The sequence below is a fragment of the Musa acuminata genome, chromosome BXJ2-8 (genome assembly GCF_036884655.1).
Source record: "Musa acuminata AAA Group cultivar baxijiao chromosome BXJ2-8, Cavendish_Baxijiao_AAA, whole genome shotgun sequence".
NCBI classification, from domain to species: Eukaryota; Viridiplantae; Streptophyta; class Magnoliopsida; order Zingiberales; family Musaceae; genus Musa; species Musa acuminata.
Window position 1 is genome coordinate 26620790 of NC_088345.1, and position 72089 is coordinate 26692878.

At 39.7% G+C, this 72089-nt stretch overlaps 1 protein-coding gene across 2 annotated transcripts; it reads right to left on the bottom strand.

The window, feature by feature from the left end:
- Nucleotides 1-25039: 25039 nt before the first annotated feature.
- On the bottom strand, nt 25040-53126 carry LOC135619338 (uncharacterized). 2 transcript variants are annotated; one of them, XM_065121256.1, is made up of 8 exons: nt 52898-53126; nt 52662-52747; nt 48646-48713; nt 47351-47491; nt 32325-32366; nt 31931-32067; nt 25556-25627; nt 25040-25482 (listed from the first exon to the last, which is right to left on the bottom strand). In XM_065121256.1, the coding sequence occupies exons 1-8, from the start codon at nt 52943-52945 to the stop codon at nt 25330-25332; spliced, it is 747 nt and encodes a 248-aa protein (XP_064977328.1). In that variant the 5' UTR covers nt 52946-53126; the 3' UTR covers nt 25040-25329. The 2 variants fall into 2 exon arrangements, with proteins under 2 accessions (XP_064977328.1, XP_064977329.1); XM_065121257.1 differs by lacking the exon at nt 32325-32366.
- Nucleotides 53127-72089: the final 18963 nt, after the last annotated feature.

Genomic DNA, 72089 nt, shown 5'->3' on the forward strand with positions numbered 1-72089 from the left:
GGATAGTCTCTAAGTCTCTTAGTTCATTTAGATCCACGTATTTTCCCTTATTGATACTTCTAAGTTCGAAAGAGGGAAATTTTTCAGCATGGTTTTTTGAATCGAAAAGGGTGAAGTCAAACTCTTCTACTAATCTCCTCTTTCCCTTGTCCCTTGAGGATCTTCTAGATCCCATAACTACTGCTGTTTAGAGGGATGATGATGAGCAAGAGTAAATGAAGAACAAAACAGAATTTAAGAGCTTCTTTAGAGAGTACCTTTGTGAAATCTTCAAGAGAAGGAAGGATTCTTGAAGTTTTTGTTGGGAAATCATAGGGGGGGCGACATCATATGCGCAGCGGAAGAACAAGAAAACAAAAATCCTCGATTCCCAAAAAGATGTTCATCGTCGTGCGAAGATTGGTGCGCAAAATCCGCAAAAACACAAAACTGCGTATAGAGATTGTGTTACCTAGGGAGATCGTATATCCCTGTTTCCTTGCAGATCCTTAGGAGAGGGTGAAGGAGGTCAAGCGTCCTCCTCTCTAGCGGTGATCCACACAGCAGGGTTGCGACGACGCTCCTCAAAACTCCAGGCCTACTCTGAGGGGGAGAGGGAGAGGAGAATAGGAAGGGCAAGCAAAGACTCTAGCCTATGAGGCTGTGAATCCCTCCTATTTATAGAGATCCCGTGTCAAAACCCTAATGGGTCCTTTCCCTAATGGGTATTGGATCTGCATCCAATAAGACAAGGGCTCCGTCGGATATCTCATATCCGAACCTCTACTCATCGCAATGCCTACCATATGTGTGTGACCCTCTAGGCCTAATATCGAGCTGGCCGTGAGTCATACCTGTCAGAACTCCTTCTAACTCAGTGAATTATTATCTCTGTAATAATTCACTCGACTCATCGACTACGGAAGTACTAGGCCACTACGCCGTAGTCCCCAGACGATACAGGGGAATCCAATCCATTGGACCTGTCTGTCCTCAGTTACCATGTACCTATAGTCCCTCATCCATCTAATATCCCAGAGACCGTATATCGAGCATGGTGTTGTCAGACCCATACGGTTTCTACTCGAGTCTCGCTCTAATCGGATTCTCCCGGAGAACTCTTTCTCTCTCAACCCGAATGACCCTAGCCAGGGATTTGTCTGAGCAAGAACACATGGGATATTCCTCTCATGATACCGAGAGTGGATGATCCTCTATCGACACTCAATAGCCCTCGTAAGGTCGACTACCACTCCCAATGACCAGCTGTACTAGATCTGGGAACAGCCAAACCTGTAAGTCTGGTATCAAAGAGTGGAGCACTCATACAGGACATCCTTGGTGTCTCAAGTTTAAGAACCAGATACACCACTAGGACTACGGAATCGTTGTCTGACAATAAGGCATCATCAACCATCCAGCATTCCGTAAGCGGATCAATCAGTGAACTCATTCTCCAATGAGCACCTGTACTGTATCCCTAGTGTCCCTACACGAGCAGCTATGAGACCAGCTGCATCCATCATATGGACGGGTATACAGCACACCAGTCTATCCAGTTATCACGATGTCCCTCTCGAGTAACATATGACCGGGATTATTTAGGATATGTGTTTAAAGGTGAATCGATCTCATTATCGTGATCTCATCACGATCCGATTCCCATTGCACAAATCCAAGGACATCACAATATATATGCATTTATGCAATAGTTATAAAGTGATATACGCCAAAATATAATAAGCAAAAAGATTCTGTATCAAGTCACACGTGCCATCACTCACGTGATTGGCTTGCTGGGCACTTATGACTAGCAGTTTTGCTCCGAAATGGGAGGTATTTGGAAAGCTTAGAGGAGTGAAATGAGAATGGAGGAGACTTGGAAGAGTAGAGGAGGAAATGGGAGTGAGTTGGGGTTGATTCCACCGCCGGCCCTAGCGTGGGTTTAAAAAGGCAGAGTTGCGGGCGGTTGCACCTTTGGCTGGAGCGATGCAACCGCTGGCAACCCGTGGTAGCTGGAGGTGCCACCGCCAGCTGGAGAGGTGCCACCGCCTGCAGCTAGTGAGCACCTAATGTGATTTGATCAGGGTGCCTTTGCCTTTAGGAGAGTTTTTCATTTTAGAGCAATTAACGTTTCTTACGTGATTTCGTATGAGTTTTTATTTAAGGAAGAAGCTCTTGTATGATCAAGATAGATCTTTTAACGTGCGTATGTCATACGTATGTTGATAGTTTGTTTGGTATCCCTTTTAAGATCATGACATATTTAGTTTCTTCATGATACAAGAATTAATTCGTAGATGATAGAGTTGAAGGGTTCGACGATCAAGGGGATATGTGAATTTGGGAATCATATGTTTCTAATAAGGTTGTATCCAAATCGCATTTGTGATTTCATAACTACCACTTGTTATTTAAGCGTTGCGAGTTCCTTTTTGACTCTTGGTTTATGACTATCGAGAATCAAGGAGCAGAATATTATTTCTTGCTCCAGCCTAAAAGTTTAATGTTTTTATAGGAAGGGATGATTTTTAGGTACCCATTTGCTTTTGGGTACCTCACAAATAGATCTACATTTCTTATCATATTGCATAGAATTTGTCATGGTTCCTTTAGGAACCCAAATCAATTTGTTTGGACATATTTTCTTGAATGGACAACAATGTATCTTGTGTCTAAACTTGCAACAAAAGTTGCATTTGCTTTGATGTCTAACATGTAAGATGGGGCCTTTTACGAAGGTAGTTGGATTTTGGTGAGGACTCCTCACAAATCCAATCCCACTTCTTTTGGGAACATGACCCTTGTTTGTAAGGATCATGTTTAATGACTTGCTACCAACCTCGAATTTCTTCAAGGTGTCCTTAAGTAGCAAGTTTTCTTTTTGAAAAGTTTCTAGATCATGGCATTTTATGCATGAGTTTAAACTATCACTATGTTCAGCATTTAACTTATCAAACTTGTAAATAAGACTATCATACTCCTTTTTTAGCAATTTGTATTTACCACTAATAGTCTTACACTCATCAAACAATTCATGGAAAGCATTTAATAATTCATCGAATGATAAATCTGCATCTAATGAATTTGTTACCTCGTCTTCGATGGCCATTAGGGCGTAATGAGCAACTTGCTCAGTGTTGGTCTCCTCTTCTTCGGACGCGCTCGAGTCGTCCCATGTTGCTTGAAGCGCCTTCTTCTTTGATGTTCTTCTTTTGACTTGGGGACAATCACTCTTGTAGTGTCCCGGCTTTTTGCATTCATAGCAGATCACTCGGTCCTTCTTGGGTTTAAGTTTATTTTTCGCATCATTCTTAAACTTGTTTCTTTTAAAGAACTTTTTAAACTTTCTTGTTAAAAGTGTCAAGTCATCATCACAGTCCTCATCACTTGAGTTTTCTCTCAAGTGGCATTCAGAAGTTTTGAGTGCCATATCCTTCCTGTTCTTTGGAAGGATGTCTTCTTGCTCTTCATGAGCTTTACAAGTTATTTCGTAGGTCATTAATAACCCGATTAGTTCTTCAAGAGGGAAGTTGCGCAGATCTTTTGCCTCTTGAATAGCAGTGACTTTAGGATCCCAACTCTTAGGAAGGGATCTTAGTATCTTATTTACGAGTTCAAAATCCGAAAAACTTTTTCCGAGTCCTTTTAGACCGTTGACGACATCCGTGAAACGGGTAAACATGTCGCCAATGGTTTCACTCGGTTTCATTCGGAAAAGTTCAAAAGAATGCAACAACAGATTGATTTTTGACTCTTTCACTCTACTTGTGCCCTCGTGGGTCACTTCGAGTGTGTGCCAAATATCAAATGTAGTTTCGCAAGTTAAAACACGATTAAACTCGTTTTTATCAAGTGCGCAAAATAAGACATTCATAGCCTTTGCATTAAGAGCGAAAGCCTTCTTTTCCAATTCATTCCAATCGATCATTAGAAGAGAAGACTTTGAAAATCTGTTTTCAACAAGGTTCCACAGTTCAAAATCCATAGAAATAAGAAAGATCCTCATTCGGGTCTTCCAGAAGGTGTAGTCCGTCCCACTGAACATGGGTGGACGTGTAATAGAATGCCCCTCTTGGTTTCCGGCGTATGTCATCTCTCTTGGGTTTTAATCCGTTAGAGAGTTAACCTCGCTCCGATACCAATTGTTAGGATCGAGAGCACTAAGAGGGGGGGGATGAATTAGTGCAGCGGAAATCTTTCAGCGATTTAAAAAAAAAATGAAAGCTGCGTTCGTCCGATAAAAACGATTTCGATGTAAAAGCCGATTCTAAGATTACTTAAGATTAAGCGCAGTTTACGTCTAAGCACAGTTTACATCTAAACTGAGTTTGTGTCTAAATACAGTTTACGTCTAAACGTAGTTTTGCGTCTAAATACAGTTTTACGTCAAAACGCAGTTTTGCGTCTAAACTCAGTTTACGTCTAAACGCAGTTTTACGTCTAAACGCAGTTTGCGTCTAAAAGTAGTTTATGTCTAAAACATAGTTTTTTGTCTAAACACAGTTTGCGCAGTTTGCGTCTAAACACAGTTTTGCGTCTAAACTCAGTTTACGTCTAAACGCAGTTTTACGTCTTAACGCAGTTTGCGTCTAAACGCAGTTTTACGTCTAAACGTAGTTTTACGTTTAAAAGAAGTTTACGTCTAAAACATAGTTTTATGTTTAAACACAGTTTGCGCAGTTTACGTTTAAATGCAATTTTACGTCTAAACGCAGTTTGCGTCTAAACGCAGTTTTACGTCTAAATGTAGTTTGCGTCTAAAACAGTTTCAAAGGGATCTAAACTTAGAAGCTAGTTCATAAAAAGCGCAGAAGACAGTTTTGCAGAATCAAAACACAAACGTAAGCTGATCGTACGAAAAACACAGATTTACGTCTGAATGCATATTCGAAAAGATCAGCACTTAGAACTTGTTCGTAAAGGCGCAGAGAGCAGTAGTTATGTAGGAGGTTTGCAGTAATGATAAGGTACTCGAAATAAAAGCAAACCAGAGATTTAGAGTGGTTCGGTTAGTCTTGACCTACTCCACTTTTGGCTTCCTCCTCCAACGAGGTCACCGACGTCAACTAGCTGCCTTCCTTCAATGGGCGAAGGCCAACTGCCCTTTTATAGTTTCACTCCTTTTGATGGGCTCGGGAGACAACCCTTACAGGACCTTTCTCTCCTCCCTTTACAACTCAAGATTTGAAGAACAGAAAGAGGAGAACTTTAGGACTTTACACAAATTTGAGCTCTTAGAATCACATAAAAGATCAAGAATTTGGTGTAGGTCTGTATCATTTCTGTGCTGAATGGGTGGGGTATTTATAGGCCCCAACCCAGTTCAAATTTGGAGCTAAAAACGATCAAATCACGGAATTCCGGGATCAGGCGGTTGCACCTCCTGACTGGAGAGGTTGCACCGCCTGGCAGAGCTCGGAGACTGAGCCCAGGCGGTTGCACCTCTCTGTCAGGGGCAGTTGCACCGCCTGAGTCTGGCTCATAGACTGAGCCCCAGGCGGTGCCACCTCTTGACTGAGGCGGTTGCACCTCTCTGCCAGAGCTCGAAGACCGAGCTCAGGCGGTGCTACCTCTCTGTCAGGGAGGTTGCACCGCCCAGTCTAGCTCAAAGACTGAGCTCAGGCGGTTGCACCTCCTGGCTGGGGTGGTTGCACCGCCCAGTCTCGCTGGGAGACTTAGCCCAGGCGGTGCCACCTCCTGGCCTAGGCGGTTGTGCTAGTCATAGGTGCCCAGCAAGCCAATCACGTGAGTGATGGCACGTGTGACTTGATACAGAATCTTTTTGCTTATTATATTTTGGCGTATATCACTTTATAACTATTGCATAAATGCATATATATTGTGATGTCCTTGGATTTGTGCAATGGGAATCGGATCGTGATGAGATCACGATAATGAGATCGATTCACCTTTAAACACATATCCTAAATAATCCCGGTCATTGGTTACTCGAGAGGGACATCGTGATAACCGGATAGACTGGTGTGCTGTATACCCGTCCATATGATGGATGCAGCTGGTCTCATAGCTGCTCGTGTAGGGACACTAGGGATACAGTACAGGTGCTCATTGGAGAATGAGTTCACTGATTGATCCGCTTACGGAATGCTGGATGGTTGATGATGCCTTATTGTCAGACAGCGATTCCGTAGTCCTAGTGGTGTATCTGGTCCTTAGACTTGAGACACCAAGGATGTCCTGTATGAGTGCTCCACTCTTTGATACCAGACTTATAGGTTTGGCTGTCCCCAGATCTAGTACAGCTGGTCATTGGGAGTGGTAGTCGACCTTACGAGGGCTATTGAGTGTCAATAGAGGATCATCCACTCTCGGCATAATGAGAGGAATATCCCATGTGTTCTTGCTCAGACAAATCCCTGGCCAGGGTCATTCGGGTTGAGAGAGAAAGAGTTCTCCGGGAGAATCCGATTAGAGCGAGACTCGAGTAGAAACTGTATGGGTCTGACAGCACCATGCTCGATATACGGTCTCTGGGATATTAGATGGATGAGGGACTATAGGTACATGGTAACTGAGGACAGACAAGTCCAATGGATTGGATTCCCCTGTATCGTCTGGGGACTACGGCGTAGTGGCCTAGTACTTCCGTAGTCGATGAGTCGAGTGAATTATTACATAGATAATAATTCACTCAGTCAGAAGGAGTTCTGACAGGTATGACTCACGGCCAGCTCGATATTGGGCCTAGAGGGTCACACACATATGGTAGGCATTGCGATGAGTAGAGGTTCGGATATGAGATATCCGACGGAGCCCTTGTCTTAATGGATGCAGATCCAATACCCACTAGGGAAGGACCTATTAGGGTTTGACACGGGATCTCTATAAATAGGAGGGATTCACAGCCTCATAGGCTAGAGTCTTTGCTTGCCCTTCCTATTCTCCTCTCCCTCTCCACCTCAGAGTAGGCCTGGAGTTTTGAGGAGCGTCGTCGCAACCCTGCTGTGTGGATCACCGCTAGAGAGGAGGACGCTTGACCTCCTTCACCCTCTCCTAAGGATCTGCAAGGAAACAGGGATATACGATCTCCCTAGGTAACACAATCTCTATACGCAGTTTTGTGTTTTTGCGGATTTTGCGCACCAATCTTCGCACGACGATGAACATCCTTTTTGGGAATCGGGGATTTTTGTTTTCTTGTTCTTCCGCTGCGCATATGATGTCGCCCCCCCCTATGATTTCACAACAGTGGTATCAGAGCCAGGTTGTTCGTGCGAATGATTGGTTTTGAACTGCGTGTGTTGTGTTTAGGAAGAATATTGACGTCAAAATCGTTGACGCAAAAGCGAGGAAGGGCAGCAACAGTTGCTGCCCTCGATCTGCATACCTGCAGCCACCTGCAGCGGCAGCCGCAGCTGCAGCCGCAGCCAGGCAGCACAGCGCCGGCGCATGCGCAAGCGCTGTGCCTGCAGCAGCCGGCCGGCGGTCTGCTTGCAGCAGGCTTGCTGCTGGCGGGGCTGGCAACCCACGGGCAGAGGCGCCGCAGGGCAGCGGCGCCTGCCGCCGAAAGGAAGCGACGCCTGCCGCCGCTGCTCCCGCGGGCGAAACCCCCCACAGGGGCGGCCGCCCGGCGGTACAGCATCATCTGCGGAGGCAGCGGCGCCCGAAGGGGGCGCCCACCCGCAGCGGCATCGCCGCCAGCGGGCGTGCCGCCTGCAGGTGAGGGCAGTGCCCTCGCCCCGCCGCACAGGCCGCCGCCGGCAGGGTGGCGGCGGCGGCAGCAGCAAAAAGGGCAAAGGGTATTAGGGTTTTCTGGGCAAAAGACAGTTTTGCCCCTCGGAATTTGAGAAATTCCAGTTTCTGTCTTTTATCCAAATTACGAAAATACCCTTACGAATTGAGAAATTCCCTATATATCCCTGATTTCAGAAAATATTAATTAATTAAAAGGTTTAGTTGATTATTATTTTTATTATTATCTAGTAGTCCTACATGATGATGATTATTTATACATGTGATGTATGATGTGTGGACGGATGATCATGGACCGTGTGATGTGTGTACTTGTGATTATTATTATTGAGGTCTGCGAACCTCCATTATATTTCTCGTTTATTGTCGGGCCTGCGTGCCTATGATTAAATTGTAATCACATGAGGAGGCGCAGCGGGAGCGTGGATGCGACAGCGGGACCCACGAGACGGACGATCGTGTTGCATGGAGATGCATCAAGATGTCGACGGAACCGACGAGGACGAGATGGACGATCACAAGGCATGGAGATGCACCGTTGCACACATAGATCTTGATGTGAGTGATTAGGCCTACTGGCTCGGGCCTAATCATATTAGGTTGTGGTCCATGATCATCTGGTGTGATTGCTTATACACATACTAGATATGTATATATATTTGCATGCGATGTAGATATATATTAAATATGCATATGTGTGACATGTCATATTAGGAGACCAAATCATAGAAACATCTCTCGATAATATTAAGTCGGTAAACGTGAGGCAATTAGATTGACCCACGTGGCCTTCCATCGTTATGAGTAGGAACCGAATCCCGGTGTAGGTTGAGTTGGTCGAGTCCCTCGAGACTCACCTATATCGCGATTCGCTATCTTGCTTACGACATAGAGATGTCACCGGTGACCTGAGGGCATGATATGCTTGGTCGAGTCCCTCGAGGGTATATCATCAAATCAGACTCATCTTGTAACGAAGGTGTTGACTTAACCGAGCATCATGGTTGGTCGAGTCCCTCGAGGCCATGGTGATTCGGAGGCCGAATAGGACGGGAATCACAAGGAGTTGTGATCGGCAAGAGTTGTCTACCTTTTAGGCTTAGTGTGATTGGTCGAGTCCCTCGAGGTTACACTAAGACGCTGATTGGATCCTGATCCCCACTAGAAGTCTGCCGGAGACTTCCGTTTCACGTGCTGAGGGTGTCGCGTGACTCGTTAGTAAAATAGTGGGAGCATATTAAGATAGAAGTCCATATCTTGATAGTTTATTTCTTGCAAAATCTGCATGTTATTCATTTTTGCTACATTTTTATTTTCAGAAAATGTCGCTTTCAAATCCCTTACGTGGCATACTTGATGTCAACCGCCTCACTGGTCCAAATTATACGGATTGGCTCCGTAACTTGAGAATTGTTCTCACAGCGGAGAAAATCGTGTACGTCCTTGATACAGTGATGCCTACGCCCGAAGAAGGGGCAAGCGAGGATGAGATCGCTCGCTACGTGAAGTACATTGATGACTCCACTCTTGCTCAGTGCTATATGTTGGGCTCTATGACTCCAGAGTTACAGAGACAACATGAAAAGATGGATGCCAGATCCATTCTCCTACATGTCCGTAAATTGTTTGAGGAACAGGGAAGGACTCAACGATATGAGATATCCAAGAGCCTTTTCCGCGCTAGGATGACTGAGGGGACACCGGTTCAGAACCATGTCCTAAAGATGATTGAGTGGATAGAGAAACTCACAGGTCTAGGAATGGTCCTAGAGGATAACTTGTGTGTGGACATTGTGCTTCAGTCCCTACCAGATTCCTTTTCACAGTTCATAATGAACTTTAATATGAACAAGCTTGAGGTGACTCTCCCAGAGCTCCTCAATATGTTGAGGGAGGCAGAGAGTACTATTAAGAAAGAGAAGCCAGTTCTCTACACTGGTGAGACCATAAAGAAAAGGAAAGCAGAAAGGTCCCTTAAGAAGGGAAAGGGCAAGGGCAAACAAGGTAAAGCAAAGGTTGCTAAGAAAGACCCAACAAAGGACAAAGGCCAGTGCTTCCACTGTGGTAAAGATGGGCACTGGAAGAGAAACTGCAAAGAGTACATTGCAGAAAGGGCGAAACAAAAGCTTGATGAAGCTTCAGGTACATTCATGATCAGTCTCCATTTGTCAGACTCTTATGATAACACATGGGTATTAGATACCGGTAGTGCTTATCATATATGCAATTCGTTGCAGGTTCTGGCAAGGCCTAGGAGACTAGAGAGAGGCGAGATGGACCTCAAGATGGGTAATGGAGCAAAAGTTGCTGTATTAGTTGTTGGCGAGGTCGCCCTACATCTGCCTAGTGGAGCTTTTATTGCATTAGATGCATGTTATTTTGTTCCTTCTATTATCAAAAACATTATCTCCATTTCATGTTTAACAGTTAGTGGATATAAATTTGTTTTTGAGAACAATGGTTGTTCGATATTATTAGATGATAAGATCATCACGAAAGGAACATTGCATAATGGTTTATTTATGTTAGACACCACTCCACATATCATGAATATAAATGTGTCCAAAAGGAAACGAGATGAGTTGAACAGTGCATACCTGTGGCATAGTAGGCTAGGTCACATCCATGAAAGAAGGATTCAAAAGTTGCTAAATGATGGATATCTAGATCCATTCGACTATGTGTCATATGCAACTTGTGAGCCTTGCATTCGTGGAAAACTGACCAACTCTCCATTTAGTGGAACTGGAGAGAGAGCCACTGAGTTGTTGGAACTCATACATAGTGATGTATGTGGACCCATGTCAACTCATGCCATTGGAGGTTACTCCTACTTCATTACATTTACTGATGATTTCTCAAGGTATGGATATGTGTACTTAATGAAGTACAAGTCCGAGGCCTTTGAGAAATTCAGAGAGTATAAGAATGAGGTGGAGAACCAGACTGGAAAGAGTATCAAAACTCTTCGATCAGATCGAGGAGGTGAGTACTTAAGTACAGAGTTTACTCACTTCCTCAAGGACCATGGGATATTATCCCAATGGACACCTCCTTATACACCTCAGCTCAATAGTGTCTCCGAAAGGAGAAATCGTACATTATTAGATATGGTACGGTCCATGATGAGTTTCGCTGACCTACCCATCTCATTCTGGGGATATGCCCTAGAAACCGCAGCTTACCTTCTGAACAGAGTTCCAACTAAGTCGGTAGTGTCTACACAATATGAGATATGGAAAGGGAAGAAGCCTGATCTTAAGGTTGTTAAGATTTGGGGCTGCCCAGCCCACGTTAAAAGACACAACCCCGATAAGTTAGAATCAAGGACAGAGCGATGCATATTTGTGGGATACCCCAAGGAAACTTGTGGGTATTACTTCTATCATCTCGAGGACTAAAAGGTCTTTGTAGCTAAGAGAGCAGTGTTCCTTGAGAAGGAACACATTCTTGGCGCAGACAGTAGGAGAATGATAGAGTTGAGCGAAGTTAGAGAACCAAGCTCAAGCACCACTCTACAGCCCAAGTCTGTTCAGGTACCTAATACACAAGTTTCAACTTTACGCAGGTCTGATAGAGTATCCCATCCTCCTGAGAGATATGTGGGACATATTAGAGCAGAGGATGTAGAGGATATTGATCCTCAGACCTACGAGGAGGCTATTATGAGTATAGACTCCGGGAAGTGGCAAGAAGCCATGAATTCTGAGATGGATTCTATGTACTCCAACAAGGTTTGGAACCTAGTTGATGCGCCCGAAGGTATTGTACCCATCGGTTGCAAGTGGATCTTTAAGAAAAAGATCGGAGTAGATGGAAAGGTAGAGACCTATAAAGCAAGGCTAGTGGCTAAGGGGTATCGTCAAAGGCAAGGTGTTGACTACGACGAAACTTTCTCACCCGTAGCAATGCTAAAATCCATCAGAATTCTATTGGCTATTGCAGCACACTATGATTATGAGATCTGGCAGATGGATGTGAAAACCGCATTCCTCAACGGGAACCTGGAGGAGGAGGTGTATATGATGCAACCTGAGGGATTCGTGTCCAAGAACTGCCCAGATAAGGTGTGTAGGTTGCTTAGATCCATTTATGGACTAAAGCAAGCTTCCCGAAGTTGGAACATAAGATTTGATGAGGTAATCAGATCTTATGACTTCGTTAAGAACGAAGATGAGCCTTGTGTATACAGAAAGGTAAGTGGGAGCGCTATTAGCTTTTTGGTGTTATATATGGATGACATCCTCATCATTGGGAATGACGTAGGAATGCTATCCACTGTAAAGACTTGGTTATCTAGACACTTCTCCATAAAGGACTTAGGGGAAGCATCCTATATCTTGGGGATTAGAATCTATAGAGATAGATCCAAGAGGATGCTTGGCTTGTCCCAGTCCAGGTACATAAAAACCATTGTCAAAATGTTTGGCATTGAAAATTCTCAGAAAGGGCGAACATGGATATGATACCTTATGCCTCAGCAATATGGTATATCATGTATGTCATGCTATGTACTAGGCCTGATATAGCGCATGCTCTGAGTGTCACGAGCAGGTATCAGGCGGATCCAGGCTTGGAGCACTGGAAAGCAGTAAAGTGTATCCTTAAGTGCTTGAGAAGGACTAAGGATCTTTTACTAGTATATGGAGGTAATAGCCTTAAGGTTGAAGGCTTCACTGACTCAAGTTTTTAGTCTGATGTCGATGATAGCAAGTCGAATTCAGGGTATGTGTACACCTTGAATGGAGGAGCAGTGTGCTGGAAGAGTTCCAAGCAAGATACCACTTCTGACTCGATCACAGAGGCGGAGTACATTGCTGCATCGGATGCAGCAAAGGAGGGAGTCTGGTTGAAGAAGTTCATCACAGATTTGGGAGTCGTGCCGGATAGTGAGGAGCCGATCTCCCTATATTGCGACAACTATGGGGTGATTACTCAAATAAGGGAACCCGGGTCTCATCAGAAGTGTTCTGAGGAGGTTCCAGCTTATAAGAGAGATCGTAACCCGAGGAGATGTAGTAGTGGAAAGAGTTTCATCCGAAGATAACATTGCAGATCCACTGACAAAGCCGTTGTCTCAGATTGTCTATGAGCGTCACAGGAGTCTGATGGGGATCAGACACATAAGTGATTGGCTTTAGGTCAAGTGGGAGATTGCTAGTCATAGGTGCCCAGCAAGCCAATCACGTGAGTGATGGCACGTGTGACTTGATACAGAATCTTTTTGCTTATTATATTTTGGCGTATATCACTTTATAACTATTGCATAAATGCATATATATTGTGATGTCCTTGGATTTGTGCAATGGGAATCGGATCGTGATGAGATCACGATAATGAGATCGATTCACCTTTAAACACATATCCTAAATAATCCCGGTCATAGGTTACTCGAGAGGGACATCGTGATAACCGGATAGACTGGTGTGCTGTATACCCGTCCATATGATGGATGCAGCTGGTCTCATAGCTGCTCGTGTAGGGACACTAGGGATACAGTACAGGTGCTCATTGGAGAATGAGTTCACTGATTGATCCGCTTACGAAATGCTGGATGGTTGATGATACCTTATTGTCAGACAGCGATTCCGTAGTCCTAGTGGTGTATCTGGTCCTTAGACTTGAGACACCAAGGATGTCCTGTATGAGTGCTCCACTCTTTGATACCAGACTTATAGGTTTGGCTGTCCCCAGATCTAGTACAGCTGGTCATTGGGAGTGGTAGTCGACCTTACGAGGGCTATTGAGTGTCAATAGAGGATCATCCACTCTCGGCATAATGAGAGGAATATCCCATGTGTTCTTGCTCAGACAAATCCCTAGCCAGGGTCATTCGGGTTGAGAGAGAAAGAGTTCTCCGGGAGAATCCGATTAGAGCGAGACTCGAGTAGAAACTGTATGGGTCTGACAGCACCATGCTCGATATACGGTCTCTGGGATATTAGATGGATGAGGGACTATAGGTACATGGTAACTGAGGACAGACAGGTCCAATGGATTGGATTCCCCTGTATCGTCTGGGGACTACGGCGTAGTGGCCTAGTACTTCCGTAGTCGATGAGTCGAGTGAATTATTACAGAGATAATAATTCACTCAGTCAGAAGGAGTTCTGACAGGTATGACTCACGGCCAGCTCGATATTGGGCCTAGAGGGTCACACACATATGGTAGGCATTGCGATGAGTAGAGGTTCGGATATGAGATATCCGACGGAGCCCTTGTCTTATTGGATGCAGATCCAATACCCACTAGGGAAGGACCTATTAGGGTTTGACACGGGATCTCTATAAATAGGAGGGATTCACAGCCTCATAGGCTAGAGTCTTTGCTTGCCCTTCCTATTCTCCTCTCCCTCTCCACCTCAGAGTAGGCCTGGAGTTTTGAGGAGCGTCGTCGCAACCCTGCTGTGTGGATCACCGCTAGAGAGGAGGACGCTTGACCTCCTTCACCCTCTCCTAAGGATCTGCAAGGAAACAGGGATATACGATCTCCCTAGGTAACACAATCTCTATACGCAGTTTTGTGTTTTTTGCGGATTTTGCGCACCAATCTTCGCACGACGATGAACATCCTTTTTGGGAATCGGGGATTTTTGTTTTCTTGTTCTTCCGCTGCGCATATGATGTCGCCCCCCCCTATGATTTCCCAACAGGTTGCACCTCCTGGTGCAATCAGGGTCCGAATGATTAGCTCCATTCGGCCCAATTTCAATCTTTTCAGGGGCCCAATTGCCCCAAGATTAAGCTAATGGGATCACCTCCCATTTTTCAACTTAATCAATGTGCTAACTACGATTAAATCTAAGACAATTTCTGCAGCTTTGCTCCGATGCGTCAATCGCTTCTTTCGACGAGTTTCCGGCGAACTTCCGTCAATCATCCGATGAACCCTCGGTGATTCTTCTGCGGACTTCCGGCAAACTCCTGGACTTTGCGATGATCCACTTGGCGAGTTCCGACGAGCTTCGCTTGGCAAGCTTGTGGACTTCTCGGATCTGTTCTCGCAGAACCTCCGACGACCGTCCGAACTTCCGTCGAACTCTCGAACTCCCAACGTGATCATGATCTTGACTCCGGCGCAACTCCTACTGCTTGTCTAACTTTCCTCGTAGTTAATCCTGCACACTTATCTCAACACATAGATTAGACAACAAATGACAATTGACTTCATCATCAAAATCCGAGATTCAACAATTCCAACGAATATGGTTTCAATTCAATCTGTTTCGGAGAGAATATGAACTTGAAAGCTTTCGTAAAAGTGCAAGAGAGAATTAAGGAGATTTACAGTAATGTAAATTGCATAAATGAAAAGCAAACCAGAATTTAGAGTGGTTTGGTCAATATGACCTATATCTACTTTCATATTCATCCTCCGACGAGGTCTCTGGCATCCACTAAAGGCCTTCCTTCAATAGGTGAAGGCCAAGCACCTTTTATAGCTCTTTCTCCTTTTGCCAGGTTTAGGAGATAACCCTTACAAGTCTCACTCATTTTTCTTGGATGGTTACAAGGCTAAGAGACAAAGGAAGAGAACTCTTTAATTTTATAATACTTTAAAACTCAAGAACTCAAGATTATGCCAATAGCTTTCATGCCCTTTCATGCAAAAAAGAGTGGGGTTTTTATAAGTCCCAATGGCTTCAAAATTAGAACCAAAAAATGTCTCATCCCAGATTTTCGAGATACTGGTGGTACCACAGCCATTACTGGGCGGTACCACCGCTTGATAGAGCTTGGAGACCGAGCTTTGGTGGTACCACCACTTGATAGGGGTTATACCACTACTCAGTCTGGGCAGTACCACCACCTAGAAATCCTAGGGCACTGCTTTCCAAGTGGTGCCACCGCCGGCCATATTTTTAGGGGCTGAATTGGCTACTCAATTTGGCCCAATTCAGCCCTGTCAAGAGCCCAATTGGGCTATAATTAAGTTAGTGAGATTATCTCCCAATCCTAATTTAATTTATACTCTAACTATAATAATTAAGACATAATTATAGCACTTCTTGTTCCGATGCATCAATTGCTCTTCCGGCGAGCTTCCGACATACTTCCAGCAAACATCCGACGAACTCTCGACAATGTTCCAACGGACTCCTAGCAAGCTCCTGGACTTTACAACGATCTTCTTGGCGAGTTCTGGTAAGCTTCTTTGGCAAACTCTTGGACTTCTCGGTTAGTTCTGGTAGAATTTCCGACGAACGTCCAGACTTCCGACGAACTCTCGAACTCCCAATGAGATCTCGATTGTGACTCTAGCACAACACCTGCTTTATGTCTTACTGCTATCATAGTTAATCTTGCACATTTTTCTCAATATATAGATTAGATCAAACAAATTATAATTGACTTCATTAGTAAAATCCGAGATTCAACAATCTCTCCTTTTTTATGATGATAATCAATTGATGACGGAGTTAACCTTAACTCCCCCTATCTATATGCCATACTTAAGAAAAGACATTCTTTAATTCAAGGGCTTTGAATTCAAGAAACAAACCGATAAGATAAGTTCATTAGACTTATCAACATGCACATCATGATTCCAATCATGATCTAACAATCTCAAGATACGATGCCAAGTATGAGGTCAAGTCATGACATCCATTTTCAAGTATGATATTTCAAATATGAAAGATGATAAAGATAGCAATTCATCATTCTATGGCAAGATATCCATTGTAAAATAGCAAGTTAAGCTCTAGATATCTTATCATAATGAAAGAAATTTATCAAGCAAACATTTCAAGTATATATGATGAAATACATTGCATACATTTGTCATCAATTTATCATATTTTGATATTATTTCTCCCCTTTTGTCATAAAAAAAAGGAGAATAATTCAACAATGAAAGTGCGATAAAAAAAATTCAAGCAAGTTTCACACTTAAAAGTTCTCATCATTAAATGTTATCAACATTAAAGTAATAGATTCCATCAACTTCTCGCCCTTTGTTATCATATTTTATATGAAGAAGAGGAAAGAAGGTAAGGAGGGAACCATTAAGAACTAAATTTGTGAAATGATTTGAATCAAGTCAAAAATGATAAATAAGTTTTCATTAAAACATGCTTTCACTTTGACAAAAAGAAGGGATTCATGAAAAGGATCGAGATATCCATATGAAATCAAATCCCCAATCTTGTAAATAATTATTATATATGAAAATTCATCTTTCAAGAATTAAGATATCCATTGGAATTCCTTTATTTTTCATGAGAAGAATAAGGAAGAATTTATGGGAGAGGAGTATCACATGAAGGAGAAATTCACAAATAAAATTTCATAATGAGAAGAGCATTACATCAAATCAATTTCTCATTAAAAATTCATAAGAGTGAAATCCGTGAGAGATGCATTGTCATTGACTTCTATGTATCAAACATTAAGATATATATAAACACTTAATGCATTTATAAAATGTTTCGTCATAGTCTTTCATCACTACTTGCATGAGGTAATATCATTAGTGCTTGTAGCACTCAAAAGTTAAGAATCCGATATTGTATCATGTATGATTAAAACTTCTCAATATTCAATAGAGATCATAATCATCATAGAAATTTTCAGCATCAAAGTAAACATGATATTACATCATTGTATGATAACATGCTCATCATTTATAGAGATCACAACATCATAGAAATTTTTAGCATCAAAGCACAGAATTCTAATATCAAAGTAAATAGCATTTTAAGTTTATAACATCAAGGTAAATAATTTTATTGTCGTGAAGCACACAACCTTATTTACATCATCATGTAAAATTTGCATCATAAGAGGAGAAGATTTAAGTGAGTGATCCAAAGAATAAAGAAAGTCCAAAAATAAAATTTAACAAATTCATGCATTCGGACAAATTAACATTCCTAATTCTCTTCTAATAAAATCAAATTATTCTTCACTTAAAGGCTTTATAAAAATATCGACTAATTGATCTTTCGTATCAATAAACTCTGAGATTATATCATGATTATTAACATTATCTCGTATAAAGTGATGCCTAATATCAATATGTTTAGTTCTAGAGTGTTGAATGAGATTTTTTGTTAAACATATTTCACTTGTATTGTCATATTTTATGGGAATGTTTTTAAGATGAATCTTATAATCCTCTAAAGTGTTTTTCATCTATACAACTTGTGCACAACAAGCACTAGCTACAATGTACTCAGCTTCGGTTGTAGATAGTGCAACCGAGTTTTGTTTCTTGGAAGACCAAGAAATAAGTACGTGTCCTAAAAATTGACATGTTCCGAATATGCTTTTTCTATCTAATCTGCATCCAACAAAATCCGTATCAGCATAAGCAATTAGTTCAAAGTTCTCGGATTTTGGATACCATAATCCTATATTTATGGTTCCTTTAAGATATCTAAGTATTCTCTTAACTACTTTTAGATAAGATATCTTAGGATTAGATTGAAACCTAGCACAAAGTCTTACACTAAATATGATATTCGATCTAGTTGTGGTAAGGTATAGTAAACTTCCTATCATACCCCTATAAAATTTTTTATCAAAGCTTTCTCCACTTTCATCAATGTCTAACTTAGTGGAGGTGCTCATTGGAGTGTTGATAGCCTTTGAGATATCCATATTAAACCTTTTTAGCAAATCTAAAGCATATTTCGTTTGACTAAGAAAAATACTTATCCATATCATTACTTAGTTGTTTGATTTTTAAGCCTAAAAAAAAGATTAATTCCCCCATTAGGCTCATTTCAAATTCAAGACTCATACTTTTAGCAAATGATTCATATAGAGATTCATTCATGGAACAAAAATATTATTATCAATATAAATTTGAATAATAAGAAAATTATTTTTAATTTTTTTGATAAATAATGTAGTATCGACATTGCCTTTAGAGAAATTATTTAGAATAAGAAAAGAGCTAAGTCTCTCATACCAAGCCCTAGGGCTTGTTTCAAACCATAGAGAGCTTTAATCAATTTAAACACATGATTAGGGGGATTATCATTCTTAAATCCGGGAGATTGTTCAACATAAACTTCTTCAAAAATAAAGTCATTATGAAAAGCACTTTTAACATTCATTTGAAACAACTTAAAATTATTACTACTAGCATAGGCAAGGAACATCCTTATAGCTACTAATCGTGCTGCAAGAGCGAAGGTCTCTTCATAATCGATACCTTCTTCTTGGTTGAAACCTTGACCACTAATCTAGCCTGGTTTCTAACTACGATACCAAGTTCATCTTGCTTATTTCTAAAGACCCATTTAGTACCGATAACTAAATGGTCATTTGGCCTCGGAACAAGCTTCCACACCTTATTTCTCTCAAATTAATTTAACTCATCTTGCATTGTGATGACCCATGAATCATCTTCCAAGGTCTCATTAATGCATTTAGGTTCAATTTGAGAGAGAAAAGCGATGTTTGCACAAAAATTCTTAAAAGATGAACGAGTTTGAACCCTTTAGATGTGTCTCCTATGATTAGCTCCTTGGGATGAGCATCTATATACTTTCATTCCTTAGGTAAGGATGTTTCGGAAGAAGATGCATCCAAGTTGCTAAGTGAAGAAGGGTATTCATTTAAATTCAAAGTATCAAAATTAAGATCATCATCGAAATCATTTTTTTTAACTTTGGAAACTTTATTAAAAACCACATGAATTGATTCTTCTATAACTAAAGTTCTTTTGTTAAAGGTACAAAAAACTTTAGAAATAAAAGAATAACAAAAAAAATTCCTTCATTGGATTTTACATCAAGCTTTCCTAATGTGTCTTTTTCATTCAATATAAAGTATTTACATCCAAAAACTTTAAAATATGAAACATTGGGTTTTTTATTGTTCCACAACTCATAAAGAGTTTTGGAAAGTAATAGTCTTACTAGAACCCTACTCATGACATAGCATACCGTATTTACGGCTTTGGCCCAAAAATATTTAGGTAGGCTATGTTCATTTAACATGGTTCTAGCCATTTATTGTAAGTTTCTATTCTTTCTTTCTACTACTCCATTTTGTTATGAATTTCTTAGAGTAGAGAAGTTGTGGTTGTATCTATTAGATTCATGAAATTCTTGGAAATCATAGTTTCGAAATTTACCACCGTGATCACTTCATATTGACGAAATCATAATGCCCTTTTCATTTTGAACTAGTTTACAAAACATAGAGAAATATTTAAAGCAATCACTTTTGTGTGTCAAAAAGTAAGTTCATATATATCTACTAAAATCATCCACAATGACGAATGCGTATTTGCTACCTCCTAAGTTTGATGTAGCAATTGGTTTGAACAAGTCCATATGGATCAATTGCAAAGGTCTAGAGGTGCTTATTTGGTTCTTAGGTTTGAAGCTACCTTTTATTTGTTTTCCTAGTTGACATGCATTACACACATTATCTTTGACAAACTTGATATGAGGAATTCCTCTTACAAGTTCTTTAGATAAAATTTGAAATATTAGTTTTATGCTAGTATGACCTAATCTCCTATGCCAAAGCCAAGCATCGTCATTCAAAATCGAAAAGCACATTTCATTACATAGATCATTAATATTGATAGTGTATACTTTATTTTATTTTAAGGCAATCATAGATGTGTTTTTGTATGATTTTTCAATAATACAAGTATTATATTCAAATTTAATGATATATTCTTTATCATATAATTGACTAATGCTTAAGAGATTATGCTTTAAGCCATCAACCAATAACATATCTTCAATAAAAAAGTTAGATTTGTTACCTATGGTTCCTTTGCCAATGATTTTACCATTGTTGTTGTCTCCGAATGTGACATATCCTTCATCTATGCTAGTGAGCTTAGAGAATTGAGATGGATCTCCGGTCATATGCCTTGAGCATCCATTATCAAGGTACCATCTCCTGCTCCTAGCTTGTGATGATATATTTTTCGACAAAAAACAATGATTTTTAGGTACCCATTTGACCTTGGGTGCCTCAAAAATCGATTTACATAGCTTATCATGTTGCATTAAGCCATTTGAGGTTCTTTTAGGAACCCAAATCAATTTATGTGGACTACATTTCTTGAATGGATAATAATAAGCTATATGCCCAAATTTATAACAAAAGTTGCATTTGTTTCAAGATGAAACATACAAAGTAGGGCCTTTAACAAAGGTGGTTGGATTTTGGTGAGAGCTACTCACAAATCCGATTCCACCTTTTTTATGAACGTAACCCTTGTTGGCAAGGATCATGTTCAAGGACTTGCTACCAACCTTAAATTTTTCTAAAGTTTCTTTGAGTAGCAAGTTTTCCTTTCTAAATATTTCTAGTTCATCACATTTCGTACATGGAGCTAAACTATTATGCTCAACTTTTAATCTATTGTAATCACTAACAAGAGAATCATACTCCTTTTCAAATAATTTATATTTTTTACTAATTGATTTGCATTCATCAAATAAATCATGAAAAGCATTTAATAGTTCATCAAAGGATAAATTTGCATCAAATGAATTCGTTACCTCATCTCCAATGGCCATCAATGCATATTGAGCAACTTACTCGGTGATGGTAGGCTCCTCTTCTTCGGATGCACTTGAGTCATCGCATGTTGCTTTAAGAGCCTTCTTCTTTGATTATCTCTTCTTGGCTAGGGAACATTCGCTCTTGTAATGTTCCGGCTTCTTGCATTCATAGCATATTACTTGATCTTTCTTTGGTTCAAATTTATTTTTAATATCATTTTTAAATTTATTCCTTTTTATGAATTTTTTGAATTTCCTTGTTAAAAGTATCTAAGTCTTCATCAAAGCCCTCATCACTTTGAGTTTTTTTTCAAGTGATCTTCTTGGGTTTTTTGTGTCATATCTTTCTTGTTCTTTGGAAGAATGTCCTTAAGCTCTTCATGAGCTTTACAAGTCATCTTATAGGTCATTAGTGACCTAATTAGTTCTTCGAGAGAAAAATTATTTAGGTCTTTGGCCTCTTGAATGGTTGTGACTTTAGGGTCTCAACTCTTTAGAAGAGATCTTAAAATTTTATTAATAAGTTCAAAATCCAAGAAACCTTTACCAAGTCCTTTTAGACCATTGATAACATCCGTAAATCGGGTGTATATGTCTCCAATGGTTTCACTCGGTTTTATTTAAAACAACACATAAGTATGCACTAAAAGATTAATTTTTGACTCCTTCACTCTACTAGTGCCTTCATGAGTTACTTCGAATATATACCAAATATCAAAAGTAGTTTCACAAATGGACACATGATTAAACTTATTTTTATCGAAGGCACAAAACAAGGTATTCATAGCCTTTACGTTTAAAATGAAAGTCTTCTTCTCCAACTCATTCCAATCGTTCATCGGAAGAGAAGACTTTTGAAAGTTATTTTCTATAATATTTCATAATTCAAAATCTATTGAAATTAGGAAGATCCTTATTCTAGTCTTCCAATATGTGTAATCCATCCCATTGAACATGAACGAACATGTAATTGAATGACCCTCTAGGTTGTCGGCAAATGTCATCTCTCTTGTGTAACCAAATGAGAGTGAACCTTGCTCTAATACCAATTGTTAGGATCAAGAGCGGCACTAAGAGGGGGTGAATTAATGCAGTAGAAAACTTTCCCGATTTCAAAAAAATATTTGTTTCAATTAAAATTGATTCCGACAAAAATGGTTTCGATTCAATCCGTTTCGGAGAGAATATGAACTTGAAAGCTTTCATAAAGGTGATCTACAGTAATGTAAATTGCATAAATAAAAAGAAAACTAAAATTTAGAGTGGTTCGGTCAATATGACCTACATCCACTTTTGGATTCCTCCTCCGACGAGGTCTCCGACGTCCACTAAAGGTCTTCCTTCAATAGGCGAAGGCTAACCACCTTTTATAGTTCTTTCTCCTTTTGTCGGATTTAGGAGACAACCATTACAAGTCTCACTCCTCTTTCTTGGATGGTTACAAGGCAAAAAGATGAAGGAGGAGAACTATTCAATTTTACAACACTTTAGACTCAAGAACTCAAGATTATGCTAATAGCTTTTGTGCCCTTTCATGCAGAAAAGGGTAGGGTTTTTATAAGCTACAATGATTTCAAAATTGGAGCCAAAAAATATCTCATCCCGAATTTCTAGGGTACTGACAGTACCACCGCCATTACTAGGTAGTACCACCGCTTGACACCTAACATTGGGCGGTACCGTCACTCAGTCTAAGCGGTACCACCACTTGACAAAGCTTGGAGACTGAGCTCTAGCAGTACCACCACCTGACAGGAGCAGTACCACTGCTCAGTCTGGGTGGTACCATCGCCCAGAAATCCTGGGGCACTACTTTCCAAGCGGTGCCATCGCCGACCATGTTTTTAAGGGCTGAATTGGCTGCTCAATTTAGCCCAATTCAACCTTGTTAAGAGCCCAGTTGGCCCCTAATTAAGTTAGTAGTATTACCTCTCAATCCTAACTTAATTTATGATCTAACTATAATAATTAAGACATAATTACAGCACTTCTTGTTCCGGTGCATCCATTACTCTTCCGGCGAGCTTCCAACGTACTTCCGGCGAACATTCGACAAATTCTTAGTAATGTTCCAACGGACTCCCGGCAAGCTCTTGGACTTTACGACGGTCTTCTTAGCGAGTTTCGATGAGTTTTTTTGACAAGCTCTTGGATTTCACGGTTGGTTCCGACAGAACTTTCGACGAACGTCCGGACTTCTGATGAACACTCGAACTCCTAATAAGATCTCGATCTTGACTTTGATACAATACCTGCTTTATGTCTTATTGCTATCGTAATTAATCCTACACACTTTTCTCAATATATAGATTAGATCAAACAAATTACAATTGACTTCATCATCAAAATCCAAGATTCAACCGGATCGACTAATAATATAAGAAATGTTTCATCACCATAAAAGAATTCATCGATAAAGTGATGTGTAAGCTGATCCTGCTTGACATATGTCAAGTCATCCTTAGGAGCCTCTACTTATAGAATTAAGATGTTGTTTATTTTTTGTCAATCCTAAAAATATCAAATCCAAAAGGATGGAAGGAAGTTTCTGTCACTCAAGATCCAATTGGTTCTATAAAAGACTTGACATTAGCCGACCAAACAAAAAGGATAGTGAATGCTTGCTGAAAGCTCGTGACTCTTACTTTGGCATGCAAAGAACTAAAATATATTTTTAACACTAGAGAAGAGATAGAGAAATCAAAAAGAACAATAGCAAGTTTGAAGTACCAAGAAGTCCAACAAAGCCCACAAGTTAATAGGTTAACAACAAAAGAGAACCCTCATCAAAACAGCATGATAATACCGATCACATTGACAAACCAAAGCAAAACCTGGAAAGAGTAGAAGTCTCAAAGCAAGATTTAATGGGATGTGAACCTCCCTAACTCGGAGAATCATAATTAGGGATGATCTAGAAGAGTTAGAGCCAAATTCTAATTTGGCCAAATTAGAGTTTCACTAGGACTCCACTTCGATCCTAATCAAACTAAATTAGAATCAAACTAGAATCTGGAGCTCAAAGATCATATTCAAGTCAACTTTAAACATTAAATACATTAGGACTCTCCAAATTCTAAAGACATTAAGACTCTCTAAGTCTTAATGCAGCTTGACCTCACCTCATTCCTCAACTATAAAAAGAGGAAAGCCTCATCTAAAACACTGCAAAGTAATCAAAGTCATAACCCCCTCGTAGCCAATCTTAAGCTGAGAGGAGAAGAAAGAAGAGAAGAAGAGAGGAGAGTCCTATCTACGGTATTGGGTCAATATTGAACTGGATCACTCACCTTTATATACTATGATACAAAAGACGATTTTTAGGTAGATTGAACTGCGCTGTCACATATTCTAACATCATCTATGTTTACACCGTTGAATGCAATGTATCATTTGATTATACACTTGATGGGATGAATCATTTGAACCTTTTTGATTTCCTTATCAAGGAATAAAATGATCCTTGAGAAAGGCAATGGACCTTACTATAACACCACCTCCTATATGTGGTGGAATCCGGTGTGTTGTTAGTACAATTAGACAATATTATGAGATATTTTAGTCCAATTAGCCTTCCACATTGAGCTAGAGAGGTTTTACAGGTCAGTAGAGTAATCATGTTAGCCAATCTATCTTATCGGAGAGTGATGATTGATTATTATGCCAAAGAAAGTTGCAAGTACCTTACAAATTTATATTATTATCAATGACATAAAATGACACAAAAATATCAAATAAGATTTTAAACATTCAATCTTTGATAAATTAATCTGGTACATCACCACCATAGTAAATATGTTTTTTTGTTTTTTAATGATTTTTAATACACTATTACCGTCTCAGTCCAACAAAATGTCTTAAAAACCTTGCTTTCATCATTAAATCTCCAAGTCCCCCATTCTTATTATTTTTAACTGTTTCACATCCACTTTGTTAATTTTATCTGAATAATGCACATCTCCCAACTGAGGCACCAGACAACAAAAAGAAAACATTACAACAATATCTGACTTGACTACCTCTAGAAGCAATAAACTCACAAAAGAGAGTTCCTTGTCTGTAATAAAGAAAAAAAATAAAACAATAATTAACAAAATATCTTGAAAGACCAAATTCCTTCTCTTTGACTGACCAACGTCACCATTAACTAGTGGCAGAATCTTTGATCTTGAGGTGGTACAAGTCTCCATGCGAGATGCATGACATCAACATTTATGTAAGGGTGCAGATCCCACATCAGACAGTAGCTTTCTAGTTCTGGTGAGGATGTTTTAAGGTTGAGAGCCCGAACAATGTTTTTCTGCAACAATTCCAGCTGTCAGATAAGAATGTCTTAAGTATAACAAATATTACAAACATGTGGATCCATTTACCTGCATATCACAGTCAAGCTTCAGCATGTGACTGATGACCCTCATTATAATGACCTGTGATATTGTTTCCTCCTAGTAAAGTAACAAAGCACAAAACATAATTTTTCTGGCCAAGTATATGGAAGCAAATGCACAAAGCAAAAAATGTTAATTTCATGGGAATATAATAAAAATTATTAATTTGAACACTTGATTACCTTTTTTTTACATCTCTCCTTGGGTTACATGTGATGTCCCGCATCACTGGTATAAGCACTTTATTTTTCCTTCATTTTATGATTATACAATTTAAAGACCTCAACAGTGAAAATGATTTCGTTCTTCTTGAAAATATCTTTTCTAAGCACTAGGAGGAGGGAACTCAAAGTTTTGACAAAGTTTACTCGGTTTTTTTCTCAAGAATTCTTGCTCCTTTCTTATTGCCCAAGTGGGGTATTCATAGGCCTCAAATGGTTTCAAAAATAGAGTCAAAAATTCAAATTTCCGACTATTCCATGTACGGGTGGTACCACCGCCTACAACCTGACACTATGTCACAGACTTGGTTAGTTTTGCCTAAGTCGTGCAACACCTTTGCGTGTCCGTCCGCAAAGGTCAACCTCCCCGAAACCTCCTATGGTCCCTTAGAACCTACAAAAGAAAAAACAGGTTAGAGAAAACGCTTCACTCGGGATCCACAAGCAATCATTTCAGGAAATACTTCATAACCAATGCAAATTACAAAAAGACTTCAAAGGATCCAAAATGATCTACTACAGACCGAAATCTCCCACAAGTGTCCACATGACACAACCTTTATTTACAAGCTTAAAATGGCCACCAAACCCAACTAACTTGGGATTGTTAAGCATTCGATCGTCCCTCTACATGTTGTGTAAAGCATGAACAAACCAAAAGACACGGACATACATGAGCATTACATGAAACACCCTGTTTACAGTTTTGTCTGTGACATTCTCCCCCACTTATTCCTTCAACGTCCTCGTCGAAGCCTTTGTCGACACTATAACTCCCTGCCTTTGTTGAGACTTCAATCTTCTGCTCCAATTGCATGCGCCTCTTAGGTCCCAGTTGCTCTCCGCTGCTGTTGTTGAATAGTCGAACTTTTGATCCGCCATGCTATTTCAATTCTCCAATGACTCTTGACTCTAATGTGGGGTTGGTTGAGTTGTGTTGATCCCTATTAGTTCCTACGGATCCTTCAGATGAAGGAAAAGACCATCTTACTATGCGTTAGTCTCTCGAATTTCTCATGCTGCTTGAATTGGGTGGATGCTTGTTGGAGTTTTAACGAGCATCGCCTCGCAAACTTTTGAAGTTTTGGGTTCTTCCTCCACAAAATTTACCCATCGACTCTTCTTTCACTTGGTTGTCACTTCTAAGTAGATTTGCATTACTTCCGCTTTCGATTGGCATTCTGTCGGGAAATGAAGTGGATAATCTACTCTTAGTAGCACTGATCTCCATTAGTGAGGATTTGATAACTATTGTCTTCCATTTGGTTTCTTTGAATATGTGCAGAGCTCCTCTGTTGGATAGATCAGAGAATTTGGGTACTCAGTTTCGCCCATTCTCTTAAGAGTTGAGAAGGCAAAGTTTACTTGACTTCGCCCACCTCCTCGAGTGTTGTACTTCATTCATCGAGCTAGTTACTAGCTTTCGCTTGCTTTTTGCTCATACTTCTGAAGCACTTGAAGTGTTTGCACTCCTTGCGTTGTGTTAGTTACTGTGATTCACCTTCCCAATGCCATCGAACTTCTGAAATGCAAGAAGTTCTCACCCCAACTTGGAGTAAGTCTCTAATAGTTTTGGTCATCTCTGGAATTGTACTGTCTTCTTCATCAACCCCACCGCCTACTCCACTGAGTAGCAAAGGTACAGCACCGCATACGATCTACTTCGTTCCTTGGTCGTGCACTCTTGCATCGGCCTGAAGTCCTTCACTTTCGGCTATCTTGATGAGAAGCTCATTGACACTAGTCTTACGAAGTTCCCTGGCCTCTGTCCTTCAACCTTATCTTGCTACTTAGAGTTTGCCTCTGTATTCTCCACCTCCTCGGCCCCTTTCACGACCAAGTGCTCTCCCCCCCCATGAGAGTAAGGGATCGATGACTTCATGGAAGTCCCGCCTCTGCGGTACTAATCGTCGCTTTCTCGCCCCTTTCGACCCCCTGCTTCAATACCTCTATGTCCTCCATGCAGTTCCCCCTTGGTCGATGGAAAGACAGACTACAACTCTCATGCATGGCCTCTGCCATCATATTGCACGATTCGCACTGATTCTGTTCTCCTTAGCTTTCTTGATAGCAACATTCGCTTACTTGACCATGTCCTCTAACTTGTCGGGCTCCCTTAAGCGAATATGGGCTTTAGAGTAGTCCAACTCTCCAATCGCTCTGATCATACCTTTGCATGATCAAGTCCCTCCCATAGGACTCACTGGTACTTGCATTCGAACTTTTCTCTCGGTGGTACACAGCCCTCATAAGCTGATGACCAAGGCTTTCATTCGATGCACACGCATGGAAGACCCGCCTTTGCGGTACCATGGCTTTCACTCCTTGAATCCATAGCCTTTCTTGTCGTCGTGTTGTTCACCGAAGTGGAGCTCCCAATAGCTCCCGATCATACCTCCGTACGATATAATCCCTCACGGGACTAGATTCGTGTGTAATGCATTGCCACGAACTATTCCACCACAATCTGCTGCACTATGTCGTCTCTTAGTGACGTCTACATTGCATTCTGATCCTTGTGGGATGAACTCGGATTATGAACCCTTTATATGTGATCTCTGCCAACACATCGCAAGGCCTCTTCCACCTTCAATTGTGTTCGCTCCTTTGGCAATCGACCTTCGTCCACCCGCTCTCGGGTTACACCCAAACGAAGCACCACTCTAGGATAGTCTGTCGCCTAGTAGCTCTCGAAGTACACCGACTTCGCTGAAATTGGTGCACCATTGTTTGGATCCTGGGCCTCTACCCTTACTAGCATAATCTCCGCTATGCACCACTCCCTTCATGGGAACTTGAATGGCAGCACTGTCATATATTCTTCAATAGTACCCGCCTTCGCATCCTCTTGCCCCGTGCCAAGGTCTTCTAAACCCAACTTCGTCTCCGTAAGTTGAGTCGTCTCAGTTCCTCTATCAAATGCTTCTTTGAGGTAAGATGCATGTGCCTCGAAGCTACCATCGTCTTTTGCACCATGCAGGATGAGCCCACTCCATCAGAATGAGGGACCCATGGAATGACATGATCCCGCTCTTTCCGCTGCAAGAGTTCATGTTCTTCATCTCTGTCCAAGGAAAATTCTGTGCCTCCACTCCATATTTCATCTTATATGTCAACTACCTTTATACGGCTTGGGTACTTCGCCAAGTTACACCCAAGTTGCTCTGCTTCTCGATTTGTATTAAGTTGATAATGGTCCTCACGCCCACCATTCCACGGGTCAGTCCTCCATTAAGTCTGATCTTCATATCGACTCTACATGTACCTTTATCTTGTGTTACCTTGGGTCACTCCCCCACTTGATCTCGCAATGCATTATCTCAAGCAAGATCATACGACGACTCTTCATCGCTCGCTCAGTCCGTTGAGTTTTGTGAAGTTGTTTTGAGGTACTCCTCAACATGTGCAGTTCGTCGCACATGGTTCTCCCTCTAGAGAGCTGGGACTTATCCCTCTTGGATATCTGTCCCGTTGGAGCAACTTCTCTCTTTGCTTCCATCTCTATGAAAGTTTTGAAGACCACCATCCCCTTCGATTACTCCTTGCTGAACAAACTGTGCATTGTTCTGCCTCCCACAAATGCACTTGCTATATTGTAACTTCACGTCAATACTTCCCCTCGCTGAACCTCTCAAGGCCTAGCAACATGCTGAACTCACTGCATACTTCAGCCTCCTACGGACGTATCCTTCTCATGCTGAAGAGAAAGTTTCAATGCTCCATGGCATCGAGTTTCAGTCACCTTGAGATGGCTACGAACATTCCATCATTCGTATACAAGCCCTTGCATGAGTACCGAATTCTTCGAGTTAACAATTCCCCTCAACTCTGTGAGCTTTGCACAACTCTTTCGGTCGCTGAACAACCCATTCCACCTTACATGGTCTCATCCTTTACCAAGTGTCTCGCTTGCCTTGAGCACCATCAAGTATGGTTGCCAACGTTGAACTGTAGCTCAAACTCAGCCATCCCAACCTTTGTGCGCTATGCATTCTTCCCGGCTTGCCTGTCCTCGTGGTGCCTTTTGCACGAAGGGTTAGTCATTCCTCTGAATGCCAATCTCAGATACCCGCTCCTCTAAGCGACTCTTTTTCCCTACATCTTCATGCTCGTTTTCCCCTCAAACGGCCGCACGTGCCTGGCTGCCCTCAACGCAACCCCACTAGGTCCCCCACATTTGCATGTCAAGTGTTTCTATGAGTGCTTATCCTGCTCTGATACCATCTGTCATTAACTTAGCTGGTTTTGCTTAAGTCTTGCGACGCCCTTACATGTCCGTCCAGAAAGGTCAGCCTCCCCGAAACCTCCTATGGTCCCTCAAGACCTACAAAAGATAAAATTGGTTAGAGAAAGCGCCTCACTTGGGATCCACAAACAATTATTTCAAGAAACACTTAACCAATGCAAATTACAAAAAGACTTCACAAGCTCTGAACGGTCGCACAACAAAGGATCTAAAATGGTCCACTACAGACCGAGATCTCCCACAAGTGTCCATATAATAACCTTTATTTACAAGCCTAAAATGGCCACCAAGCCCAACTAACTTGGGGCTATTAAGCCTTCAACCGTCCCTCTACATGCTGTGTAAAGCATGAACAAACCAAAAAACACAAACATACATGAGCATTACATTAAACACCTTGTTTATAATTTTGTCTGTGACAACTAGGTGATACCACCGCCTAGTCTAGTGGTACCACCGCCTGACAGTCTCGGAGATCGGATTTTTTGAGTTTTCCAACTCATAAGCGGTTCCACCGCCTGTTTTGGCGATGCCATCGCCTGTTCTGACGGTGCCACCGCTTGACCCAACTTTTGAGTCATTGAATGAGCCTCCCAATGAGCCCAAATCAATCTCAATTAAGGCTCAATTGGCCTCTAATTGAGTTAGCATAATTATACCAAAAGCTAACTCAATTAACCCCCTAAACTACTTCGATCTTAGATAAATGATTATAAAGCATGAATCCTTTGTCCAGCATGTCATTGGTTCATCTGGCACTTCGTCCGATCCTTCGACACATTGTCCTCTCCTTCAACGTATTGCCCAATCGACATGTTGACTCTTATAACTTCCAATCTTCTTGGTGCAATGTCCGATCCTTTAGTCCGATACCCAAATTCATGACACGAAACCTACTGCCGACAAATCGACCGATCCTTTAGCCCGACGTCCAATCTTCTGACATGTTCACTCTGGCCCAACATTTGATTCCTCTTGCTTTAATCAATTTGTCTCTCCTTGATCGAAACTGGTCCTACATCACTCAAAACGCAAATTAGATCATAAACTTATTAATTGATTTTATCATCAAAATCCGAGATTCAACATGATATTTCGAGTACAAATACCAAGCATTGAAGCTTATACATATGTACCAACAAAAGTTAAAACAAATAATAAATGTACAAAATTTTGTTACCTAATAACCTTGTAATCAAGAATCCAATTTTGCCCGATTCAATTCATACCAACCGGTCTACAAGTGCGAGACTCAAAGTAAGATGTGGACTGCCACCATTTCAGGCAATTCCATCCAGTTTTTCTTCTTTTTTTCTTTTTTTTCTTCCTAACATGCGGCCTGAGTTTCTTTATTTTAACATGATTAAACCAAACCTGACCAGCCCTTTTCAGGGCTTGCGAAGAGTCATGAACCCTAGATGTCATGCAGTGTTCACCCTCTCTGCACTATCACATGGTCCACTGTCCACAGTCTACCTCCCATTGTCCGTGGCTACTGCCTCATCTAGGTATTTCCATCTCTCCTTCTCTTCTTTCTTCGCCCTTGTTCCTCTTCCTTCTCCCTTCTTCATTCTTCTCCATTCTTCTCCATTCTTCTTCCTTCCTCGTCCTTGCCTCCTTCCTGTTTTCTCCCCCCCTCGCCGGGCAGAAACAGTACCTTGGTACATGCCAGCATACCATGTGTTGGTATGTTGGCATTAACGGGACCCATACCGGTTTGGCCATTGATCAATAAGTGACCTGGGTACAAAATTGCAAACTTCGTTTCTAATCATTATTAGTCCAAAAGAAAAGTAGACAATAGTCATCATCTTCATAATCTTCATCCAAGGTAACCTTCTAAAAATTAATTAAGAGAAAACTACTTAGCAAGATATCAAGTAACCAGTCTACCTCCAAAGAAAGAACCAGACACAGCATTTCTTCACTAGGAGTGTCATCCAACAGAGCTGAAATATTTTGATTTGCAGCTTGTGTGACACCATTGGCATCTTCCATTAGGCAAACAAGTTCATGGAGTAAAGTTTCTACTGCAACAGTGAGTGTTTAAGAAAAAATGAGTCTAAAAATATCCATCATTGTTAAATTAATAGAAAAATAACTAAAAAATATGCTTAAAAATAGATAAACTAAAATAGATCAAATAGATAAAGTTGAGAACCTAGTTCAGTAGCAAATCTAGAAAATTTTAGTATGAAAATAAGATTATGCTTAAAAATGTTATGTTATAGGGATCATATTTGTGGTACATACACAGATTTTATATAACAACGGGACAAGGAATCACCTTTCTTCAAATGGTCTTGAAGCCCCTGTACGCAAATATGCACTGTTGTGAAAATTTTCATGGAAAAATAAGAAGAGAAGAAATTGCAATTGATAAAGAACTTCATAAAATCTAGATAAAAAGAAAACAGCATCAATTTTCAAACTAAATGCAAATTTATTTTTACAGAAACTCCACCATTGCTTCCATAGCCTTGTTATAAATCAATCTCTGACAATCAAGAGGCCCTTCAGTTTCAAAGGTCTCCATAGCAATGGAGAACAAGACCCTTGCACTCAGGCTAGGATGTTAATCATCCAATGGAGTTATTAGTCATACATGCAGCACTCCTTGTGCAACACATTCATCAATACATAACCTTGTGAACCCATTCAAAGTTACAGCGAGTCTTTGCAGTTTAAGTAGGTTAGATACAGCAAAAAAATTGGTCAGTCCTGGGATTTACCCCTCTAAGACAACTAAGAGATTCTTATATTACACCAGAACACATAAGTTCTTAACACAAGCAGATTCAATAAAACAAGTTATGGTCTTGAGTCTCTTGACAACATCATAATGACACAGTATTAGAAATCTCAAAGCCCTGAATCCATTCCACCTAAAATCACTCAGAAAAATATCTGATATACAAATTTCAAAATTTATAAATGCACTGCAAGGGATGTGAAATTATGAGCACAAGTAGAAAAGAAAAAAAGATCAAACAAGGGCAATTAAACATTTACTATAAAAGAAGTATGACAAGAGACCATCCATACCCTAGGAAGTCATGTCAGAAGACATCCAGCAAGCAACAAAAGAACTCAGGTACCTTGACAGCAGGATCGAAGGAGAGAGAGGTGCCGAATGCCAAAAGTTCAAGAATGCTAACTATATCTTAATTACTTGAAGATAACTTTAACAAAAGTGATTCATTTTAAATGTTAGAGAGAACAGTGAGATTATACTTATTTCAGATTCCCAAAAGATTGCATAAAGATGGTGAAAGTTTGCATAATGCCTTGACCATAGCATAAAGACTATAGTCAAGACACTTGACCAGAGGCATAAAGGTGGACAGAAACATGCAAGAAACTAAACTACATGTTAAGGTCATAGTAATGCCTTGATCCTCAAGATGGTGAAAGATTATCTTTCAAAAGGTAGATTTCAGCTATTAAGGTATCAGATAAAAGGGAAACGAAATCAAATGTGGCCATGTACTCAACTTGTATTTGAGGTTCATATTGAACACTTGCACAAGCATGGATAACAAGAAGATTAAAATGATCTTCTAAAGATATACTACATATGATCTTTCACCAAGGGTTTATCAAAGAAAATAACTTTTTGGTGACCTACGACAACTTATACGGATAAGGTTCAAGATTAGATATAGAAAGAAAATAAAAGAACGAATGGGAGGAATCACCGAAAACCAGTTTGACTTATAGGAAAATAATTTAGAAAAAAATACAATTAAAGTATGTTCAATAAGTATCAGATCCCCTTGTCACCAATGGTTCTGTCGCTCTGGTAACACCATATACATAGCAATTTGAGTCTCATTGATTTGTGAAGGCAAAAAGAAAGTTATAAGGAAGCAAATTTATTGTATGGTCTAGTCCCTAGGGCTTTATGACCTGTTATAATGGTGAAAGAGAAATGGTGAAAGAGAAACGATACGATGGTCGAAGTGGAGAAGCTAGGAATCAAATAATATATTGGATCTACTCAAAATCCATCAAATTTGCCTCAAAGAAAAAAAAAAGACACGGTCACACATTACTCACACATATTGCGACAACAAAGAGTTTAAATCATTCAATCTACAATAACCCAGATTACAACCCTCGTCTCTTTTTTACAGACATCCTAGATATAAGAAAAATACATAATAATAATGAAAATTACAATAAAAAATTATATCCTTTATATCAAGATTCATCCATCTAATTTCTTTTTTTAGAGAAGATTACTTTCAATTTTGTTTTGGTAAATAATCTTCTTATTTTACAGAATATTCAATTGATATATAGACTTTATTTTTGCAAATTCATTAATGATTATGGGACAATTCTTTCAATTAAACCCCAAAAAATTCAATTGTCCAAAATTTTTCTTTTCTTTTTTTGGCTTCCTCTTCTCTTTATCCCTGAAAATCTAGATAAATAAAGTAAGGACATAGAAGATGTTGCTCTATAGCAAACTATATAATTAGCAAAATCAGCTATTAAAATTTATGAAAAAGGTAAAGATTGAAAAAAAGGTTCAACCAACCTAAATAAAAGTTCAATTCAAAGGAATCTAATTGCCTTGATTTTTATCATTTTTTCCTCTATGGTGATCAGTATAAGGTTTGGGTTAGACGAACCGTCGACTCGATATCACCTTTTAAATGAAAGTTTTGACAAATGAGAGAACTATCACTAAGAAACAAACATAAAACCAAAAGAAAACAACATCTATTGCTTATAAAGCTAAAGTGCCAACTACAATACTTAATGTAATGAAATAAAAGCGTGATAAAAGACTTATAAATGTGTAAGAACATAGGTTGTCTTTGGACAGCACCTGGGCACTCTCGATAGTTTGTGTATTGCTATCGGTTTCCGCTATTGGAACCTCCTCCTAAGGTTTGGACAGCAGGCAACAGGCTTTGAGGCTTCTCATAGCAGCTGGGCGGAGCTTGATGCAAAGCCTTGACTATTGAAATGCGAAGAAGAAGGCTACGGTTGGAAGGACTGGCTATACCTTGCCAAATTCCTCCTTTCTCTCTTCTCCTCTCTTCTCTTCTCTCTTCTAAGACTGGAAAAACTAGGGCCAACTAGGCACTTGCTAGAGGATTCTTGGTTTCCCTTGGGATGCCTTAGATGGGTCTCTCCTCCTCCTTCTATAGCTGAGGAAGAGGTGGAGTCCTAACTAGGTTAGGACTTAAGAGAATCCTAAAACAAATAGGACTTAGAGAGTCTTAATGCCATATGTCTTGGAAAGTCCTAGTGCCTTTAAGACTTGTTTTAGGGTCATGCATGGGATTCCTACTCCTATTAGGAGTTGGCACCAACCTCTCCTTGTGGATGCCCCTATTTGGGTGAGGGCAGTCCTAATCCTAGTCCTAGTAGTATTTGGATTGGGGTAAGTGGGCTGCTGTGAAAAGGGCTTTGCTTGGCTAGATAGGGTTTTGAGGCTTCAAAAAGCCCTTCAATAAAGGTTAAACAATTCTGTTGTGTGTTGTTGAGATTGTCCCTGATCATATGGAAAGCATTTATTCTTCAACGAGTGGATACTAAAGAAGTGTTCAAAGAGTTCAGGCTGATTCACTATAATTCCTTCTTGGTAGTCCAAGTGCAGTTTGAATATGGTCACACATTCAACTTGATAAGAATTTTGTTATACCCAACAATCTATTGTCTATCTTCTCCTTGAAAGGTTTCGTAAAGATGGGGAAGCAATAGGTTACAGAGGTGAAGGGGCAAAATAAGGTACCAGGGAAGTTAGTTGAAACCTTATCTTACATTTTTTATTACATTTTAAGTTCTGTGTTGATAACATGACCAATGCCAAAATTTGGCAGAATATTAAGTTCATGCATTATATTTGTTTCTTTCTTGTGGACCTATAAGAACCAAAACTTTTGGCATGGGACTTCTCACGAAGATTTCTTGGGTTGAATTTATATCACTTTAACTGAAAATGAACATCCACAAGAAACTTTAATTTCCTTGATGAAATTTTGTTATGAATTTTAGTGTGCAACACAATCTCCGCTGCGCACTGCTCCCTACATGGCAACTTGAATGGCAGCACTGTGGCATATTCTTCAAAAGTACTCGCCTCTACGTCCTCTTGCCCCGTGCCAAGGCTTTCTAAACCCAACTTCGCCTCCGCAAGTTGAGTCGCCTCAGTTCCTCCGTCAAATGCTTCTCTAAGGTAAGGTGCATGCGCCTCGAGGCTCCCTTCGTCTTTGGCACCATGCAGGATGAGCTCGCTCCATCAGAATGAGGGACCGAACGACATGAACCCGCTCTTGCCTCTACAAGAGTTCATGTCCTTAATCTCTATCCAAGGAAAACTCTGTGCCTCCGCTCCATATTCCATCTTCTATGTCGGCTACCTTTATGCGGCTTGAGTACTTCGCCAAATTACACCCAAGTTACTCCGCTCCTCGTTTTGCATTGAGTTAATGGTGGCCCTCGCGCCCACCATTACACGGGTCAGCCCTTCGTTGAGCATGATCTCCATATCGACTTTAAGTGTGTCTTCATTTGTGTTGCCTTGGATCACTCCCCCACTTGATCTCTCAATGCATTCCTCAATGCATTATCTAAAGTGAGATCATGCGACGACTCCTCGCCGCTCGCTCGATCCGTTGAGCTTTGTGAAGTTATTTTTGAGGTACTCCTCAACATGTGCGGTCCGTTGCACATGGTTCTCCCTCTGGAGAGTCGAGACTTATCCCTCCTAGATATCTGTCCCGTTGGAGCAACTTCTCTCTTCGCTTCCATCTCTCTAAAAGTTTTGGAGACCACCATCCCCTTGGACCACTCCGCATTGGTGAACAAACTGTGTATTGTTCTGCCTCCCACAAACACACTTGCTAGATTGCGACTCTACGTCAATACAGTACCCACTGCACCCCTCAAGGCCTAGTTACATGTTGAACTCGCTGCACACTTCAACCTCCTACGGACGTATCCTTCTTATACTGAAGAGAAAGTTTCAATGCTCCATGGCACCGAGTTTCGATCGCCTTGGGATGGCCACGAACACTCCATCGTTCGCATATAAGCCTTTGCATGAGTACCGAATTCTTCGAGTTAGCAATTTCCCTCACCTCTATGAGCTTTGCACAACTCTTTCGGTCGCTAAACAACTCATTCCACCTTACATGGGCTCATCCTTTATCAAGCGCCTCACTTGCCTTGAGCACCATCAAGTATGGTTGCCAACATTGAGCCGTAGCTCAAACTCAATCATCCCAACCTTTGTGCGCTAGGTATTCTTCCCAACTTGCTTGTCCTCGTAGTGCCTTTAGCGCGAAGGGTTGGCCATTCCTCTAAATGTCAATCTCAGATGTCTGCTCCTCTAAGCAACTCATTTTCCCTACATCTTCATGCTCGTTTTTCCCTCAAACAGTCGCACGTGCTAGCTGCCCTCAACGCAGCCCCGCTAGGTCCCCTACGTTTGCATGCCAAGTGTTTCTATAAGTGCTTGTCTCGCTTTAATACCATCTGTCACGGACTTAGTTGGTTTTCCCTAGTCGTGCGGCACCCTTGTATGTCCGTCCACAAAGGTCAGCCTCCTCGAAACTTCTCATGATCCCTTAGGACCTACAAAAGAGAAAACGGGTTAGAGAAAGCGCCTCACTCGGGATCCACAAGCATACATTTCAGAAAACACTTCATAACCAATGCAAATTACAAACAGACTTCACAAGCTCTGAGCGGTCGCACAACAAAGGATCCAAAATGGTCCACTACAAACCGAGATCTCCTACAAGTGTCAACATGACACAACCTTTATTTACAAGCCTAAAATTGCCACCAAACCCAACTAAATTAGGGTTGTTAAGCCTTCGACCATCCCTCTATATGTTGTGCAAAGCATGAACAAACCAAAAGACATAGACATACATTAACAATATACTAAACACCTAGTTTACAGTTTTGTCCGTGATAGTGTGATGGTGGACACAAGTGCCACCCACAATTTCTTATCAATAGAGAACCCAGGCAACTTGGGCTAAACTTGGAGAAAAACCCAAGGCAGTGAACTCGGAGGCTAAGCAAATCTCTGGGTTGGTAAAAGCAGTGCCCATCAAGATTGGGACATAGAGCGGAAGCACAAACATAATGAGAGGCAATGTTTGTGCCAACGTCGTTCCTAAACTCCCTATGTTTAATGAGAGGCAATAACCTTGCGTGGTTCCTGTTTCTCGAGGAGGGACCAAGGACCCACAATAGCTATCAGTATTACAACTGAAGAAGTGGGTACGAAAAGGTGAATTTAACTTTCGTGGCCATTGTAAAGCTGGCGACATTTGATGAGAAGGCCATTCATGAACCTACTATGGTGGCAAAAACTCTGCCATCACGCAGAGGTGTGGATCATCGTATCGAGCTAGAGCAGGAACTGAAGCATCTAGTGAAACCACCATACTGCATGGCCCCTCCAAAGTTGGCAGAGCTCAGGAAGCAATTAGATGAACTACTAAGCAGTGGTCTCATCCGCAGTTCTAAAGCACCATTTGGAGCTCTAATCCTCTTCCAAAAGAAACAAGATGGGAGCCTCCAATTATGCGTCGACTACTGAGCCCTCAACAAGGTAACGGTGAAGAACAAGTACCCCATCGCACTCATCGTAACTTGTTCGACCAATTGGGTAAAATAAAGTATTTCTCAAAACTCGACCTACGGTCAGGGTACTAGCAAATACGCATTGTTTAAGGCAATGAAGTGAAGACTACCTACGTGACCAGGTATGGAGCGTTCAAGTTCTTGATTATGCCTTTCAGCTTAACCAACGCTCCAGCCACATTCTGCACTCTCATGAACTAACTATTCAAGGAGTATTTGGACGAGTTTGTGGTTGTCTACTTGGACGACATCGTCGTTTACAGTCAAACGTTCAAGGAGCATATTGAGCACCTTCAAACAATTTTCAAGGTTCTCAGGAAGAACACTTTGTTCGTGAAAAGGTAGAAGTGCTACTTTACTCAGACAGAGATTTTGTTCTTGGGGCACCGAATTGGCGATGGTTCTATTTAGATGGATAAATCAAAGGTGCAAGCTATGGCGAAATGGCAAACACCAAAGAAGTTGCCGGAGCTGAGATCCTTCCTTGGTTTCGTCAACTATTATCGACGCTTTATAAGCTGGATATTCGAAGCGCACAGCTCCACTGACGAAGTTGCTAAAGGAGCAGCCTTGGCGATGGTCCGACAAATGCAAAGTAGCATTCCAAGATCTACAAACTGTTATGTTGGAATAATTGATACTCAAATTGCCGAATTATAGGAAGCCTTTCGAAGTCCATACAAATGCTTCAGACTTCGCTATTGGGAGAGTACTCATGCATAAGGGTCACCTGGTGGCCTACGAGAGCCGCAAGCTCAACGAGATCGAGCGGTGGTATCCAGTGCACAAGAAGGAGATGACAGTGGTGATCTATTGTCTATGAGTTTAGCGGCACTGCCTTCTCGAATTGCGATTTATGCTAAGGACGGACAACATCGCTTTGAGTTACATACTCAAAAGAAACTCTACCCAAAGCAAGCACGATGGTATGACTTCCTGGCTGAGTCTGATATGGCAATGAAGTACAAGCCCGGAAGAGCAAATATCGTGGTCGCTACGTTGAGTCGGAAAGTGGAGCTGGTGAATGCCATGCAATTGGAAGGCGGAGGCCAAGTAAGTCAGTTGCACTCCAACTTCCTTTCCAAGATTAGGGATGGACTGCACAATAATCCCCAAGCAATAACCCTGATGCAACTAATCAAAGAAGGCAAGGCACGATGATTTTAAGTCCAGGAGGAATTCATCTACACCAAAGGGAATAAGGTTTATGTTCCTCGAGAAGACAATTTGAGGCGTGAACTCTTAAGAGTGTCATAATTCCATTTGGGCTGGACATCCAAGCATTCAGCGAACATTGGCTCTCGTGGAGAGGGCCTTCTATTAGCCGAAGATGAGGACTAATGTGGAGGAATATGTTCGAATGTGCCTTACTTGCCAACAAGATAAGGTAGAGCAGCGGAAGCCGATAGGACTTTTGGAGTCGTTGCCCGTACCAAAAAGGTCGTGGGAGAGCATTTTCTTAGACTTCATATCAAACTTGCCGGTAGTAAGGGGACTCGGATCGATACTCGTGGTGGTTTATCGATTTTCAAAGTATGCAGCATTCATTGCTGCACCCCTACACTGTTTAGCAGATAAGGCGGCCAAGTTAATAACGAAGAATGTGGTGAAATATTGGAGTCCCGCACAATATCATCATTGATCATGATGCTTAGTTATTGGGGCGATTCTGGACCGAGCTATTCAAATTGCTAGGGTCCAAGTTATACTTCTCCACAAGCCTCCACCCCCAGACGAATGGCCAAACTAAAAGACTAAATTTGCTCCTTGAGCAATATCTTCAGCACTACGTAATGTTAACCAACAGGATTGGGTGAAGCTGTTGGACATTGTCCAATTCTCCTACAACTTGTAGCAGAGCCTTACGTCCAACAAGAGCCCCGTCGAGATCATTACGGGACAGTAGTCGTCGACTCCTCACGCCTTGGCGATCGGTTATACTGGGAGTAGTCCGTCAGCATATTACTTTTCGAAGGAATGACACCGAAATGCAGATATTCCATGGGCTTACTTGGAGAAGGCGGCCAAAAAGATGAAGTGGGTAGAATTGGGAAGGCGACCACATGAGTTTAAAGTTGGCGACTTAGTGTTGGTAAAGCTCCAACCAACATCACTCTAGTTCTTTAGGCAAAAAGTGCACAAGGGATTTGTGCGCAAGTACGAAGGACCCTTCTCAATTATCAGTACGGTAGGCAAAGTCTCCTATAAGTTGCAAATGTCGACGTGGTTTAAAATTCACAATGTCTTCCATGCAAACAACTTGAAAGCCTACCACTCAGATCCGCAAGATGCTTCCCGAAGTGTTTCAACTCGGCTACCCCACACCAGAGCCTCCTACTAGAAGTGAGTCGAAACCATTTTAGCAGATCGCAAGACAAAACTACCCAACAATGAGGAGCAAACCAAATACTTGGTGAAGTGGCGAAAGCTTCCTTGAACAGAAGCTAGTTAGGAGCCTGAAGATGCCTTACGACATTAAAAGGCAATCATCAAAGCCTACCAGCAAGCGTCGACAAGGGTGTCGATAGTTTACGTGGGGGAGAATGTCACGAACGGTCATCAATTACTCGCAACATCTTCACTCAATAAACCGTTCATCGCTTCTGCATGCTTTTACAGATGCTTGGCAGCATATTTTGCCTTGGTTTTGTGTGTTTTTCTAGAAAAATGTAAGCAAGAATAGTTCGTAGGATTGCAGTGCGACCGCTCACCATGCCAAGCAAAACTATCCTAAAATGGCTCCATTTTCGTGTGCCACGGTTTGTTTTTTACAGATCGCAACCGCGTGCAACGTCAACCATCTCAAACCCCTAGAACCCCCCGAGTGGCATAGGGGTGGATGGGGCTTCGAGATAGTGTTGGGCGTTGATCGGTATACACAAGTTCGCACATTAACTTGACGGAAAATTTGCCATCACGCCCGACACCCAATGAGCAGTCATTTGTAGACTTGCAACTATTTGTTTTGGCTTATAAAGTCCTTGTTTTCTCCTTCCTCACTTTTCTCTCTTGCACTCAAAGTGTTTGCTAAATTACTTGTAACGCTTCCCTCTTTACGAGATGTTAGGACTTCTCTATGCTTTCAAATTAATTAACTTGCTCTTTTTATAGAGGAAGGCTCAGTCCGTTGCGTCTACGACGAAGCCAATGGAAAAAAGCATCGGCGACGGAGGCAAAAGCAGCACGAGGGTTGGCTCGGGGTTGCACAGGGGGTAAGTAACCGCGTTATTGAACCGAACGTAACTTATTTGAATCGTTTAAAAGTCTGGTTCAATTGGCTTATTTGAACCGAGTGCTCACCCAAAGCGCCCGACGCTTGGGTTTAGGCGAGCGCCTAGATCACGCCTTGTTGAAGCACACCGCCTGGTCCACACACGAGGCGCTCGGGCCTTGCGTCGCAGAGCGCCTAGCCAAGCGCCCAAGCGCCTATTTAAATTCAGATTATCTTGTAAGCAAATTTGGAGTACATCTTTACCCAATAAATGATTAGCTATAATTTTTATAAGTTTTTCAAGTGGAGAGAAAAAATGACTAAACAAATCTAAAATTTATTTCTAATATTTACTTAGTTTATTTCATCTAAAGTAAAAACAGTTATATATTCTATAAATATAGTTAGCCTCTTCTCTTTTTCTCATGTTACGTTATAATGTTTGAAGTTATGAACATAATAAGAAATCTTCTTCCTTGAAACTAATTTAATCGACCATGTGCAAGACATACAAAGGTGAGGTCTTATCCTGAAGAGTTAATCTTTAAGTTACAGGAAGTCAAATATTTATCATTTTCTATTAATAAATTATTTAATAGATTTTCATCCCTCTTTTCTCAATCATCATTATTACCCTCAAAAAAAGTATATATATCTTCTTTGCTCTATGAGCTTCACCTTGCATCATATCCTACATTAAACTTTGTACCAAGACATCATGTCCTATGTTATTTTAGGTCTCATCTGTGAGTTGCTAAGACTTGCTCATCTTGTTTTATAAATTTATTAAATATACTACAGCTAGACTTGAGGTTCAATGACCCATTTAGCCAATGCTACACTTTCTTTCGCTCAATCTCCAAGAGAAACCTGACAGCAACCACACTTCTTATGGGTAGCAAATGGGAAAACACTTCTTTGTGCTCGTATAACATTAGTTCTCTTTATAACAAAAACTAATGGCAACAAGCTCTAATCAACTAAAATTTGTCTGAAAGCATCATCTCATAGCATACATCACAATTTCAGACAAGCAGTGATTCTGCTCTAGCATATTTAGTTTTCTTGCTCAAGTATTTTGTAGGCTTGTTTGGGAACCACACTATGTTTGCTTCTTGGCAAACTAAATGAGCAGAGTCCAAGTCACAAAACCATCTACTTGCAAGCATGGTTCGTATTACCGGTCCATACCGATGTACCGACCGGCTGTCAATACAATACTTACTGAGCTTATCAGCATACGGTGGTACACTGGGGTGTACCAATGTACTACTGATAAGAACCCTAGGGTTTTATCGTAAAAGAAGAGGAAGAAAATGGATGATTGCTTTGAGGAGATCGACCTCCTTGATCACTTCGAGGGGATCGACCTTCTAAGGTTTGTCAACAGAATAGATAATATTTTATTGATAGGTTAAAAGAAATAGATACATCTCTATTTATAGAGTTCCACCTAGAGTCCACCAGGACTTGGACTCTTAATAATAAATAAATATTAAATAAACCCCTATCCGATTCTTACCGAACTAAATAAACTCAACAAAACATTATTCAAAAGCTCAGAAAATAAAGGGATCCTAACAATTCCTCCCTCTTCAAATCAATTTTGTCCTCAAGGCTGAGCAACATCAAACTCGAGGAGTTTCTCTTTCAGCACTTCAATCACAGGGTATTTGCAGCGCATCACAACCCATTGATCAAGTAAATGCGGTCTCCATTCCTTGATAGTGTAAGCAATAGGTCGACCTTTCGGTGTAGTAGTCATTGTAGTCTCCTGAAGAACTCTCTCCATCCGATAGCTAGTGGTAGTTATGACTTTACTTCCATGTCTTCCCTTTAAGATCACCTGCTTTCCATTAATAAAAAACTTCATGATTAGTCTAGAAAAATTCCAAGAAACATCACCCAGGGTTGATAGTCATTCAATTCCAAGCACCACTTTGAAGTCTTCCAAGGATAGCAAAAAGAAGTCCACAAGCAACTCTTGGCCCTGTATAATCAACTTTATCTTCGAACATTTGCTATCACAAGTTAAAATTCGTCTATCAGCGACCTTTACTTCGAATTTGTTACAACCTTCAATATGGTAGGCCAATCGGTCAACAACCTTACTGTCCATAAAATTGTTAGTGCTACCAGTATGAATTAAAACTATAACATGCTGATGTTTCAAAGTTCCTCCAACTTTCATAGTTTGCGGGATAGAGTAGCCGACTAATGCATGCACTGTATGTATGATAGGTCCAACATCTTCATCAGAATCCATACCTTCATGATCCGAGTCCACATTGTTAGCTTCTGATTCCTCCCTAGTTGGTTCAATCATCAAAAGTTGCCCTTGTTTCCCCAATTGGTTCAATCATCAGAAGTTGCCCTTGTTTACATCGGTGCTCCCTACTCCACTTTTCATCACAATGCCAGCACAAACCCTTTGCTAATCTTTCCTTAAGTTATTCTCGGGTTTGTCTTCGGGTGTTAGGGTTCCGACTAGGAATAGATGGGGCGGGTGGCTTGTTGATCATCTGTTTGTTGTCACTTATGTTTCGACGATTTTCCCTATTGATTTTTTTCTCATATAAACGTGCATATGATATTGCAGCTGTCATAGTGCAGGATTGGCAAGCTTTAACTTCACACTGGATATCTGGATTATGTCCTTCGATAAATGTACCCACTAGTTGTCGTTCGGACCAATCTCTGACTTGATTTAACAATCGTTCAAATCTGCTCTGATATTCTAACACTGTGGAAGTCTGACGAATTTTGACGAGCTGCCTATCAATATTCTCGTTTTCGGATAGCCCAAAATGAATAAGAAGTCCTCTCTTGAATTGCTCCCACGAGGGAACCCCATGGCAAGTTTTGTACTAATCAGACTATTGGATTGCATCTCCATCTAGCTGGATTAAGGTTATTTCCACCGTAGATTCTTCTAGGGTTCTGTGAAAACGAAAAAAAAATTTTGCCCTAGAGATCCAACTAGTCGGATCTCCATCTTCCCATCTTGGAAATTCCAACTTTATGCGTGGGTAGCTTGTGTCCTGTTCTTGGTTCCTTTTTCCTGTATCTCCAGATCGATTCAATGTAAGACTTGAACTTTCATGTTGTTGAAACTTGTTGAAGCTCTCCAATAAACTCTTTTTGAAATTGTTAAGGGTTTCTTGTAGTCGGTTCTCAATTCTGGTTTCCAAGGCTTTTAATTGGGCTTTCACTGAGTTGTCGGTAGCCATTACGTAAGACTGCAGATCTGTAATCCCTAGTTCTTATTTCTGATGTCTGGTCAAGGGCATCAGCACTGCCTATTCAGTGCAATTTTCAATGACGTCGGCCCGAGGCAGTGTTAAGGGCATGGTTGGGAGACAATGATGGCGGCACGGTTGGGAGTAGCTGTCGGGGCTGCCACCGAGGCTGGGAGGCTGGAAGGCTACTGTTGCCGAGGTTGGGAGGCTGCCGCTACCGAGGCTAGGAGGCTATTGCTGCTGAGGCTGGGAGGCACCGTGGGATGAGACGCTAGGAGCGGCGTTGGCGGCACGACTGGCAATAATTCTCTATTTCTGCCGCACCAAGGGATGAGACGCTGGCGACGCGGAGGGATCGCGAGCGATCGAGGGTTGAGGCTGTGGCAGCTACTGCCGATGACGATATCGAAGGGAGAAGGAAGCAACGATGATCGATGGTTATGACAGAAGGTGTGAGGAGGCGGGGGGGTGGGGGTGGGTGGTTTCCTTATTTCGGTTGCTGCGAGGAAGAAAGGTTGCTACCGAGGATGAGAGGCAACAGTGACGGTGCGACTAGGAGCAGTGTCGCCGAGGGTGAGAAGTAGCAAAGGGTCGTAGAGGCTAAGCGCGGCGAGGGGGGTGGTCCGTTGGCCGGGAACAACGGCAGCGGCCCTTTCTCGCTCATGCGGGCTAGGAGGCGCACTGCCCTCACGCTGCTCTCGGTTAGGAGGCGCAGCGACTGCTGAGGGCTGGAAGGAGATGCTGGCAGTGCTATCTCCAATGGAGGCGTGGCTGAGGCGATTGTAGAGATGCCGAGGACCGCGGTTAGGAAACAAAGGCTGCTAAGGACCACGACTTCTTCTTTTCTCTGTTTTTTTTTTTTTTTATGATGATGGCTACGACGAAGTATTGTGAGAAATTACAACGAGAACACCGAGGATCATTGCTCTGATACCAAATGATAAGACCCCTGGGGTTTTATCGTAGAAGAAGAGGGAGAAAAGGGATGATCGCTTCGAGGGGATCGACCTCCTTGATCACTTCGAGGGAATCGGCCTCCTAAGGTTTGTCAAAAGACTAGATAATATTTTATTGATAGGTTAAAAGAAACATATACATCCCTATTTATAGAATTCCACACAAAATCTACTAGGACTTGGACTCTTGATAATAAATAAATATTAAATAAACCCCTATTTGACTCTTACCGAACTAAAAAAACTCAACAAAACATTATTCAAAAGCTTAGAAAATAAAGGGATCCTAACAACCACTCGTATAGGTCCTCTGTCAGACTAGTGCATACCGCCCATACCGAGTGGTACGCTTTGGTTTAGCAATCCTTGCTTGCAAGGATAAAGTTTTGTACATTAATTAACCTTCCCCAAACCCCATATTGCTTGGAACCTCTTGGATCGGATCACCGTCTTGTTCCACTTTTGGAAACCGAAACATCCCCAGATTTTGTTTCAATAATTGGAATAAGCAAATAACCACAGTGTTGACAAAGGGAAGGAATGACAGTAGCATTTTTGACCTGTGGTTACTGGTTACTAGAGCCACATATTATTATCATGTGTTCAAGCTTTTTTGCTGAAATTATATGTTTGAATTTACATGAACAAGTTAATATCCATCTCCTTAAGAGAAATATCTCAATTCTCAGTCTCTAAATTGTTATGCATTTGGATATGAATCTGATGGATCTTCTGCGAAAGGATATAGTTTCCAAGGTCATGATTAAGTTATTTGTACAAATAATCCAAGATGTCTAGTCTTTGCATCATTTGATATAGTTATGTATGTAATAAGAAACACTGAAATATCTATGATTCACTTTTGTGGTTGCATCAAACAAGGAATTGTTTTCCGATTGGCATGGTTGGAATATACCATTCTACAAAGACGTAGGCATGTATCAAGGCAACCATGCCAAACGCTTGGCTAACACATCAACATGGCTGATCAGATATGTTTGATAATTTTTGTGCCAATGATGCCAAGTGTTGCTGATTATCTTCAGTTATGATGCACCATTAAAGCAACTTCAACATGGCTGATCAGATATGTTTGATAATTTTTGTGCCAATTACGCCATGTGTTGCTGATTATCTTCAGTTATGATGCACCATTAAAGCAACTTCATATGGAAAAATATATTCAGTTCTTGATTTATACTGAAACATACAGTAATTGTATACCTTCAGTAGTTATTGAAACAACTTTGGCCCTGTTTAGTTTATGTGGCAAGTAGCAACTTACAGTTAGATATATTTTGTACACTTTGTTGGTGATGTCTGTACCCAGCTTCAACATAAGCCTTCATTCGCTCATTCCAATTGGCACCAATTGTGACAGCAACATTCTCTGATGTCTTCTGAAATTCTGAACTCCTAAACTTTTCTGTACAAAAGAAGAAAAACATAAAAAATATGAACTTCATCTGTAAGATAGAATTGTAACTGCAGAATAGGGCAAATTTCTAAGCATATTATTCATGTTTTATCAAAAAAAAGGCAGGGACTAGCATTTTCAGAAGATATGAAATCAAAAGAGAAATAACACAAAGATTAAGCAAGTAAAAATACCAAAAAAAGAGGAACAAGTTAATTAAGCCAGAAAACCTGCACCTAAGAAAAGAGCAACAAGCAATTTTAACATTTCGCCTGCACTGGTACATGTCACGTGGTACATATAAATCTGGGCCTCAACTGAAATGCGCAGTTGCGGACTGCTCAACTTCAGACAATCCACATTTGGTGCAACAAGCAATTTTAACATTTCCCCTGAACTGGTACATGTCATGTGGTACATATAAATCTGGGCCTCAACTGAAATGCGCAGTTGCAGACTGCGCAACTTCAGACAATCCACATTCGGTGTAGACCTCCGCTGGTTTGGGCCTGATAATGGGCTTGAACCATGTGATAAGCCTAGTTCAGTTTTTGCTTTAATCAACTCTGATCTCATAACCCACCCTATTCCATCTCCCTTGTGCTCACCTCCATGACACCGCCCACAGTCTACAACCTAATGCCATCAATAAGCCTGGTACTACAGTCCTCCTCTGCCACAGACTCCTCCTCCCCTTTCTTTCCACCTCCTCTTGTCCTGTCTTTCCTCCTCATCTTCTCCTCCGCCCTCCCCCTCCTCCCACCCCCATCTTTTCTTGGGACCACAGTGCATGTCGGCATATCGTTTGCCGGCACATGAACACAGACCAGAACAGAGCAAGTCGGTGGTCTGTGCCAGAGCTGAAATATAGAACCTTGGCACCATGGGTATATATATCATGACAAAAAAGCATTTAGAATAAGAAAGGAAGACAAGCAAATAGTAATTTGTCAGCATACTATATAGATATAAAGCATGGCTAGTAAACAGTGACAATAATCTTTTTCAAGCTTTGAGGTGTTTCTAAATACCAGTAATCTGAGACTCTAAATTATAACCCCATCAGGATTTAGAACCCCAAAATTGTACAGGATCAAAACCTCACCCTTCCACAGATCTAGTAAATGGTATGCATCTATAAAGATATAAAAGAGTAGGCATACCTATCGATCCATGAAATCCAATAAGAAACCTTTTTCCCACATCAACCAGCTCCTCATATTTTGTAGTTCTGCAAGATTATCTCCTCTTGATCTCATGATTATGTTACAATAAGAAGCACTCATCAAATAAATATAATAAGTTGACACAACGCACTGATCCGAGATTGCTAGTTTTGGAATGAGAACTGAGAAAGACATAAAATTTGTACCAATGGAAGTACTTGCAATGAATTATACAGCATAAAGGCATCCAAATAGATGTACTTATTATGGCAGTTGCAGAAGATGTAAATTCTTTGTGTTCCTATTAATTCTTTCTCAAAGTACTTAACAAAGGCTTTTGATGCATAAGAAACATCATCATCAAATGGTAACTTTTATTTTATCACATGGTAACTGAAAATTTGCAACATTTCACATTGATTGTTGCACCAAAACTTAATAAGAAGTAAGAACAATAAATAAAATGACAGTTTACTTGAGAATCCACCAAGTGATATAACAGTAAAAGAACAATCACAATGTCACACCTACTGATTTTATCCATATTATTGAAGTAGGCACCAAAAAAGTGCATGTAAACAAGCAAAACTCCAAAATCAAGCACTTCAGAAGTTAAGGGGGTCTTGAAATGTCAAAAGAATAAAGGGGCATGTGAATCATCACTATCATAATCATTTGACAAATTGATATGAAACATTATCCCCCATTCAACTTCAAAATAATACACTTTAGTAAATAGATACATTTTGTTTTTAAGAGAATGTTACTCAATCTGATAATAAGTTAGGTATTAATATAGACTAGTATATCAAACAAAGTCGAGAATTCCAGTTTGACAACCAAAGCTTGTTCCCTCTTGTTGTAAATACAATGATTACTCTCTAAATCCACTCAATGGCTAGAAGATATATGACAGAAAAAGTGCATACCCTGTCAAGTTTTTAATTACCAAGTTAGACACAAGACAACGTCTCAGTCAGATTGTAATGAGTCATTTAAAAAACAACTATATGTAGTATGATATTAGAGACAATTGAAAGAATTTTGCCCATCCAGTGACTTAAAATCATAAAGAAAATTATTGTAATAGTAAAATGCTAGGATTTTCTAAAACTAACTGTAAGAAGTTGTAGACTAGATTCAACATTATTAATTCAAAATCTCAAGATTTTCAGTTGGACAGACCCATGAACTTTCCCCTGCAGGAACTCATACCCAATGATGGAATCCCACAAAAGCATACCATAATATAGTAAGGTTGGGCCTCCTAATATCAATCCCCTATTTATATAAAAATTGCTTATTTAATTAATGCCTCAAAGAAATGAGCAAATAGACTGTCAAGATAAACATGAGTTGCTTATTTAGCTAAACATTTGTCTTATGAAAAAGTAACTCATTAAAGTCATGGAATGCTCTATTATTGGTAGTCTTTTCAATGTCTCATTAGGAAAATGCATCAGCTTCTGCTAGAAAAATGTATATGATGCTCATTGTACTAGAAAAATAAATTTAGCCACAAATGGTCCTAGAACAGATACAGATATGCTTTAAGGTCAGTTTAATTCTTACATGTGCGAAATGAGGAACTCAAAAGTACATTTTTCAACTAAAGGCGAATAAGAAAAGGCATGGATGTTTTTGGTAATGCATATTGCTTAGGAACCAACTTTTCATGAATTTCTTTGACAAGTCATTTGGATATGATGATGAGAAATAGTTTTATTTTTATTTTCTTTGGTAGATATATGGTTTTTTTTCTTTGGCATAAGCACGAAACTAAAAACAAAGTCCAATTAGAATATTGTTTTGCTCCCTAATCTTGTTATCAAGATTATAGAATCTGAGCTTTCATGTCAGTCATTCATTGTTGTGATATAAACTCTCTTACTCATGATTACATTAAACTGATAGATTTATGCAAATGCTGAAAAACTGTCAGACACTAAGAATTCCTATCTTTCTACTATTAAAATCCTATTCTTTTTTGTTAAAACAGGAAATAAAAAACTTATAAAATTGATGTATATCGTCCTAATTGTATCTACTAACTAGAATTTTGAAGAATTTGTTGTTAATTCAACAATATGGAACATAAAATATATCTTGTTGCTAATAACAAACAAATAGACACAAAAACATAGAGAAACAGAAAGCATCAGGAGAAATATATTGGTTATTAGGATTCCATTTTTAATGAACATCCTTTTTCTTGAGAATTTTTTGCAAAAGAACAAAATTGATGATGAATTAACAAAAAATTGCAATGTCGTAACAGGTACTGTACCAGTCCCTGGTAGGATTCCATTTTTAATGAACATCTTCTTCCTTGGTAGGACTGGTACATTGTGTCTATACCAAAGAGGAAGAAGCTGTGACACGGAAGGAAGAAGAGGAGGTGGAGAAAGAGATGGAAGAAGGAAGGAGGAAGAGGAAGGAAGAAGAGAACATGGAGGAAGAGGAGGAGGAGGAACAGGAAGAAGAGGAGGCAATCGAGGAAAAGGAGTAAGGAGGAAGAGGATGGAAGAAGAGGTCGCAATTGAGGAAGAAGAGGACGCGGTGGGGCAAGAGGGGAAGGAAGAGGAAGAAGAGAATGCGAGCCTAATTGAATCAGATGTACACTTAAAGTTTTTCTTCTTTTAATAGAACAGATCAGACCGCCTGAAATGGAGGCAGTCCACGTCTCGATTCAGGCTCGGTTTGGTAAATACCAGTTAGAATGAGCCACATCGGGCATAGCTGCAATAACTGGAATTAACAAAGGAAACATATGCAGTTGCTAGAAGAAAAGATTCATGATGGTTGATGTGTCCTCACCACCCATAAATGCATGAAATTCTCATGCCACCTTCATTAGTGAATACATTAATGACTGCAATCCCATGCTAAGATACTGACACAAAGGAATGGATCAGAAACTTTTATGGACAAAATGGAGTTAATCTTCAAGCATAGCTCTTGCACTTGAATTTAGGCATTTAATTCATATAATAATATGGTCATCACATACCTCACGAATGGAGGAAGATCATTTTAGTACTAATTTATAAGAATAAGGGTGAAATCCTAGGTTGTTCTAGTTATAAAGCAATTAAGATTATGAGTCACACTATGAAAATTTGAGACAATCATTGGAAGTTGAATAAGATGTGAAACAAATATTTCCAAAAAAACAATTTGATTTTAGGCTTGGAAGATCAATAATTGAAGTTATTTATTTATTAAAACAATTTATGAAAAAGTATAGAGAGAAAGGGAAAGATATGAGTATGGTCTTTATTAATTTAGAGAAGGTTTATGATAGAGTTCATAGAGATTTATAATTGTGGATTGTACAAAAGAAGGGTGTATCTACTAATTATATTGATGTTATAAAAGATATATAAGATAGTAATAAAATCACTAGTAGACCTAATGATATAGTGTTAAAAGATATATAGACAAGTTGATTAGTATATACAGAAATGTTGACAAATAAGAAATTTCCTTAAGTAAAGGGCTTAGGATTCTTGGATCAATTATTCAACAAGCTGAAGACATCGATTAATATATTATCCATAAGATAAAAACTAAATGGTCCAACTGGAGATGGACATCAGAAGTTTTCTGTGATACATACCTTTTAGATTAAAAAATTCTATAAGACTATTGTTAGACCAATGATATTATGGATCTGAATGTTGGGTAGTTAACAAACCATATATATTGGGGTGGATATGTAGAATTTGTAGGAAAGATAGGAAAAAAATGTTATCTTCGTAAATTGTTAGGTGTGCCTTCGAAGATAAAATGAGGAAGAAGAATCATTTAACATGGTTCAGACATGTGCTAAAGAGACCTATACATACTGTAGTGATACTGCAGTTAGAAGGTGTGAAATAATTACTATTAGTGGAACAACGAGGTATAGAGGCAGGGGAAAGCTGCCACATCTCATGGACAGTTGCAATGGAAAATGATAATATTATTGCAAACAATACTGTGTCTAAGTAAAAGCTATTTTTTGTGCTTACTTTGTCATGAAGTCTAAAAAGATTCTGGTTATATTTCCACCCAATTCACAGTGAATTTTCTCCAGCTCATACTTCCTTTTCAAAACCTGCAAAGGAGAGATTTTGGAGGTACAAAGTCATTAGGGTTTTGTTCTTTCCTTTTTTCTTGTCAGAAAAGCGTTGAAGTTGGCAGGTGAACAATAGCATCAAGATCCGCACGAGCGGCGGAAAACGAGTAGAGTGAGATCAAGACGAACCGAATCGTCGGTGGCGCCGCTGACGGCGATGGTGCCAGTCGAGGCCATCGGCAGGACGATCGCAGGACGATCGCACGAGGGCTCCAGCGTCGGCCACCGTCTCTGCGAGGTGCGGTAGAGAGCAGAAGTAGGCGGCGGTTTGTGAGGCGCCCCTTCCCTCCTCTTTCGCCACGGGCAAATCGTACGGGATCGATGAGCAGGGCGTTTATAGTATCGGAGAATCAGGGTCCGTTTCCCCTTCGCGACGAATACGGGTAATTTATCGAAAAAAATAATTACTAATGAACGTTTTATCAGTTTGCATATTACTATTTACCATCCCTTTTATATTATTTATAACTTTATTTTAAATTTTTAAATTTTTAATGTTTTTAAATTATCTTTTTATAAATAGATAAAAATATACTTGTCTTTTTTTTCTCCACATATTTGTCAACTGTTAGTAGTTTATAATTAACTACCCTTAGCATTTCAGTCATATACCTTAAAAAATTATATTAGTATCATTATAACTGAAACATATAGGTCCATTTACTATATTGTCGGTTATATCAATTAAAATATAAAATTAAAAATTAAAAAGATAATTTTAATATTCAAATTAGTGGTGGAGTACTCAACATCGAATTCTATGACTCATATTTTTCTACCATTATTAGATACATCCATTGGGAGCTCGGTAGTTGCTCGTCTACCAACCTTCTAGAGCCTCCCTCTCCGGTCGACGATAATTGTGGCAAATATAACTCCTTTAACAATGAGCTCCTAATCTCTTCTTTTTCATGTCCATACTAGAACTAATTGTTAGTCATAGGTGTCCTATAAGCCAATCACATGAGTGATAATACGTGCGACTTGACACACAATATTTTCGTTTATTATTATTATTATTTACTATTTTATCACTTTATATTGCATGTTGCATGAATATATTATGATGTCCGTGGATCTATGCAATATGAATCGAATCGTGATGAGATTACGATAATGAGACAAATTCATCTTTAAACACGGATCCTAAATAATCCTAGTCATAGGTTACTCGAGAGGGACATCAAGATAACTGAACAAATTGGTGTGCTGTATACCCGTCCATATGATAGATGCTCGTGTGCAGACACTAGGGATACAGTGTTGGTGTTTATTGGAGAATGAGTTCACTGATTGATCCACTCACGAAATGTTAGATGGTTTATGATGCCTTATTGTCAAACAGCGATTCTGTCGTCCCAATAGTGTATATGGTCCTTAGACTTAAGACACCAAGGATGTCATGTATAAGTACTCTACTCTTTGATACTGAACTTATAGATCTGAAGATTCTAGATCTAGTACAATCGATCATCGAAAGTAGTAGCCAATTTTACGAGGGCTATTGAGTGTCAATAGATGATCATCCGCTCTCATATCATGAGAGGAATATCTCATGTGTTCTTGCTCAGATAAATCCCTAACCAGGGTCATTCAGATTAAGAGAAAAAGAGTTCTCTAGGAGAATCTGATTAGAGCGAGACTCAAGTAGAAATTATATGGAGCTAATAGTACCATGCCCGGTATATAATTTCTAAGGTATTAGATGGATGAGGGACTATAGATATATAGTAATTGAGGATAGATAGGTCCAAAGGATTAGATTTTCTTGTCTCGTCTAGGGACTGTGGCGTAGTAGCCTAGTACATCTATAGTTGATAAGTCGAGTGAATTATTATAGATATAATAATTAATTGAGCCAGAAGGAATTCTGACGGGTATGACTCACAGCCAACTCAATATTGGGTCTAGAGGGTCACATATATATGATAGGCGTTGCGATAAGTAGAGGTTCAGATATGAGATATGCATCAGACCCCTAATCTTATTGGATATCCAATAAGCCCTAAAATTATTGGATCCTATGGATGAGATCCAATAAGAGCCAATGAGAGATTATTGGATAGAGATCCACTAATCTAAGCTTGGGTAGTTGGATAGAGATCCAATACCTAATAGGGCAGGATCCATTATGGTTAAGTTGAAAGAGAGCCTCTATAAATAGGAGAGAACCAAACACCCATAGGCTAGAGGTTTTCTTGGTTGCCACCTCCTATTCTCCTCTCCCCTTCTCCCCCTCAGATATTAGGCTTAGAGATTTTAGGAGCATTTGTTGAATCTTAGATTTTGATGATGAAACAAATTGATAGTATTTATGATTTAATCTGTGTTTTGAGTGACGTAGGAAGCTTTGATCAAAGAGAGAATTAAAGCAAGAAGAATCATGTTAGGTCGGAGAAAAACATGTCAGAAGATTGGACGTCGCGTTGGAGGATCGGTCGACGTATCGACAAAAGGCTTCGGGCTATGGTTTCGGGCATCTGGCCAAGAAGAGCGGATATTGCACAAGGATATCAGAGTTGTGGAGGTCAACTGGCCGATTGGGCAATAGGTCACAAGAGAGGACGATGCGCCGAAGAATCGGACAAAGCATCGATGGACCAGTGACATACCAGACAACATGATTTATGCTTAGTAATAATTGTTTAGATCGAAGTGTGTTTTATGTATGCAGGATTAACTATGATAGCAAAGCATAAAGCAAAATGAAGTCCCGGAGTCAAGAACACGATTTTGTTAGGAGTTCGAGAGTTTGTCGGAAGTCTAGACGTTCATTAGAAGTTCTATAGGAACCAACCGAGAAGTCCAAGAGTTTGCCAAAGAAGCTCATTGGAACTCACCAAGAAGATCGTTAGAACTCACCAAGAAGATCGTCGTGAAGTCTAGGAGCATGCCGGGAGTCCGCTGGAACATTGCTGAGAGATTGTCGAAAGTTCACCAAAAGATCGTCGAAAGCTCACCAGAAAGAAACCTAGACTTACATACTTATTTAGCTTAATAAATATCTTAAAATTTGTAGTTAGTACATAATTAGGATTAGAATTGGGCCAACCCAATTAGGGGATAATTGAGCCCAAGTTTGTGTTGTGTTGGACCAAGAGAAAGGCTAAAACAGTGATCAAACAGGTGAAATCCTCATGGCACAGTCTCTGAGACTATGTCAGGTGGTGGTACTGCCCAAACATAGTCTTCTAGGCGGTGGTACCGCCTGTACCCTAAAATTTTAGGGGATTTGAATTTTGGCTCTATTTTTGAAGTCATTTAGGGTCTATAAATACCCAAGCTATTCCTGCATAGAGAAGTAATAAAAATGAACAAAAATTCTATGTTTTTATAGTTTAAAACCCTTGTAAAGTATAGAGTCCCTCCTCCTAAAGTTTAGAGACCATTTTAAGAGAGAGTATGAGGGAAGCTTTGTAAAAAGGGTGTGTAAAGGTTCTCTCCTGAGCCTACAAAAGAAGAATAGAGTTGTAAGAATGAGGTTGATCTTTACGTATTAAAGGAAGATCGTTAGTGGATGCCGATGGCCTCGACGAAAGAGGAATCGGTGGAGTGGATGTAGGTCATGACGACCGAACCACTATAACTCAATTTGCATTTACTTCTTGCAATTTACATTTACTGCAAACTACCCTTCTTTACTTGCTTTACATCCATTACACTCTTTCATATACTTTCAAGTTAACATCTTTCGAAACGGGTTTAATCGCAATGAGATTTTCAAACCAATGTAATTTTTACTACTGCACTTATTCACCCCCCCCTCTTAGTGCTGACTCGTTCCTAACAGCGTCGTCGCAGCCTTACTATGTGGATCACCGCTAGAGAGGAGGATGCTTGACCTCCTTTATCCTCTCCTACAAATCTGCAGGGATTCAGGGATATACGATCTCCCTAGGTAACATAACTATCTCACATATGGTTTCAGTTTTGCAGAGTTTATGCACCAATCTTCGCATGACGACGAACACAATTTATAGAAAATTTAGGGATTTTTATTTTCTATTCTTCCACTACGTATGTGATGTTGCCCCCAAGATTTTCTTATACTAATTGCTAGTCATAGGTGTCATACAAGCCAATCACATGAGTGATGACACGTGTGATATGATACATATCTAGTAGGTGTATAAGCAATCACACATCACATGAGTAATCACACTAAATGATAATGGACCACTATCTAATATGATAAGGCCCGAGCTAATGGGCCTAATCAATCACATTAAGATCTATGTATGCAGCGGTGTATCTCCATGCCCTGTGATCGTCCATCTCGTCCTCGTTAGTAAGCGTCGCTCTTGCGGGGGTAGTGACCGTAGCGAGCCAGTGGTCCCTTTGCGGGCGAGCACTACTGTGGGCATCGTTTGCCCTTGCAAGCGCCACTACAAATGGAGATCAATCCTACGGGCTGCTCGCCCGTGAGCGATGCTACCCTTACGAGCGCTATGCCCGTAGGTAGCACATGTCGGTCGTAAGCTTGCTACAAGTAGGCCGTCAACTTGCTGTTGTAGGCACAGTGCTTGCACGCAGCAATAGTTGCTGTGCTTGTGTTGGCATTGTGTCGCTTGCCTATGGCTGCTACCCTTGTGGCTACTACTGCAAGCAACTACACGCATGTAGATGGCAGCAAGCTGCCATCTATAAGGGCAACAAAGGCAACAATAGTTACTGCCCTTCTCGCTATTGCGTCAACGATTTCGATGTTAAAAGCTTTTGTAAAACACAATACATGTAGTTCAAAACCATTCTTTCACACGAACAACCTAGCAATGATATCACTGTATGGAATTCTAGGGGTGACATCACATGCACAGCGGAAGAATAGAAAATAAAAACCCTAAATTTTCCAATGATGTGTTCATCATCGTGCGAAGATTGGTACGTAAAATTCATAAAATTAAAAACTACATATATGAAATATTATGTTTTACCTAGGGAGATCATATATCCTTGAATCCCTATAGATCTGTAAGAGAGGATGAAGGAGGTCAAGTGTCCTCCTCTCTAGCGGTGATCGACACAACAGGGCTATGATGACGCTCCTCTAATCGTTACCCAAATCTCCACACCTGTTATTTAAGTAGGAGAAGGGGAGAGGAGAATAGGAGTTGATAACAAAGAAACCCTTAGCCTATGAGTATTTGGTTATCTTCTATTTAGAGAGGCCTCCTATCAACTTAACCTTAATAGATCCTATCCTATTGGCTATTGGATCTTCATCTAACAACCCAAGCCTATTAGATTAGCTGATCTCTATTCAATAATCTCTCATTAGCGTTTATTGGATCTCATCCATAGGATCCAATAATTCAAGGGCTTATTGGATATCCAATAAGATAGGGGCTCCAACAAATATCTCATATCCGAACTTCTACTTATCGCAACACCTACCATATGTGTGTGACCCTCTAGGCCTAATATCGAGCTGGTTGTGAGACATACTTATCGGAACTCCTTCTGGCTCAGTGAATTACTATCTCCATAATAATACTTCGCTCGACTCATCGACTACGGATGTACTAGGCCACTACGCCGTAGTCCCCAAAGGATACAAAGGAATCCAATCATGATCCTCTATTGATAGTTAATAGCTCTCGTAAGGTTAGCTGTCATCTCAATAACCAGCTGTGCTACATCTGAAACTTTCAAATCTATAAGTCTAATATCAAAGAGTGGAGTACTCATACAAGACATCCTTGGTGTCTCAAGTCTAAGGACTAGGTACATACTCGAATGATGGAATCACTATCTAACAATGAGGTATCATCAACCATTCAACATTCCATGAGCGGATCAATCAGTGAACTCATCCTCCAATGAGCACCTGCATTATATCCTTAGTGTCCCCATACGAGCAGCTATGAGACCAGTTGCCACCGTCATATAGATGGGTATACAGTACACCAGTCTATCTGGTTATCTCGATGTCCCTCTCGAGTAACCTATGACCATAATTATTTAGGGTCTATGTTTAAAAGTAAATCGGTCTCATTATTATGATCTCATCACGATTCAAATCCCATTGCACAAATCCACGGACATGACAATATATATGCATATATGCAATAAGCAATATAAAGAGATAGAAATGGTAAAATATAATAAAAAAAAGAATGCATAACATGTCATACATGCCATCACTCATTATTGGAAAATATTGGGGCGACATCACATGCGCAACGGAAGAATATAAAACAAAAAATCCTAAATTTCCTAATACATGTTCATCGTCATACGCAGATTGGTGCGTAAAAACCCACGAAATAGAAAACCATGTGTGAGATAGTTATGTTATCTAGGGAGATCGTATATCCCTAAATCCCTATAGATCTGTAGGAGTGGATAAAGGAGGTCAAGCGTCCTCCTCTCTAGTAGTGATACACACAGCAGGGCTGCAACGACGCTCATAAAATCTCCAGGCCTGCTATCTGAGGAGGAGAAAAGGAGGTGGCAACTAAGAAACCCCGGCTTACGGGCCTTTAGTTCGCTCCTATTTATAAAGGCCCCTAGTTAACCCTAATGGATCCTACCCTATTGGGTATTGGATCTCCATCCAACTACCTGATTCTCCACACCCATTATCTGAGGAGGAGAAGGGGGGACGAGAATAGGAGATAGCAGCCAAGAAACCTCTAGCCTATGGGTGTTTGGTTCCATCCTATTTATAGAGGCCCCTTGTAAACTTAACCTTAATGGATCATGCCCTATTGGGTATTGGATCTCCATCCAACTACCCAAGCCTCTTAGATTAGTGGATCTCTATCCAATATTCTCTCATTAGCTCTTATTTGATCTCCTCTATAGGATCTAATAATTTAGGGGCTTATTGGTTATCTAATAAGATAAGAGCTCTAGCGAATATCTCATATCCGAACCTCTACTGGTCACTACGCCTACCAAATGTGTGTGACCCTCTATGCCTAATATTGAGCTGGCCGTAAGTCATATCTGTGAGAACAACATCTAGCTCAATGAATTATTATCTCCATAATAATTCACTCGACTCATCAACTATGGACGTACTAGGCAACTACGCCGTAGGCCCCAGACGATACAGGGGAATCTAATCCTTTAGACCTATCTATTCTCAATTACTATGTACCTATAGTCCCTTATCCATCTAATATCCCAGAGACCATATACCGGGCATGGTGCTATCAGGCCTATACGGTTTCTCCTCGAGTCTCGCTCTAATCGGATTCTCCCGTAGAACACTTTCTCTCTCAATTCGAATAACCTTGGCCAATGATTTGTTTGAGCAAGAATACATATGATATTTCTCTCATGATACCGAGAGCGGATGATGCTATTGAATCTCGTATTTTGATGATGAAACCAATTAATAAGTGTTTATGATTTAATCTACATTATGATTCAATTCGGGAGAGACAATTAAAGCAGGAAAAATTATGTTGGGCAAGAGGAAAACATGTTAGAAGATTGGATATCGGGCTAGAGGATCGATTGACGTATCGATAGAAGGCTTCGGGCCATGGATTCGGGCATCAAATCAAGAAGAGCAGATATTGTGCCAAGGATATCAGAGTTGTAGAGTCAACTGGCCGATTGGGCAATAGGCTGCAAGAGAGGACGATATGCCGAAGAATCGGATGATGCATCAATGGACTAATGACATGCCGGACAACATGATTCAAGCTTAGTAATAATTGTTTAGATTGAAGTGTGTTTTTACATGTGAAGGATTAACTACAATAGCAAGGCATAAAGTAAAATGAAGTCCCGGAGTCAAGAACGCAATTTTGTTGGGAGTTCGAGAGTTTGTCGGAAGTCCGGACGTTTATCGAAAGTTCTGTAGGAACCAGCCGAGAAGTCTCAAAGCTTGCCAGAGAAGCTCATCGGAACTCGTCAAGAAGATCATCATGAAGTCCAGGAGCTTACCGGGAGTTTGCTGGAACATTGCCAAGAGATCGTCGGAAGTTCGTCGGAAGCTCGCCAGAAGAAACTAGACTAACAAACTTGTTTAGCTTAGGAAATGTCTTAGAATTCATCGTTAGAATGTAATTGGGATTGGATTTGGGCCAACCCAATTAGGGGTCAGTTGGGCCTAATGAAAGGCCTAAATGTTAGGATCAAGAGCACTAAGAGGGGGGGGGGTGAATTAGTGCAACAGAAATCTTTCAACGATAAAACACGTTCAAACGATAAAAACGATTTCGGTGTGAAAGCCGATTCTAACATTACTTTAACTTAAGATCAAGCGAGATGACATTAAAATCAATCTATGAAGGCAGTTTGCAGTTATGAAGAAAACCAGAATATAAGCGCAAATTGAAATACGACGTTCGTACGAAGAAGCTGATTTACATCTAAATGCTGATTCGTAAATCACTTGATTAGGCGAGATGCAGTTTAAGCAAGGATATAAAGGTAGTTTGCAGTTATGATTGAAATCAAAACGTAAACACAAACTGAAATATGATGATCGTACGAAAAAATAGATTTACGTCTAAATGCTGATTCGGAAAGTGCAAAGCTTGAAACCCAATCGTATATGCGCAGAAAGCAGTAAGCTTTAGAGGAAGTTTGCAGTAAAGATAATATACTCAAAGTAAATGCAAATCGAGATTTAGATTGGTTCGGTCAATCTTGACCTACTCCACTTTTGGCTTCCTCCACCGACGAGGTCACCGACGTCAACTAGAGGCCTTCCTTCAATAGGCGAAGGCCAACCACCCTTTTACAGTTTCACTCCTTTTGACGGGCTTAGGAGACAACCCTTACAGAATTTTCTCTCCTCTCTTTACAACTCAGAACTTGGAAGAACAGAGGGAGAAGAACTTTTGGCCTTTACAATAATTTTGAGCTCTAAGAATCACAGAAAAAGATCAAGATTTCGGTGTAGGTTCATGCTCTTTCAGTGCTGAATGGGTGGGGTATTTATAGGCCCCAACCCAGTTCAAATTTGGAGCTCAAAACTATCAATTCTCAAAATTCCAGGATCAGACGGTTGCACCTCTTGACTGGAGCGGTTGCACCGCCTGGCAGAGCTCGAAGACTGAGCCTATGGGCGGTGCTACCTCTATTAGGATCAAGAGCACTAAGAGTGGGGAGGGGTGAATTAGTGCAGCGGAAATTTTTCAGTGTTTAAAATCGAAAGCTGCGTTCGTTTGATAAAAAACAATTTCGATGTAAAAGCCGATTCTAAGATTACTTAAGATTAAGAGAGATGACGTTAAAGTAAATCTACAAAGGCAGTTTGCAGTTTATGATGAAAATCAGAATGCAAGCACAAATTGAAATGCGACGTTTGTACGATAATACCAATTTATGTCTAAATGACAATTTTGAAGATACTAAACTTTGAGATATGTTTTATACATGCGCAGAAGGCAGTTTGCAGTTATGATTGAAATCAAGAAGTAAACATAAACTGAAATGTAATGATCGTACGAAAAAGCCGATTTACGTCTAAACGCAGATTCGGAATGTTCCGAACTTAGAAATTCGTTCGTAAAAGCGCAGAAGGCAGTAGCTATTTAGGAGGTTTGCAGTAAAGATAAAATGCTCAAAGTAAATGCAAACCGAGATTTAGAGTGGTTCGGTCAATCTTGACCTACTCCACTTTTGGCTTCCTCCACCGACGAGGTCACCGACGTCAACTAGAGGCCTTCCTTCAATAGGCGAAGGCCAACCACCCTTTTACAGTTTCACTCCTTTTGACGGGCTTAGAAGACAACCCTTACAGAAATTTTCTCTCCTCTCTTTACAACTCAAAACTTTGAAGAACAGAGGGAGGAGAACTTTTGGCCTTTACAACAATTTTGAGCTCTAAGAATCACAGAAAGATATCAAGATTTCGAGTGTAAGTTGCTACCTTTCAGTGCTGAATGGGTGGGGTATTTATAGGCCCCAACCTAGTTCAAATTTGGAGCTCAAAACTGTCAATTCCCGGAATTCTGGGATCAGGCGGTTGCACCTCCTGACTGGGGCGGTTGCACTGCCTATTAGAGCTCGAAGACTGAGCCTTTGGGCGGTGCCACCTCTGTCAGGGGCAGTTGCACCTCTCTGCCAGAGCTCGAAGACCGAGCTCAGGCTGTTGCACCTCCTGACTGGGGCAGTTGCACCACCTGCCAGAGCTCAAAGACCGAGCTTAGGCGATGCTACCTCTTGCCTTGGGCGGTTCAACCGCTTGGCAGAAATCAGGGTCCGAATGGGTTGATCCATTCGGCCCAATTTGGGTTTTTCAGGGGCCCAATTGCCCCAAGATTAAGTTAATGGGATCACCTCCCATTTCCAACTTAATCATTGTGCTAACTACAATTTTTCCTAAGACATTTACTGCAACTTGCTCCGGTGCGTCAATCGCTTCTTCCGGTGAGCTTCCAGCGAACTTCCGTCGATCATCCGATGAACCCTCGGTGATGCTCCTGCGGACTTCCGACAAACTCCTGGACTTGCGACGATTCACTTGGCGAGTTCCGACGAGCTTCTTTAGCAAGCTTATGGACTTCTCGGATTTGTTCCCATAGAACCTTCGACGATTGTCCGAACTTCCGTCAAACTCTCGAACTCCCAACGTGATCATTGTCTTGACTCCGGCGCAACTCCTACTGCATGTCTTACTTTCATCGTAGTTAATCCTGCACACTTATCTCAACATATAGATTAGATAATAAATGACAATTGACTTCATCATCAAAATTTGAGATTCAATAATCTCCCCCTTTTTGATGATGACAATCAATTGATAATGGAGTTAACCTTAACACCCCCTGTCTATATGCCATACTTGAGATAAGTCATTCTTGAATTCAAAACCTAAGAATTCAAGAGACATATTGATAAGTTAAAATCATTTGAACTTATCAATACTCCCATCATGATTCCCATCATGATGTATCTCTTTAAAGAATGTCAAGGCTTGACATTCATTTTCAAATATAACAAGTTTGAATGATGGTAATAGTAGCAATTCATCATATTATAAGATATCAACATGTAAAGCTGCGAAGTAAGATTTTGATATCATTACATGATGTACACATTTCAAATATTTTAGCAAGTATTGCATTTCATCACATGGTAAGATATCAACTCGTAGAATTTCGATGCAAGTTTTTTTTTTTTTTTGATATCTTAACGCGATACAAACAAGGCATAATGCAAATTAATCATAGCATCTGTTCATATATCTCTTGGTGATGCAAGCATGACATAATCATAGCATTAGTGTTTATAGCATCAATTCATATATTTCTCTCCCTTTGTCATCAACAAAAAGCATGGTAGTTGTGATACCAGGAGAACAATATAAGCAAATTATCAAGCTTATAAAGGAAGGCATGATACGTAGATTGCTTTGAATACTTCTTCCTTTTTTTTGTTATAATCTTTTTGCATGAAGGAGGAAAGCCATTTGTGATACCAGCTATTTGTGAGTTTACTTTGAGTCAAGATATGTGTGTGAAACAACTTTTTGCAAGTAAAAATATTATCATCCATATTTCAAGATGGAATTAATAAGCAGGAATCATTTCATCAAATCCATTTCAGAAAAAATATTTTTCATATGAGTGTATGAGAAAATCTGATTTTTAGCATTCCAATTGTTAAGTGAATCCGAAAATGAAATGAACTCTTTCATGCATTTGGACAAGACTATGCTATAGATTTTCAAATACAATCATGAAGACAAAACATTTTTGTATTCAACACATAATTTTCAACATGTTATTTAGGCATGTAATGGCAATCAAGTGATTTGATCATTCAATAAAGTCCAAAAAATAATTTTAACTAGTTTATGTATTCGGACACATCAACATTCCTAATTCTCTTCTTATGAAATCAAATTGCTCTTCACTTAGAGGTTTTGTTAAAATATCAGCTAGTTGATGTTTTGTATCAATGAACTCTATGATTACGTCATGATTAGTAACATGATGTCTCGTATAAAATGTATGAGAAAATCCAATTTTTAGCATTCCAATTGTTAAGCGAATCCGAAAATGAAATGAACTCTTTCATGCATTCGGACAAGACTATGCTACAGATTTTCAAATACAATCATGAAGACAAAACATTTTTGTATTCAACACATAATTTCCAACATGTTATTTAGGCATGTAATGGCAATCAAGTGATTTGATCATTCAATAAAGTCCAAAAAATAATTTTAACTAGTTTATGTATTCGGACACATCAACATTCCTAATTCTCTTCTTATGAAATCAAATTGCTCTTCACTTAGAGGTTTTGTAAAAATATCAGCTAGTTGATGTTTAGTATCATTGAACTCTATGATTACATCATGATTAGTAACATAATCTCGTATAAAGTGATGTCTAATATCAATATGTTTTGTTCTTGAGTGTTGTATATGATTCTTTGTTAAGCATATTGCACTTATGTTATCACATTTAATAGGAATATTTTTAAGATGAACTTTATAATCTTCTAAGGTGTTTTTCATCCATACAACTTGTGCACAGCATGCACTTATTGCAATATATTCAGCTTCGGTTGTTGATAGTGTAACTGAGTTTTGTTTCTTAGATGACTAGGAAACAAGGGCATGTCCTAAAAAATGACATGTTCCTGATGTGCTTTTTCTATCTAGTCTACAGCCAGCAAGGTCCGCATCAGCATAAGCAATTAACTCAAGATTCTCTGATTTTGGGTACCATAATCCTAGATTCGTGGTACCATTAAGATATCTAAGTATTCTTTTAACTGCTTTGAGATAAGATATCTTAGGGTTTGATTGAAATCTAGCACAAAGTCCTACACTGAACATGATGTAAAGTAAACTTCCTATCATACCCCTATAAGTTTTTTGATCGAAGCTTTCTCCACTTTCATCAATTTCTAACTTAGTAGAAGTGCTTATAGGAGTGTTATTAGCCTTTGAGTTATTCATATTAAACTTTTTTAGTAAATTCATAGCATATTTAGTTTGACTAATAAAGATGCTATTGCTTAGTTGTTTGATTTGTAAGCCTAAGAAGAATGTTAATTCTCCCATTAAACTCATTTCGAATTCAAGACTCATAGTTTTAGCAAACGATTCATAAAGAGATTCATTCGTGGAACCAAAGATAATATCATCAACATAAATATGAACAATGAGAAAATTATTTTCAAAATTCTTGATGAATAATGTAGTATCAACCTTGCCTTTTGTGAAATTATTTTCAATAAGAAAAGAACTAAGTCTCTCATACCATGCCCTCGGGGCTTGTTTTAAACCATAGAGAGCTTTAGTTAATCTAAATACATGATTAGGGAGGCTATTATTTTCAAATCCAGGAGGTTGTTCAACATAGACTTCTTCAGAAATAAAGCCATTAAGAAAAGCGCTTTTAACATCCATTTGAAACAACTTAAAATTATTACTACTAGCATAGGCATGGAGCATCCTTATGGCTTCTAATCGAGCCACAGGAGCGAAGGTTTCTTCGTAATCGATACTTTCTTCTTGGTTGAAACCTTTGGCCACTAATCTAGCCTTGTTTCTAACCATGATACCATTTTCATCTTGCTTGTTTCTAAAGACCCATTTAGTACCAATAACTAAATGGTTATTTAGCCTAGGAACAAGCTTCCACACCTCATTTCTCTCAAATTGATTCAATTAATCTTGCATTGCCATAATCCATGAATCATCTTTCATGGCTTCGTCAACACATTTGGGTATAATTTGGGAGAGAAAAGTGGCGTTCGCATAAAAATTTTTAAGAGAAGATCATGTTTGAACCCCCTTTCATGTGTCTCCTAAGATTAGCTCCTTAGGATGAGCATCTACATACTTCCAATCCTTGGGTAAGGATGTTTCGAAAGTGGATGCATCCAACTTGCTAGTTGGAGACAGGGTTTCATTTAAATTCAAGGAATCAAAATTAACATCATCATCAAAATCGTTTTTTCTGATTTCGGAAATCTCATTGAAAACAACATGAATGGATTTTTCAATAATTAAGGTTCTTTTATTGAAGATACGAAAAGCTTTAGAAACCGAAGAATAACCAAGAAAGATTCCTTCATCGGATTTAGCATCAAATTTTCCTAAGTTATCATTTTCATTCAAGATAAAATACTTACACCCAAAGACTTTAAAATATGAAACATTGGGTTTTTTGTTGTTCCATAACTCATAAGGAGTTTTGGTGAGTAAGGGTCTTACCAGAACTCTATTCAAAATATAGCATACGATGTTTACGACTTCGGCCCAAAAATATTTGGGTAGGCTATGTTCATTCAACATGGTTCTTGCCATTTCTTGTAAATTTCGATTTTTTCTTTCTACTACTCCATTTTGTTAAGGATTTCTTGGAGTAGAGAAATTATGGTTGTATCCATTGAGTTCACAAAATTCTTGGAAATCATGGTTTTGAAATTCTCCACCGTGATCACTTCTAATTGACGAAATCATAGACCCCTTTTCATTTTGAACAAGTTTACAAAACTTGATAAAATATCTAAAGCATTCATTTTTCTGTTTTAAGAAGTAAGTCCATGTATATCTGCTATAGTCATCCATAATGACGAAGGCGTATTTGCTACCTCCTAGACTTGATGTAGAGATTGGTCCGAACAAGTCCATATGGATCAATTGTAAGGGCCTATAGGTGCTTATTTGATTCTTAGATTTGAAACTACCCTTAATTTGTTTACCTAATTGGCAAGCATCACATACATTATCTTTGATGAACTTGATATGAGAAATTCCTCTTACAAGTTCTTTAGATGATATTTGAGTTATTAGTTTCATGCTAGCATGACCTAATCTTCTATGCCATAGCCAAGCATCCTCATTCAAAACCAAAAAACACATTTCATTACACAAATCATTGATGTCAATAGTGTATACATTATTTTGTTTTAATGCAATAATAGACATATTTTTGTGTGGTTTTTCAATGATGCAAGCAGTAGATTCGAATCTGACAATGTATCCTTTATCACATAATTGACTAATGCTCAAGAGGTTATGTTTTAGACCATTAACTAACAAAACATCTTCAATAAAGAAGTTGGATTTGTTACCTATGGTTCCTTTGCCAATGATTTTACCCTTGTTGCTGTCTCCGAATGTGACATAGCCTTCGTCTATGCTTGTGAGCTTAGAGAATTGAGATGGATCTCCGGTCATATGCCTTGAGCATCCACTATCAAGGTACCATCTCTTGCTCCTAGCTTGCGATGGTATAGGTTTCTACAAGAAAGGATGATTTTTAGGAACCCATTTGCTTTTGGGTGCCTAAAAAATAGATCTATATTGTTTATCATGTTGCATAGAATTTGTCATGGTTCCTTTAGGAACCCAAATTAATTTATTCGGACTAATTTTCTTGAATGGACAATAATGCGTTTTGTGTCCAAATTTGTAACAAAAGTTGCATTTGCTTTGGTGTCGAACATGTAAGATGGGGCCTTTTATGAATGTGGTTGGATTTTGGTGAGGACTTCTCACAAATCCAATTCCACTTCTTTTAGGAACGTGACCCTTGTTTGCAAGGATCATGTTCAATGACTTGCTACCAACCTCGAATTTCTTCAAGGTGTCCTTAAGTAGCAAGTTTTTCTTTTGGAGAGTTTCTAGATCATGGCATTTTATACATGAGCCTAAACTATCATGATATTCAGCTTTTAACTTATCAAAATTACAAGTAAGACTGTTATGCTCCTTTTTTAGCAATTTGTATTTTCTACTAATAATCTTGCATTCATCAAATAAGTCATGGAAGGCATTTAATAATTCATCAAATGATAAATCGGCATCTATTAAATTCGTTACCTCCTCTCCGATGGCCATTAAGGCGTAGTGAGCAACTTGCTCGGTGTTGGACTCATCTTCTTCGGACGCGCTCGAGTCATCCCACGTTGCTTTGAGTGCCTTCTTCTTTGATGTTCTCTTTTTGGCTTGGGGACAATCACTCTTATAGTGTCCCGGCTTTTTGCACTCATAGCAAATAACTTGGTCCTTCTTGGGTTCAAGTTTATTTTTTATGTCATTCTTAAACTTGTTTCTTTTAATGATTTTTTTAAATTTTCTTGTTAGAAGTGCCAAGTTATCGTCACAGTCCTCATCACTTGAGTTTTCTCTCAAGTGGTCTTCTGAAGTTCTAAGTGTCATATCCTTCCTGTTCTTTAGAAGGATGTCTTCTTGCTCTTCATGAGCTTTGCAAGTCATCTCGTAGGTCATTAATGACCCGATTAGTTCTTCAAGAGGGAAGTTGCTTAGATCTTTTTGCCTCTTGAATTGCATTGACTTTAGGATCCCAACTCTTAGGAAGGGATCTTAGAATCTTATTTACGAGCTCAAAATTCAAAAAACTTTTTCCGAGTCCTTTTAGACCGTTGACGACATCCGTGAAACAGGTAAACATGTCACTAATGGTTTCACTCGGTTTCATCCGGAAAAGTTCGAAAGAATGTAACAAAAGATTGATTTTTGACTCTTTCACTCTACTTGTGCCTTCGTGAGTCACTTCGAGTGTGTGCCAAATATCAAATGCGGTTTCACAAGTCGAAACACGGTTAAACTCGTTTTTATCAAGTGCACAAAATAAGGCATTCATAGCCTTTGCATTAAGAGCGAAAGCCTTCTTCTCCAATTCATTACAATCGATCATTGGAAGAGAAGGCTTCAAAAATCTATTTTCGACAAGATTCCAAAGTTCAAAATGCATAGAAATAAGAAAGATCCTCATTCGGGTCTTCCAATAGGTGTAGTCCGTCCCATTGAACATGGGTGGACGTGTAATAGAACTCTTGGTTTCCGGTGTATGCCATCTCTCTTGGGTTTTAATCCATTAGAGAGTTAACCCCGCTCTGATACCAATTGTTAGGATCAAGAGCACTAAGAGGGGGGGGTGAATTAGTGCAGCGGAAATCTTTCAGCGATACCATTGAACATGGGTGGACATGTAATAGAATTAGTGCACTTTCGTCGAACTCTCGAACTCCCAACGTGATCATTGTCTTGACTCTGGCGCAACTCCTGCTGTATGTCTTACTTTCATCGTAGTTAATCCTGCACACTTATCTCAACATATAGATTAGATAACAGATGACAATTGACTTCATCATCAAAATCTGAGATTCAACACTAAACAGTGACCCAAGAGATGGCACCATCGTAGCACAGTCTTTAAGACTATATCAGGTGGTGGTACCACCCAGTGGCCTAGTGCCAAGCAGTGGTACCGTCAGATTGGCCAGTGGTACCACCCAACATAGGCGGTGGTCCTGCTCGATCCTAGGAAACCTAGGATGAGATGTTTTTAGGCTCCAAGTTTGAATTAACTTGAGGCCTATAAATACTCCTCTCATCCCTGGTTAACATACACAAGACTTGAGAGTAAAAATAGAAAGAAATACTGTTGCAATCTTGTGTGAACTCCTCTCAAAAGTTCTAAGTGTTAGAATAGTTTGAGAGAGGAATAAGTGGAGGTGTAAGGGTTATCTCCTAAACCCGATAAAAGGAGAATCAAGTTGTAAAAGGTAGTTGGTCTTCGCCTATTGAAGGAAGACCGATAGTGGATGCCGGTGGCCTCGACAAAAGAGGAATCGACAAAGTGGATGTATGTCGTGATGATCGAACCACTCTAAAATCTAGTTTGCATTTCTTCTTGAGCAATTTACTTTACTGCAAACCATTTTACTTGCTTATTGCCTTTAATACATTTACAAACACGCTTTCAAGTTAAGTATTTCTTAGTTCGGCTTTTATCGTACAAAGAGGTTTTCAGAACCGATATATTTTACCGCTGCACTAATTCACCCCCCCTCTTAGTGTCAACCCATTTCCTAACAATTGGTATCAGAGCCTCATTTTCTCATTTGGTTTAACACCTAAAGAGAAATGACTCGTTTCGCTTTCAAGAGGGTTACTCTCTCATTCGTCCTTCCTTTTTCAATGGGACAAACTACACTTATTAGGAAACTTGAATGAGAGTTTGGTTGCTTTCATTGAATCTCGATTTATGGCACATAGTCGAATTTGGTTTTCAAAGGTCTTTTCTTCCAATGAACCATTGAAATGATTTGGAGAAGAAGACTTTTTTTCGAAATGCAAAGGCTATAAATGCCTTGTTTTGTGCCTTAGATAAAACCGAGTTTAATTAGGTTCCTATGTGTGAAACAACTTTTGACATATGGCGCACTCTTGAAATCACACATGAAGGCACTAGCAAAGTTAAATATTCAAAAATCAACTTTTTAATACATGATTTTAAACTTTTTCGAATGAAGTCGAGCAAAACCATTATTGACATATACACTCATTTTACGGATGTCGTCAATGGTTTAAAAGCTCTTGGTAAATGCTTTTTAAATTTTGAACTCATTAACAAGATTTTAATATCTCTTTCTAAAAATTGGAATTCGATAATAACGACTATTCAAGAATTAAAAAACTGGAATACTTTTTTGATCGAAGAACTTATCGGGTCTTTAATGATCTATAAAATGACTAATGTGGCACTTGACGAACATGAGAACCTGTTCTTTAACAGGAAGGATTTTGAACTTATCGAGTCACTTTCATTACTGTTCTTTAACAGTAATGAAAGTGACTTTTTTGGTTTTTAAACATTGACGTATATTTTTATTTGGCATAAATAAAATAAATTACATGAATTGAAACAACTAAAAAGAGGAAAGGTTTCTCCTTGAAAAATTTATTTTTCCCTACTTTATTGACTTTTCAAAAAGAAGACACTAATGAACCTATTTTTATGAATCTCTTGTACCATGAAAATGATTTTGATGAGTAAAATTTGAATGACTTTTTATCCAAATCTTTCACATATTCTTGAGATTTATGAATCAAAATCTTATATCTCCTATGCTTCTTTTTGTCATTTACAGATGAGAAAAATTATCCAAATGAATCATAAATATTCATGAATTGATTATAACTTGAAAGATTTATTATGAATCAAGATTTTTTTAATCGATCTCTTATGATTCTACTTGTTATCTTCTTAAGAGGAGATTTTCTAAATGAATTTTATTTTTTCTTGTGAGTTCTTGGATTTATTACTTGAGATTTTTTTAAGATCTCTTCTTTGTACACCTATGATTTTTACTCTTGATATTTTATTTAAAGAAGAGATTTACTATATGAATCATGTCTATCAGTATTCACATGATATTTGATATTATCTTTCATGACATGATGTGTAAATTCCTTTGTATTTGTGATTGTAAACCTCATGTTAAAAGTAGAGCATTGATGTAAAAATTATATTCTTCCACTCTACTTCTTTCTTGATTACAATAAAGGGGAGAAAAAAAATTGCTAGTTTGAATGTTAAATTTAGCCAAATTGTAAAAAATGCATAAACTCTCC

Excerpts from the sequence above, each read along its gene's own strand:
- LOC135619338 (XM_065121256.1), bottom strand. The coding sequence starts at position 52,945 with ATGGCCTCGACTGGCACCATCGCCGTCAGCGGCGCCACCGACGATTCG. Across the intron at positions 47,492-48,645 it reads TGGATTTCATGGATCGATAG|AAAAGTTTAGGAGTTCAGAA; the intron begins GTATGCCTACTC and ends TCTTTTGTACAG. Across the intron at positions 25,483-25,555 it reads AGCTTGACTGTGATATGCAG|AAAAACATTGTTCGGGCTCT; the intron begins GTAAATGGATCC and ends GAATTGTTGCAG.